This window comes from Gallinula chloropus, assembly GCF_964237585.1.
Source record: "Gallinula chloropus genome assembly, chromosome: 3".
NCBI classification, from domain to species: domain Eukaryota; kingdom Metazoa; phylum Chordata; class Aves; order Gruiformes; family Rallidae; genus Gallinula; species Gallinula chloropus.
In genome coordinates this window covers 10,597,749-10,656,631 of record NC_140087.1, presented here as the reverse complement: position 1 = coordinate 10,656,631, position 58,883 = coordinate 10,597,749, and the positions used below count along the sequence as shown (strand labels likewise).

The window sequence follows — 58,883 nt, the reverse complement described above, 5'->3', positions numbered from 1 at the left end:
CAATCTTTGTGCTGAAGTGCTCAGCCTTACACCATGAAGACAAACAGCGGCGAGATTGCTCTCAGCAACCCAGACAAGAACATTTTAGTGCGTAATTATGGATGAGATGCAAGAGGACGAAAAAAAGAGGGAAAACATCTGTTCGCATAGAGTTTATTGCCGTTCACTTAAGAGGCCCATTAAATGCCAGAAAAAGCTATTTATCCTTCTGTTTGAGGCAATTATCCTGCTGCAAATCTCTGTGGCAATTCGCTTCATGATTATTCCTGGAGTGCTGACACTGTGCAGATACGCTCACCACACAGAAAAGATGTGGACCTTTCCCCCCAAGGCTTAGGGAGGGATTTTCAGAGGCAGGGTAGCCAGCGCTTCTCGAAGTCTTTTAACGTACACTTTGACTGTCCTCAAGCTGCCATCCTACTGAAGTGCTATAGAATGAGGTAACAGAACTAGGGTGTCACCTAGCTTTTTCTAAAGCTCGTTTCCAGTGAAATATTATGTTATCATTAACCACTGTGGTGAAGGAGGTTGTTTCTCAGTCTTTTGCTGGACTTTATGTGCCTCACACCCTTTCTTTCAAAAATCAAAAGGACTTGTTTTATTCAAAGCATGCCTGGAAGTGGGATTGCTCTTCTTGTAGCCACTGTCTCAGCAATATGGAGCATGAGAAGCTCAAATCCAGTTCCTTGCATGCTCAAAGGAGACCAGCTGCCCCACTGACCAGGTGACCACTCAGATCAGCAGACTGCAAGGTGTATGGGGAGGAGAGGCTTCATCTCTGTGAAGCCCAACCCTGCACTCCTTTTATAAGGAGAAAAGCAACCACAAGGCTCCCTGGGTGGTTTTAGTGTGTTCCCTGAGGGAAGGGTTGTTTTCTAGACCTTCACTTTAGCCAAAACATCAACTGAAGGTGCATATGCAGGTGCTTTAGAAACACCTGCAGCTGACTCAGCTGCTTAATTCAGCGGTAATAGAGAAAATAAACAAGGCTCCCATTCCCTGTTTGGCTCATAAGTGTATGTAAAGGCTGGGATGTCAGCTGGTTGACTGAAACTTTGCAGAAGTCAAATAAAAAGTGACAGGAGCACAGCACGTGATGCACATGGCGCACGCTTCTTACAATGTGAGAGATGCATCATCCCCATGGTAGGCAGAGAACATGAACAGGAAGGGGGGAAAGCAAGGCAGGACAGCGCTTTCCTAGTGCTGGCTGCTGTCGTGGTGTGAGACAGTCTCAAGGGAGGAAAAAGAAAAAGATTCCCTTGAATCATCTTTTACATTTAGAAATACCCTTTTTATGAAGTTGTTAACTTTCAGAAAAGTTTCTTTCCTCTTTCTTTTCTTCCCAGCCACTACCTTTCCTCAAAGGCGTAATTTTGACACGTGTCCACATTTCCTTCCCCGAAATCCATAACTTTGACTTCCTCACTGAGAAAACCAGACATGGGGGGGTGTGTGTGGGGAGAGGTGGGGGGTGTGGGGTGGGGTGGTAGAATTCCTAGAAAGAAAACAGACCTTTCTGGATCAGCCTTAAAACGGTGATAGTTTCTTATACCTGGGCACCCAGAGCAGTGTGTGGGCTCACTGGGAGCCAGGACAGGCAGCAGGCTCCTGGGCCAGGGCTGCTGCAGCGCTGCAGAGATCTCCTGCAGAATGTTTAGCCCAGGCACAGCTCAAGGGGCTGGGGGATCCCAAGTCCCAACAACATGAGAAACCAAGGACACTTGGTTACCCAAAACAGGGGTTTCTCCTCCAGCCTTTAGGTGGGAGAAAAAGCTCTGGGAGGTGCTGCTATAGCAACAGTTTTGTCTAGGATTATAATCCCTTATTTTATTAACAGCAGCTTCTGGTGTGCTGCTACATTAACATTTCTATTTCCTCGATGTATTACCTTTTTTTTAAGCATTCTCTGTGACATTTTATGTCCCGAGCTGATTCACGATTCGGTTTTAAGGCCTAGTCCAGCACTCGACTCCTCCAAGCCTTACAGGTGTGTGAGAGCCCGACGGGCACCCACATTTTCACCAGGTTCAGCATCACTGCCTTGGCTCTTTGAGATGGAGCGTGTGTCTTTCAGTACCTGCTTGATCCAACATCTCCCTCTGGTGGAAAATAGGGAATAAAGCAGGATAAAATACACCCTCGTACAACATATCCATTGGCTTAAGATGCAAAAACAATACAAACCTCGGTCCAGGCTATGATTTTCTCTCTAATTATTGCAAATGAATTTGAATGTATCACAGTGAAGTTTATGTCGAGTAGTGTTTGACTGGAAAAGAATTGTAATGAATGGTGAATGCCCATTTTCCTGTATTTTTTTTTAGAGATTTGGCAAATTTATTTTAAATATAGGCAAAAGCCCATATCAAGACAATAAGTCTTTACAGCTTTGTTTCTGCAAAGAAATCAACCAAGCTTCCTGTTGCAGACAATTATTATTTCGTGCTCAAGCTCTAAACCCCATCATATAGCCCATCTGCTGTCTGCAGTCACAAGGATTGATAGAAATGTCTCGGAAGATAATCGTTCCCTTTCTATGCCATAATTACGCCTTTGAAGTTCCCTGTGAGCGTGACAGATCTGCCATCTGCCAGGAGTGCCCATTCCACGTCGAGCAGAAAGGGCAGCTAAGGAGGAAACACTGAAGCGCGGCCTGGTGAACCTCTGGCTGGACACACGCAGGCTGAAGGAGCAGGACAAGGATAAACTGCTTTGCACAGCTGACAGCCAAGTCTGTCTTCAAGGGTGCCTTTCCTGGAGCACCTGCCCTACAAAGAGAGGCTGAGGGAGCTGGGCTTGTTCAGCCTGGAGAAGAGAAGGCTGCGGGGGGACCTCATTGCAGCCTCCCAGTACCTGAAGGGAGCTTATAAGCAGGAGGGGATTCAACTTTTTAATAGAGCAGATAATGGCAGGACAAGGGGGAATGGACTAAAGGTAAAGGAGGGAAGGTTTAGATTAGATATTAGGGGGAAGTTTTTTACAGAGAGAGTGGTGAGGTGCTGGAACAGGCTGCCCAGAGAAGTAGTGGATGCCCCATCCCTGGAGGTGTTCAAGGCCAGGTTGGATGGGGCCCTGGGCAGCCTTGTGTAGCTCCAGGCCTGGAGGTTGGTGTCCCTGCCTGTGGCAGGGGGGTTGGAGCTCTGTGATCCTTGGGGGTCCCTTCCAACCCAGACCATTCTATGATTCTATGATTCCTCAGCATGGAAAGCTGTGGAGGTTTAATGACCTCACACTGTTAACTCATGTGAGTGTTTCCCTGACGCTTGCCCTGTTGTTGCCAGGGGAAGACTATGGAGCCGATGCAAGAGCGTGGACAGATTTAGGATCCAAATGGAGTTTTTCAGATTCCTCAGCTGCCGGCTCAGTTTCAGCTGGAGCTGGAGAGTTAACACAGGCCACATCTCTCATTCAGTGGCTCTTGGGTGAGAAGCAGAAATTCAGGGATGGCTGATGAGATATTGCCAGAGACTGACACCTGAGGCTGGGCAGCTGGAGCAAGAAAGGACTCATCTCAACAGATCTCAGCTGCCTCAAAGCCAAGCGCTCAGTGCCAGCAAGCCTGCTTGCAAGCATCAGAACACTGTGAGTCTCCTTAGTGGGTAGGTGTATAGCTGGCACAGGGCAGCATCACTATGTGTCTGTGGATGCATTTCAGAATAGCTGAATTTTCTATCCCTAGGGAGAAAAAAAGAGGGAGGGAAGAGCAACTATGCCCAAAACATGGGGTTGTATTCTCGGTAAATTGAAAGTTGCTGGCACAAGAAACTGAGGCTCCTGAGTTGGATGCTCAGCCTTTATCTGGCATGACCTTAGTGGGGAAGAAAGCCTCTGTGAGAACGACTAAGATCTTAAAAAGGGAATTTCAAGCTAGAGACTGAAGGGAAGCAAGCAGGCAGAGGAGCAGGGGTTCCTCATGGCATGTCCTTAAAGGTGCCATTGTGACATCTTTGTAACCACAAATAAGCAGGAAATGGCAAGGGGTGATCTGGACAAATAAAGCCCCTTTCAGCAGGGTACAGGAGCTGGAGCAGCCAGGCTGAATGCATGCTTGTTTCTATTTGCTATAAGTCTAAAGATAAGATATGGGACTAAAACGCTTGATTTGTATATAAAGGTGTTAAAATATCAGGCTTTCCAGAAGAAGGAACATTACTGGCTCATTGTAAGAGCATGATAAAAATTACATGGGAAAGAACTGAAATAGATCCTGTCCAAATGAGGAAGTAAAACAGGATGTGAACTCTGACAAATTAAAAGCAGGAACAGAAAGGCAGGCTAAAAAAGACATTGAGGAAATAACTTGCTTCATCTACACCAGCGAGGAGCCTGCTGGAGGGTCTGTGGGTGACTGGGGTGTGCAGTCAGCCGGAGATGAGGGTGGCAAAGAGAGTGACATAAAACCAGCCCTAACACAACTGCTACACAGATTACTCGTGTCTGTGCTCAGCACAGGGAAAGCTCAGTGAAATTCCCACGGCAGAGCCATTTGTTAAGGGGATAATACAGAGAAGCTGCCTCAGATTGAAGGGCCATTAGATGAGGGTTTACAACAAATAGCTGCAACGGGTAGTAACAAAGTCATGAGGAGCAGATGTTCCGTGCTCATGGGATTTCAAGGAGCGCTAATGGGAAATCGTTGCACTGTTAAGGCTGGTGCATAACCCTTTACTTAAAACAGCCAAAGAAAAAAGGAAGAGGATGGCATGTAGCGCCTTTTAAGTGCTCTGAGAGATGTAGAGAAACGGAAACCACTAAATCTGACACCTGGAGCGGGCAAACGGTAAAAGCCGTGATGATAAAACAGTTGCAAGGGCAGAATACAGGCTAAGAGGGAAGACTCAGCAGAGCTTTGCAGAGAGGAGCTATGGAGCTGTGCTTCAACATCCTCTTACAGCTTCAGAGGAAACAGTGAGGCTACAGCCTAGAGCAATGTGCTCAGTACGATCTGCTCAGCTTCTAGAAGGCCTTTAATAACATCTCTCACCAACAACTCATAAAGAAGCTAATCTGGCATTGGATAAAAGGGAAGATCCTCTCATGAGCCAGCAACTGTGTAAAGTATAGAGAGGAGAGATGAGGTAAGGATAAATCATCTGTTTTTCACAGCAGAGAGAAGTCCCCAATGACCTCTCAGAGGGATCTGTGGTAGGGCCAGTGCTCATCCACACACCCATCAGTCAGGCTGTAAACGGTGAAGAGGCTTGGACTGTTGGTGGTACCAGCTTATTCAAGGTGGTAAAATGCAAACTGCCTGTAAGGAGCTGCAGAAAGGTCTCATGAGCCAGGGCAGTGAAATGGCAGGTGAAATTCAGTGCTGGCAACAGCAGAGAGAGACACGTGGCTGAGCTGGGAGAAAGACCCCTCCCTTGCTGCACAGTCTCAGCCTCTGAGCTACCTCATACTGTTCAGGACCATACTGTGGAATTAGGTAGTTCAGATGCCAGTTAAAGGCTCTTTAGTGACTATAAAGCAACTGAATGTTAGAAGTTACTAGGAAGAGAATAGAGATGCCATCAATTAATTACAGGATTCACCCCCCTACCATGAGTACTGTGTGCTCTGGTCCCTCCATCTCAAAAAGGGTATGTTAGACTGAGAGCAGGTATAAAGGAAGACCAAAGATATGGGAAGACTTTATGTGGGTTGCAGCTACATAAATCAAGGATCCTCAAGATGGAAAAGAAGGGGCTGAGAGGGAGTATGGTACAGCTTAATAAATTCATGAAGGGTCACGGAAAGTAACTAGTCACAGCTTCTCATAAGATGCAAGAAAGGGGCATCAAATGATGTTTCCAGGTTCAAGACAAACATGAAGGCAAGGAGCTCTGCTCCTGGGCAAAGAAGTGTTTCCCCTTATGGAACCTGTTTTCACAAGATGTCAGGGACTACAGAAGTGTCATTTCAGAAGCAGCTCAACGAAGGTGTGGAAGATAAATCATCTGAGAGCCGTGAAACACTAAGCTACCCCTCAGCTCAGGAAGTCCCTAGGCCAGGAATGCGTAGAAGTGGCCCTCTTCACTGCTAGAAGGTAGGGCACCATACTGATGTGTCTCACTGTTGAATCTATTTTGGCATTTTTATCAATCTGACAACTTTTAGAAGTAAATTAGACCAAATCCTGCCACCTTGCTGAGCAGAAGTGCACAACCAGACCTCTGGTTTCTCATGGGGCTATGAACACCCCATAAACATCAGTGGTGTTTCGGTAGTGTTTCTTGTTCCAGGATAAACTGTTTGCTACTTTTTAAGATTAAGATAAAGATAAAGAAAAAATATGCCACACTTGTGTTCTTTTTTCCCTTGTACTTTTTGTTCCATGTTAGCTGAGGACAAAGCTGCAGTTTGACAAGCCCCATGCCAACACTGCTGCCAAAAGCAGCAACTCTGCCCTCTTGTACCGCTGGAAAGGACAACAATGGTGGGGGGAGTGCAAAATTAGCCTCCAGAGCTGAGGGGAAGAGTGCTGAAGGCAGCCTGATCCCAGGCACTAATTGACCTGTTATTTAATTTGATGACATTTCTTTTGGTAGCTGTCCCTTGTGAAGGAGAACTGTCCATGAGAACAGCAGGAGTTGGCAGCCATGTCTGAATGTGGCCTTTCTTGGCCCTGCCAGGCCATCCCAAATGAAAGGAAATGCCTTGGTTATGAAAGGAAGCGCTACAGAAGTGATCTTTTCTCTGTTATTAGAACTTTATTTCTCAGTTAATTTTAATCATGTGAATTCTTGAAGGATTTGGGGGTTTTTTTTGTCCTTACAAAACCCCCTTAAAAACTTTGTCCTTACAAAAAACCACTCCCAAATCCTTCAAGAATTCACATGTTGTGAATGGAAAAGAAGCCTCTGGGATTCAAAGCTTGGCCCTCGATGAGGAGCCTTGCAGGGTGGCAAGGCACTCTCCAACCAGGCGAGCAGCCTCTTTGGCTGTGCCCCTGTGTACTGAAAAGCCACCTGCCCCATGACCATAGTTGTGGACCACTGGGAGCTTAACTCCTCCTTGGCTCAAGAGCTCTTTCTGCACTCTCACACGCTGCCGGGATGGCCTCAGGCCCACTTTCACCTTGATATCCTGAGCTCTCCACAGTGAGGGCTCAAGGGAGCAGCATCTGTCCAAGATGTCTTTGGTAGCACCAGGATCAGGGGAGAGATTCCAATTCTCCTTTTCCCTGGTCCCCCCTAGGGTTACCTTGTGTATGCCTGGGTAGATGTAGGTTGAGCCATCTCCATCCCGAATGAAGTTTTTCACCCAAGGGGCGTGAACCTTGAGCACTTGTCCCCTGACAGGGAAGAGCTTCTCATCCCCCACCAGCTGGTGGGCCCCAATGCCTGCGCAGTTGACAATGATGTTATATTCGCTGTGCAGGTCCCATAAGTCCACAACTTTTCTGGTGGACATCTGGACTCCAGCTGCTTTCAACCTGCAAAGAGACTCCAGAAGTGAGGCAGAAGAGAAACCCCTAACCCCTCATGCAATTATTATGCACATTAAGTGAGAGATAGATTGCCTTTAATGCACCCATCAAAATCCAACAACAGATGGGACAAAAAGCAAAGAAAATGTCATGGGGTTTCTGTTTGTGATTTGTCTAATTTTGTCTTATCAAAGCTATCTGTACCTTACTTGGGGTGGAAAAGATAGAGCAAGTTCATCAATATTAGAGATGGGGCTGGTATTAGACCCCAGACAGACAGAAAGGACCTCATGGCCTTGTCGATTCATTTCTATAACCATACCAAGCCCTAACAGCTCAAGCAAGCTGAAAAACTTCAGATCTATTCACCAATGTACTTCTGCAAGTGACATCACTATTGTTCTGTACCCCTTTTATGATGCCTATTACATACCATCACATTCCTTTCCAACTCGCCCCTCTGATACCAGGAGCCACTTACTCATCTAATGCCATGCACAAAGCACTGCATTCCCCAAAGTCTGGGCAGATGTGGCCTGGGACCCCCAGGACCTTCACAGTCTCCTAGACCAGGGACCTGGGGTTTGGGTGCAGCAGGACACTGAGGCTGGCTGGGAAGAAGGAGAGGGGAGGTCTTCTACAGCGGCTCTGACTGGGCAAATTGCTGGGAGAGCTCATAAGCATTGTAATTGGGACTCTGCCATCATGCCATAAAAATACACAAATTACAAAAAAAAAAAAACCCTTAAAAACTCCTTAATTCAGGGAATTGAGCAGGAAAAATTTCCCAAGTCCATTTTTGGACCAGCAAGGTGGGCACAAACACAATTTTCCTTATGGATTGCCAGGACTGGTCTATAAATACTGTTTGTGTGTCTAGGGGGTTGAGAATTAGTTACATGCTTAAGATGCTCTCATTGCTCATCATCAGAGAGAAGGAACAGGAGCTTGATCATCTCATTAGACTACATCCTCTGGGAAATAAGAAGGCAATAGCAGGAAGAAGGAGAAAGCAGGAATCACGTGGCAGATACTAAATGGGTTGAACGACTTAGTTGTTCAGGAGGCATCTCCGGTTGGGATGGGCGATGAAACGTGACAGTGCGTGTGCACCGGGGAGGCAGCTCAGACCTCACGTGGCACTGGTGCCACTGGAGTGCTCCCAGCCTGGCTGGCTGCTAGAACAAGAAACGGGGGGGTGGGAGGGGTGGGAGGGGTGGGTTCACATCTTGCAGTGAAATGAAAGGCATCCAAGCAACCGGCTGAGCTGGCAATTTGTACCAGTGTCAGTACACGTCTCTCTACTTAACCTCAAATCAGCTTGCAGTCTACTGCTTGCTCTCAAGTGCAGACAGCTATTTGCTCACTTTAGGGGTACTTAAATGGATTAAATGCACATCCCAGGGGGCAGAACATTTTTAGATCTGCATCCTGACCCTCCCACGGTTATCCAAAACTCACGTGTCTTGGGGAAACTTGGAAATTGCCCAATTTTCTAATTTTCATGTCAATCCAGGCATAATTCTGGAGCCACAACTCCTCAGAGTAAGTGTATCACCCGTCTTATGCAGACAAATGTTTCCAAAAGGTTTGTCACAAGACAACGTTATCTGACCATTTTTCACCTGACTGGATCAAGAAACTTCCCCAGTTGTTGACCAAATTTGAGATCAGTCAGTCCAGCTAATTTGTAAGTCCTAAGTCTTCACAAATAAAGGACCTTCCTAGACATGTGTATTCTCACAGGGGTTGAACTTCCCTTCAAGAATAGAGGGATATATTTGGGAGGTTTAGCAAATGAGGAGCCCCCACACTTTTTCTTAGGACGTGAAAGGTTCCTGACATATTTTCAAGGTCTGGCTGGCCAAGTGTAGCCCCTGTAGCTATGTAGACCCTGTGCCCAGTGGATCTCCCCCCTAAGACCTATGGTAGATAGTGGACATTGCGTAGATGGGGCCTTCTATATTTTGGAAAGATTGGTCATTTATTCCTAGGGTTCCTCCCAGCACTCGCTGCTTTTTCCCCAGTGAGAAACAGCCCTTTGCCAGTTTTGCACAAAGCTAAGGCTCTCAAGGAGCCCCAAGTTCCCCCCACATCCCTCTTCCTGGGTTTCAGCCTGAAGAAAAACCAACCTTTTCTCCAGCCACAGCAGATAGGGTGGGCAGTCACATTTCAGTGTCGTGAAGGCCTGACCAAAGCAGTGCTGTGGAAACTTCTGGAGTTCTGCTTCGGACATCGGTCGAAATCCCAGGACAATGTCTGACCAGAAAGGTATCTCTTCCTTGGGAGTGCTTTTAAAGACCTGCCAGCTAAAGGGACATAGATAAAAAGCTGCAAAACATAGCTGCTATTACTCTACCACGACACGTGTCATGGTGATGCTAGCACAAACCCAGAAACTCAGGAACCTGTTCCTGCTCATCAGTGCAGCTCTGCAAGGTTAACAGCAACAGGGGAATGTCACTACCTGCTACTGCAACACCCACCCTGGCAAACAGGGTGTGAGGGTGACACACCAGGGTAACTAAACTGGAGAGAGTTCTTCCAGCTGTGCTCTATGAACTTCCAGCTGTAGGAGTACAAAGTCCCCTCAACACAGGCCACGGCCACCCTGGCTGGATCTGGCCACCTGCACACCTGCTGATATTTTTTGGGGTACTCACAGAGTGCCCAGCCCCACCACCCCCAAAAGGTGAATTTCTGTATAGATCATGTTGAACACAGAACAGCCACAATGCACACACCCCCTTCCCCGCCCCCCTGCCATTGGACTCCTATACCTAGTTGCTGAAGCTGGAAGACCCTGCAGTTCCATGCCTGTGAGGACCACCCCTGCTGCAAGCAGCTGGTAGATGGCAGTATGGAAACCATCAATTATAAAAAGAGTTGTAGTAAAGGCCAGTGTGGAGTGATTTCTCTGTGGACCCCTATGCATGGATTTTGCTTGAAAAGACATCCTGCCTGGGCAGCTGCAATGCACTTGCTGGGTAATGCGATCACAAAAGCTACACTGTGAGAGGAATATGTGTGAACTCCAGCAAGATCAACCTCTGCCTGCCCCAGCATACAGCACACGTGTACCAAAGACTGTCCCAGGGGCCCGTTCTTACCCAGAGACCAGGTGGATGCCAGCCTCTGACGCCTCTGCTGAGTTGCTGATGGCAAAAAGGTAAGTGAAGGTCTCCTTGAACCACTCTTTCTGCACAGGGATTGGTGTGCCTGCATGTAAACAAAACCCAACATGCAGAGAGGGAAAACACAAAGCAGGGAAGTGTACGAGCTGGTGCAAGGAGGTGGGGCAGAAGGGGAAGGCAGGGCATGGTACTTTTTTCCCTGAACCTCTGTGCATCACTGCCCACCCAGGCACCAGCTGCAGGCGGTGCCACGGGCGATGCCAGGCTGGGTCGCACGCACCTGGGTAGGTGTGAGGGATGAGCATCCCAGCTGCAACATCACTTGTTGTATTGGGGCTGAACTGGTCTGAAAGGACGGTCACGGAGCAGCTGGGGAAGGTCTCTGTGATGCACAGAGCTGTGGACAGACCGATGACTCCTGCGCCAACCACTGCCACCTTGGGTGCCGCCATCTCCGGGCTGCAGAGCCTGAGGAGAGACAAATCCATGTGCACGTGGCCATAAGATATCCTGTGTCATCCCTATCCCTGCCAGACACCCTTTGTCAGGCTGTGAACTACCCACACAAGGTGTAACGTGATCCCTGGGGCAGCCAACCCGGGACCTCCTGCTGCACACACAGAACCAAGATTGAGGTGAGGACTGAAAAAAAACCCACCAGCCTTTAGTGTGATGACAAACTTCAGCAGCAGCCCCCACCCCACCCTGCACACCAGAGCAAAGTGATCTGTACAGACAGCTCTGGGGTTTGGGCTGCAGCAATCTGGGGTCAGGAGTTTTTCAACAAAACCCAAGGGCTTTTTTCCAAATTTTCCATTATGTCTGGGGCAAAAGCACCTTTGGAGCCCTGGGGAAACTGGCTTTAGGCACCATGAGGAAGATGGTTGTTTGAACATCAGGGTCCCCTGGAATGAGGTCTGTCACTGCCCGGGGATTGGAAGCAAACAAGGACAGGAGACACGTTGGTTTGGCAGAGCAAAAGGTTCAGCACATTGCAGAAGACATTTTTCTGACTGTGCATCTTAGTTCCCCCGCTGTGCAGGGCTCCCCCTCTGACCCTGAGGACTGGGTTACCTGCTTAGCTCTGGCCTAGAAAATATTAACTTCTTTGCTGTGAAATGCAGTATTTTGTCACAGGGTAGAGCCTGGCTGCTTGCACTCCCACAGCTTTTCAATACCTAAAAGGGGCTTTTAAGAAACATGGGAACAGAGTTTTTAATAGGGCCTGTAGTGATAGGCCAAGGGGTACTGGTTTTAAACTGAAAGGAGGTAGAATCAGTCTAGAGATAAGGAAGAATTATTTTACATTGAGGGTGGTAAGACTCTGCAGTAGGCTGCCCAGAGAGGTTGCAGATGCCCCATCCCTGGAAACATTCAAGGTCAGGCTGGATGAGTCTCTGATTTAGTTGAAGAGGTCCCTGCTCATTTCAGGGGCTTGGACTTGATGACCTTCAGAGGTCCTTTCCAACCCAAACCATTCTGTGATGCTGATTCTAAAATCCAGTAACTGTTTGGACTGTGATGCCTTGGCTGGGACAAGTATCTGTACCCTGAGGATTTTTGTGCCCCTGGTGATCTGAAGCCTCCAATCCATCCCTTCCTAGCTGGAGCTCCTTGGCTACTATATCTGCCAGCATGACCCACTGCTGTGGACAGATTCAGGGGCATCCAAGGCTGCCACACTCTCCCAGCAGCATGCAGTGGTCCCCAGGAGCCAGCCAGCCTTGCTGCCCCTCACTGCCTTGCTTTATAAGCTGCTTTGGGAGCAGCTCTGCTCCACTCCTCAGCATCCTCCTGGATACACCCAGGAGGCGCAGCGTCTCTGTTTTCCTCTGCCTAGCCAAGATTCAGAGCTTGGCACCTTCCCTGGTGAGTGGCATCAATCTCCTGGTTGATAATCACCTGGCTGCCTGTCTCAGCACGACACCAGCCTGTGCTCCTGGCCACTGCCAGCTGACAGGTCCCACACTGGTAGAAGCCTGAAGCACAACTGACCCATGCAACTCCATGTGCCCTCCCAACTGCCTGAAGCCTGGGACTAAATGGACCCAAAAGAGACAACTTCAGAGGTGATAAATACTTCCACAGCTTGGAAACAGGTGAGCTGGGCACTCTGAGGGGTTACTACCAAAAGCTGAGCAGGGAGTTAAGAAGAGAATCTCCTTTGCCTGTGGCTTTAAGTTTTCCTGGTTTATCTACCAATATTCACTCTTGAGGAGGATGCTATGAGATACAGACCTTTAGTCTTGCTCCTTTACGGTCTTGTTTTCTTCTACAGGACTCATTCTTCCTTGACTGCAGAATTCCAGGCTCATTAATTGCTCTCCAGGAACCTTTTTTGGAAACCAGTGCCTGCAGTTACAAGGATGGGCTGATTTCCCATCTTCCTGTGGCTTTTGGCATCTTTGATGTAAGTTAGGCAAGACAGACTGTGTGTGGGATTATGATAGCTCAGGTTTATTTATGAGATTCTTGCTCATAACTCTTCACACAGCTTCTCAGTTACCCCTGAGGTTTTACTACTTAAAATTTGATGTCTCTACTATGTAAGAAGGGAGAGACAGTCAGGCACTGTTACTCATCATTGCATTTTTTCTGCATCACAGCCAAGGAGTGTTACAAGCCCTCTTCTTCCTCCTCTCAGTGCAATGCTTGAGTTTCTTCCAGTTAATTATTAAATCTTCTTTCACAAGCTGGCTACAGGAGTCCCCACACAGCAGGGGAAGAGGACCCAGTGCAGGGGTAAAGATGAACTCTGCACCAGAACTGCTGACCTGCATCACTGCCACCCACAAACCCGATCTGAAAAATTGCTGATGTGAAGGAGAGCTGCACTGCTCAGCTCTGCCATCACCCCGAGCTGCCTCAGCCACCTGCACCTGGAACAGCTGCAGAGGGTCAGAGCTCGGACAACGTACCCTTCCCTGCCAGTCTCCAGAAGATTCTGTACTGGCAACTGTTAGTAAAACAACAAAAAAAGAACTGGGGGTGGAGAGGGGGAAGCATAACAAGAAATGGAGTTTTAACAATACTGAAATTACTTTTGTGAGGACAAGTGGTTCTAAGAAAGGTCTCTAAACACATTTTTTATGAACAAACCTTCTTGCTCAGTGCTTGCAGCTGTGGAAATGGTGTGTGACTGTCAGCACATCCAGCGAGCCTCCCAGCAGTCCAGGGATGACCACAGTCCTGCTGGAACATACACACCAGGCACATTATGCATCTGCCAGAGATCTGCTTTCAGCTGCCCCTCACTGCTCTTGTTCGCTGAAGAAGCCCTTCAGTGATGGGGATTGAATTTCCTGACTGACCTCCCTGCTGCCAAGGAAGAAAGGGGAGCTGCAGCTCAGCAGAGGTTCAGGTATCACAAGTCTTCCCAACTTGGATGGGATTTTTGCAGATGAGCCTGTTCGATATCAACTGATCCCAAAGCTGCAAAAGCCAGTGAGGGTGGGAAGGGGCTGCTGGCCATGCTGGAGCCTGTAGGAACAGCTCAGAAAGCCCTGACAGGCAGCCATCAAACACACAGCTTTTCCAGCACCAACTGCTGCAACCCAGGAGCACATCAAGCCTGAATGTGCTGATGTGTCTAAAATTAACTGGGTGCAAAGCAGAGGCTACACTCAGCCTGTATGAGCAAACCCTGCTCAGGCTTTGCCGGGCCACTGGTGCCAGCACAAGCCCAAGACTGGCCTGCAGCTGGGCCCTGGCAGTGCAGCTGCCTCAGCAGGGAGCCCCATACCTTCCTTACAGGGTACAGCAGGAGAAACTATTTTTACCTGATGCGACAGCCCAGCTGAGTGTCACCCACTGCCTTGTCTAGAGGATTTTTGCAAAAATCAGCATTTAAAAGGCAAATCAGTTTCAATAACTGGTGGAGAGGAGAAATGTGTCAGGTACTGCTTAGCTCCTTGGCCTTTTTTGGTGTCAGAAGAACAGGTCAAAATCCAGACAGAGCCACCTGGAGTTATAATTCCCCAGCAAAGTGCATACCAGTTGCTTGACACAGGCTTTGTGCCCCTGCCACCCTCCTGCTCCTCCCAGGCCAGGATTTTGATATTTTTCAAAATCCTGGAGTGTTTTGTGATGTGGCTCAGTCATCCAACTCCAGCAGCTGAGGAGAGACCATGTCAGCCTGACGTGACACCAGGGGTTGGTTCCCTCCCTCCTTCTTGCCTCACATAAGTCTGTCCCCCCCACAGAGTGCCACAAACCTTCAGCCTTAACACTATCCTAGCAGCAGATAATGTGATCAGTATGGGTAAATACAGCAAGCCCTAGCACACACACACACACACACACACACACACACACGCACGTGCACTCACACGCAGAGGAACACACAGACCCACCGCCAGCTGCAGCTGCAGCCTCTTGGCCTGCAGTCCCTCTAGGCCACCCCTCAAACTGCTCTGGGAATCGGGTGTCCCTCAGCTGGAAGAGCTGCATGAACACTGCTGCTTTGGCACCTTTGCCTTCCAGGCACAGCCCCTCACCATTCATTCCCTGCTGCCCTGTGGCCCGGCTCTGTGTGCGCGCTTCCCCGGCAGGCTGCCTGCTCCTCGCTTGTGTCGCAACCCGGCCGACTGGCCAAACTGAGCGTGTTTACACGCCCAGATGAACAGCTGGAAAAGTCCAACTCAACTGCTGACCAGAAGATGGATATAGCTGAAGAAAACACAAGCCTGTCACATTTGAAGTCCTGTGCATGTTTGTAAACTAACTTTCACCATACTGAAGTCCTGAAACATTTGTTTCCAATAGCCTGAAGCCTGCTGGTGCCAGAAAGCAAAGGCTCCATCCTCTCTGAACTGCCAATGGGCTCCTCATCCACCTGTGCCCACCATCCCCGTCTGTGCCTGCTGTGGAACACCTTCTCCCTTCCCTTTTGTGCAGACTGCCCTTGTGTTTATTCACTTCCCCAGCTTACAAGCACCATCGGATTTGTTTCCCTTCACCTGACCCCAGAGAGGGCTTTTGCCAAGCTCTGTGCTAAAAGTAGTTCCAGGCGCTGAAGAAGCTCAATCTGTTCCCAGGGGGTTGCTGAGGAGGGACCCCGGATTCTGACCTGGTCCTTCTTCCGTCATTTGGGTTGCTCTGTGGGCAGCACACTGGGGAGCTGCTGCAGGAGAAGGGGAGGATGCTCTCTTTCCACTGACCAAGGGACACTCAAGGTACCTTAGGACAGCCTCAGCCTCTCCAGTGGGTGCACTGACAGTACCACTGCCAGGAGGCAGGTGTCTTTGAGCTAGGGATACAGAGACCTGAGGCCACCAGGGAGTCCTCAGCTCCTTTTTCAGAGAGCTGATCACATATGCACGCACAGACAATACCTACTAAAGGAATGCAGGTTATAGCTAGGCTAAGAACAGTATTAACCTCCACCAGCAGCACCTACATGTCAAGCAAGACTCTTGCTTTTCTCCAAAACCAGGGAGGTCAGTGTTGCCTGTTCCCCATGGGGTTGGGGGTTGTTGTGCCTGTTGCTTCTCTGTTCAGGGAGAAAAGGGAAGCAGGGAAGAGCTGAGGTTTAGGATGCCCCAGAGAGCAGGGATCTATGATCTCACACTCTTGCCAAACCCCATAGCTCACCGCTAATGCCAGAACCAGCCGTGACTGCACCTTTACCGAGCAGCCGCTTCTATATGTGGTCTACAGCTCTGGCTGCTTCTGGGGAAGGTCCCCGGGGCAGCAACCAGGTCCCCGCACAGCCCCTGGGGGCACCGTTCCCTGCCCTGGGCAGCGAAAGGGCTCCATTATCTAACGTTTCTAACCTTGACTGGAAGTACAGCATGGCAAAAAAACAAGCGGGGAGAGAAGGCAATACCTGGCAAGGAGGAGGCTCCCGGTCCTGCCTGGCTGAGTCGCCCTCCCGGGCAGCGCCGGGAAGCGGAGTGGGAGAGGCTGGAGCGCGCTGCTGGGAGAGGGGCACAGGGGCTGCCGGCAGCCCCCCTTCCCCGAGGCCGCTCCCCGAGCAGCCGGGTCCACGTCCCTCGGCTACTGAAGGAGCTGTTTGTGCTCGGGCAAAGGCCGCCTCCAGTGCTGGCACCTCTCCCGGGAGAGCTCGGCAGCAGCGCGCTGGCGCTGCCCGAGCCTTCGCCGCCTGCCAACAACTTGTTTCCTTCAAGATTTTTCCCTAGTGAGCTCCAGAGCGGGCTCATGGGGGCCCGCTGTCCCCAGCAGAATATATTGTCTTCTTTCTTTTCTTACAAGCCATGAATTATATTCTGAATGTGGCTGAAGCTGCCTTGAGAGTGCCACAGCACTCGAGCAGCCGTGCAAGCGGTCAGGATGGCGAGAGCCCAGCGTGTCCTGGTCATTGCAGCCATCACACGTTGATGACGAATGAGTCGCCGCAGACGCCTGACGAGCACAGCCAGACAGGAGTGTTTGAATTAACCTTTTTTGTCAGAAAAATACGAGTTTATCAAAACTAAATCTGTCTGCAGGATGGCTAGGATGGAATTGTATCCCAGGGTTTCTTGGCTCCAGGGCATTTGCCACTGGCAGGACATGTTGGCTAATATTTGACTGCTGGAGGATTTGCCCCTGAGTACAGTCAGTGTGCACAGCACGCGACCAGCTCTCTCGCCTGCCAATCTAGCTGTGTTCTTCAGTGCAAAATTAACACTGTGATAGATTACATATAGGTTAATCACTGACCTTTTCACATGCATAATTTTAGGTTTTTTTTTTTTCCTTTAATGGCAAAAGGGACAAGGAATAATTCTGCCAAAATGATAGTACAGCTTGATTTGCCTTAATGTTCTTGAGAAGATCTGAAAACAGGGTATTGAATGAGACAGGGAAGGAGTCAGAGGAATGAAGAAGGCATGCTTGTTTAGAAATGAAATTGTTCATGGGCTTGAATTGATTAGAAAGCATACAGTATTTTAAGCAATTGGAAGATATCCACAATAGTTGTGGAGAGGAGTCTTTGAGATATGGAAATCTCTCCTCCCTCAAAAGAAAACAGAAGCTGCAGTGCCAGCTAAGGTATTAAAATTGCCTGGTATTTGTCCTGAGATTCTATTTCTTGTTGCTTATAAATTTGCCAGATTTGAATGATTGAGATTGAAGTTTTCTGTGCCAGCTGTTTATGCAAGGCTGAATGTTTCAGGGAATTCCCAGTGTACCTTTTCCTGAGAATGAGAGTCAGGAAAGACGTGCTGGCATGTGAGACCAACTTTTACTGTCATTTCATTGGGAAACTCTTCTTCTTCCATGGGCAAAAGTATTTTGGAAGAGTCAACACACTGTGCTTTGCTGTCCGTATTTTAGGATGAAGGTAGAGCTTGGCTTGTCATCTCTTTCTGTGTAATGTAGATGTGTGACCTCCCACCACAGATTTTTGTTTATGCATGGAGGCATCTATAAGGTGAATAAATTTCAAGTCTTTAGTGCTGCCATTGTGTGTCTTACTTTTGCTTTTCCCTAAACCAAACAGCACCATATAAATATCTTTGGGCTAACTCCCAGTGCCCTGATCAACTGAAGATCAGCCACTCCGTACTGAGGCCTTCGATACATGAGAGGGATTTTTGCTACAGATGCTGGTGTTTTCTCATGAATGATGGGAAGAAGCACAAGGATGGAAAGAAGCCCTGCATAACAGCCCAAATCCTAAAGACCCCCCTGGATGTCTGTGTAGATATTAGTCTGTGTACTGTGCAAAGTATGTCATGTTGAACTAACAAATGGGCTAAACAGTATTTCAAGTACAATGTTCACCTACTTGTATTTGAAGAACGGTCCTGACAAACTCTGTGATAGTGGTGATTGCATCCCTTGATGTGAGTGCAAATCATGATTTGGTCACTTGGGAAGAACGCTTCAGGCTTCTGGAACAACACACAGAGCCCTGATTGTACTTGGAGCCATTTCTGAACAATGACCAGTGGTGGCATCCCAGCACACCATCCACCTAGCTCCAGCAGTTCTTAGGAAGGGTTTCTGTTTACTTTAGCATTCCCTGGGCTTTGTGTATGACAAACAGGAAAGACCTCTATGAACAGGGCAGTGCTGACCTGTTTCTGATCTTATGAAGGACACGGATCCTTCTCTGGCACTTGTTTAACCAGTTCAAAGATCAAGCCAAGCATCAATGTCCACGGCAAGTTACCATTTCAGCAAAGAGGTTAAGCTGCTCATCATTTTACTGTTTTCCCATGTTACTTACTTCTGGGGGAATTCTCCTAATATGAGGAAGAAATTGGCAATGCTGACATTCCTATTGAAAAAGCTTTGTGAAAGTATTTACTCAGAAATGCCCGTTTATCCCTGGTTCTTCTGCTATGGCCCTGGTCACCTCAGTCAAAACTGCTCTTCATTCTCATCACTAGCAGCAAGACCATGGAGAGCATCTTCACAAGGGCTGCCCCTTGGTGCTGTTTTTTTCTTATCCCTGTGCAAGCCAGTTCATGCCCACATAAAACATTGAGGTGTTAATGACAACATGCCTGTGAGCACCCCTCATCTGCACCAAACACCCGAGCAGCATCCAAGCCTCCATGTGTTAGGTAGGAATGCAGCCAGAGACTTGATGTGCCACTAATTGAGATATTCTCTCATTACTTCTGATTATTGATAAACCTAGGATAGATATTTCTTTGAAAGAGCTGGTTTTGTGTACAGACCTCTCTGCCATGACTTTAATATGTCAGTCCTATTAAAAAACAACAACAAAAAGAGACACTTCCCCATTTGAGGTACACACTTTTTAGGCTTGATTGAACTCAGTGCTCTTGAAATCAGGATCAGAGATGATTCAAATTTCTCAACTTTAAAAAACAAATAGTTGAACAGGCTTTTGGTGAGTTGGTCTTCATGTTTTTCATCTCCAGTATAACATTTCTTGTAAAAAAAAAAACCCATTCACTATGGTTACCTTCAGGGAGGAATATAAATCACCTGTCAAGGACATCTAAAACCATTAAAACATGAGCCAGGTGATGGGTATAACTTGATCAGAAAATACAAGATTAATAAAATATGCACAGAAAATTGTGTAATTCACACCAATTAGAGATTTGAGGGAAGTGGAAAATGAATAGCGTCCTGAGAAGGGCTAAAAGGGACAAATCACAAAGAAAAGGGCTACAGATTGCTCTAAGTCTCATTTTCCTTGCCCCGTCTGCCCACTCCAATTCCTGCACGAGGAAGTTACAGTTAGCTTTCACATCCACTGAACACCACCTGGTTGCAAGTCATATTGTTCAGTCGTTCCTATAGTCACTGCTCTCTTTTGGATCAATTCCTGCCTATCCTACAACATCTGAAGCTATTTTTGTCACTACTGAATTTGTCCGAAGGGCTCCTGCCCCAGCCAGCTTATATACAGGCCAAAAAGAGAATCACTTATTCCTGCCAATGCAAACCATGTCACATCTTGGATGCACATTTCCTCACGGTCACCACCCAGTGCATTAACCTGCACCTCAGTTTACACCAGCAGACACAGGCAGGGAGAAGACACACGTGTGATGCTTGCCAGCCCCAGCCACGCCATCTCCGGGGGATGCCGAAGCGCCAGCCCAGCTCCCACAGCATCTGCCAGACAGAGGGCTGGGGAGAGGAGTTCATTGAACTACGTAAAGGTGTAAAGACTAAATCACATGTTTGACCTTCAGTCTTGCACATAACTGAAGACAACAAAAACACCTTAAAAAACCATTAATGCACATTGTGCTAAACCCACATATTCTAGGCAAACAAACTCCTTCCCATAAGTACATTAATTCCTTCATGTTACCAAAAGGTGTGCTCCAGCTGGTACAGAATCTGCTACAAAATTACCAGGCTACCCCAGCACTTAGATGTGCTCCAACCTTTCTTCATGAGCGATGTAACAACACAGATACTGCTTGACCCTATTTACTGGAATTTTCCCACTCAAATAAACTTGCTCTTTTGTCAATAGCTTGTTTTTTGGGTTTTTTTTTTTTTTAAGCTTTGAGTTTAATTTCTCCCCTATGAACCTGTTGTGGGATTCAGATAAGCATCTTTAAGATATGTTTGGACAAGGGTGTGGGATGAATCCAGACCTTCCTTTTTACAACCACAAATGCCTTTCTGGCATCATGTCTCCATGGTACAAGCAGCCTTGCACTTAGCAAGCCCTTGCAAAAGGTACTCACATGTTGCTAAGCCCGATGCTATAGTGGCTTCCTAAGTGACTGCACGTAAGGAATTGGTAAAAACAAGCTGGGACAGATACAGGAGAATGCCAGAGCTGGGATGTCAGAACATCTTCTGTTTCCTCAGAGCTGTTACACAAAACCCCTCAGCCTTCAGGCAGGATTCACCCCCTTGTTCAGATATTCAGGGTACCACACAAAGCATTTGACACAGAGTGCAACCAGTCTGGATAGCTTTTTTTTTCTGACATAGGTGTTTGAGCTATAGAAATTTGCACAGAGAAATAGAAGTGAGTTATTATAGTAGAAAATATATCTTGTTCAAAATACAGATTCAAAATATCAAACACATTTACTTACTATTTTTTTCTCAGTTATCATTAAAGTAATGATAATTGCTCTTATTCCTATATTTAAAACAGAAAGCATGTCCTTAAACTGCAAGACTTTCTAATAAAATATCATATCAAATTTATGACAAAAACATTTGTCATTGTGCAGTAGTGAGCAGCAATTAAGACAGATAAAAATTCTAATCCAGTGTCTCATAAAAACATATGTAACTCCAGAGATACTGATCAGCACAACAAATTTGCACTAAGACAGATATGACAAACATAAAAGAACTTAAGGACTCAGATAAGGAACTATAAAAAGGAACTCGTTTTATGAGCAACGAGAGGAAAATGTGGCCCACAGGAACAGAAGCATTTGTTCTCAAACTCAGTGCTTTCTCATGAGACATTTAGATAATCTATGAATATGTAAGAGAAAGAAACCAACTCATGCTGTGTTTGAAAGGTATGACTAGTGTTAAACATAGGTTTGTCCATACTTTAAAAAAAAAAGCAAACAGAAATGCTAGAGACATATAAACACATGTTATTTCCTTTTTTACAGTATTATCTGTCCTCCAGAATAGGATACCTCAAGACATCCTCTAAGTTATCCATGCATAAAAGCACAAAAGGTGTATCTGTAGACCAACAAACTTTTTATTTTCAGGGAAAAAAGTAACGTCATGAGTTCAGGGAAATTCAGGTCTCACTTGAATCAAAGACCAACTGACTTCAGTGATAGAAGGACAAGGCTTTCAGGATTAAAATCCATCAAGCTACACGGTGTTTTAGAATCATAATTAAGTTTTAAGCTGCTCACTATCATTGTGCATTTAAGTTTGTGCTTTGGGGTTGGTTTTGTTTTGTTTACCTTACGCATACCAGTTATAGGTGGCCAGGTGCTGAATCCCTCAAGTCAAAGGAACACATAACATGCATTGACTGCTCTTAACAGGGTAACACCCAAACCAGTTATCTGGCAAGTAAGGAAGTAGAAAAATTAATTTTAATTGTTCTTTAGTACTCAGTTAGAAATAGACTGAACCATCCCCAGCACTCAAGACTAAGGGGTTTAAGATAGAACTTGGTACTAATAAAAGAGGGAGTATGTGTGTGAAAGAACCTCAAAGTAATGCAATTACTTGGAGCTCTGAGGTGGGGGGAGGGCGGTTGCAATATCAGACAGTACCAGTTTAATTTCTTGTTAGGTCTATTGCATGACAGTTTCTTTTGCAGCATGGTTAAACTCCTGTTTAAGACAGGGCCTGTGACTTTTGGCAACAGATTTCAGATAAGGAGTTTTTCTGCTCAGTGGAAGAATACCAGGTCTTCTCTGCAGCAAAATAAAAAGCCACAGCGTATGAGTAATCCTGTCTTCAGTCATCAAAGTATGTACTCAAGTTGGCCTCTGAATAATGATGGGATTACTCACACGGGTTAGGTTAAGCACAGGGGTTTGCTGAACTAATACATCTGGACAGAAGCCATAGTGTTCTGTGCAGTTCTCTTCACAGGTTTTCTTTGCAAATTCTGGAACATGGACAGCTTGAAGGGAGCCTAAAGACCCCTCTCCCTTTCACACAGACAGTCCCTGAACTGAAACTTCCTGATTTCTGCTGGGCTCTTAAGTGTGTTAGTCCTTATGCAGGATATGATTTTGTCCTAATACTTGGAACAAGATACTACTTGACACTCCAGGACAGTGCAGGGAAGAAAAGAATTCTTTTACAAGGGTGCCTAAATGATTACTCTGGTTTTAGAAGTCACTGAAACTAATAGAACTGTGCAGATATAATTGAAAAACATGAGCACTAAACTCTACAGTATATAGAATATTTATCTACAGTAATACAGATGTCTTTCTTGGGGGTACACGGCAAAGAAGTAAACAATGGAAGACCTGTTTCAATGAGATTGTAACCAGCTAGCATGAGACTAGGTGCTTAAGATGAAAAGAACTTGGATTTCAAGCCAGGGATGGCAGGGTTCACGCAGCCCAGGCAAGAGGACGCCAACACACCGAAGCTTCATGAGCTGCTCTCCTCAAAGTATCAGTAAAGATGATACAAATTATTAGGTAAGGAAGAAACCCCCAGCTCTGGAGGTAGATTGAAAAAGACAAAGAGGGACAGAAAGCTATAAAACTAGCAGCTAGAATGATGCACTCCTACCTATCAGTTTTCTGTGGTCCACAGGCATAAGGTATGATCACTGGACCAGCAAGTAAGTGTTGCTGCACACTTGAGGCGTAACAATAGTGGGACGTTTATATACATTTTGACTAAAAATATAAGACTAACTGGTAACTCTTCTATTCATCGGTGTCCTCCAACTACCATTTTTTATATTATCTTTTTCTAACTGATTTTGCCTGGTATAAGGAAAAAGAAGCTACAGACAGCTGGTCTATGAGAAAAATGGTGCGTGGATATCATGTCTACTGACTCAAGTCCACCTCTGCAGAGAGCCTGAGTAAGACCCATGTACCACTTACTCTGCTCCACTGAAGACTGAGAAGGCCTTGATGGAGGCGTTTGGCAAACTTGCTGGTGTAACTCTTGAAAGTTAGGAAGAGTATGATGCTAGATCTGAGCTGAAATTAGTGAGAAGGGGAGCGCTGAAAGAACACTCTGGAACGAATATGACTTTCAAAGGCATCAGGCATTTTGGTTTTACCTAAAAGACAAACAACTTACTAAGCCAGCAGTAGATCCAGTGAAAAAAAAAAATTTAAACCACGAATAAAAATACACTTGCCATTCAACAGAATGAAGAGTACACAAACTATTTGCACATTTTGCAAACTTAGTATTATTTTTTTCAGTCAGAAGTTGTTCCACAGAACATTTCTTTGTCAGCAATGGCACCTTTTCTAATAGCAATTTTTTGGGGGAAAAGGAATAAATTAGACTTTGAAATTATTGATATGACATGATGCAATATTATGGCTTCTCTTTTGAATTATAACTAACTGAGATTACAGAGTCTACAGGTTTTTTGACGTCTCAAGCCTGTAACTGTGAGCTGCAACAGGATGAGGGCACTTTGTGGTGGGTTTAAAATTGGACTGCAAAAAATGTGAGGCAAAGATTTTTTAATGTGAGGCATGATTTTTTAAGTATGTGCAGTTAGGTAGGTTCCAACATTTAGAGTTATCCTTCCAACTGGTCACAGCAAGTCTGATAAGTTTTCTAAAGGTTCTAGAAATCCTGTAACATTTTCTGTAGTACGTCAGTGACACAGATAAGGTTTTAAATACTTGCTCTGTTGAAAAGTCAAGACTGGATACAAATTAAAAGGCACAGATATTGTAGTACAGTCATATTCTTGAATAAAAATATCTTATAAATTCTCTAAGGATTAACACTTTGCTGGGATTTACTTCTCAGTGCTGACTGCTTCTTGACCAAACATCTCTATCTTATCCAACGTTGTACCACTGTGTGCTGGAGGAGTCTTTTCTGAACAGCTTTTCTTGCTTCTTCCCATTTCTGTAGCTTCCACCAAAGTATTAGTCAATGGTTTTCCCAATGTTTCTGGAAGCATAGTTGTTAATATTCCACTCAGAAGAGCCATGATTCCAACAAGCAGCTAGAAGAAACAAACAGTAGCTGTAAAGGTAGAAATGTCTTTGATCTTGCTTGAAAGTACACTTAAAATAAAGCACAAGGCACTGTAATGTAAAGCAAAGACTGTAAGTCTTAAATGTTGTCTGCGTAACAGATCTGCCTTTTTTGTTCCATAAATGAAAGATCATGCAGCAAAATTAGTGGAGGGCAAGTGAAGTGTTTTCTTCCGTAAAGGGTCACTACAGTGCAAGCAGGAATAATTCTGTTTGAGAAAAATATACATAATTTGCCATTTCTACTGCCAGGTAAGTATTTAAGAACCGATTTTAGGATTGCATACGGTTTACATACATGTTCATAGATCTACAATTTCCCTGCCACTTATAATCTCTAGTTCCTGAACCTATCCCCTGTACCTGTGTGCCTGTTCCTCCTTTGCACCCAGCTAGATTAGGATTTCTCAGTATGGGTCGTTGATGGCCTGGAGCTACAGAAGTGCCCAGCCCTGCTCAGGAGGGCACCTCAGCAGAGAATGAGCCCAGCTCTCAACAGGAATGCTTTGCTAAGCTGCAGTTTCCAACATCTGTTAGAGGTGTAGGCACCTACTGACACTTGCACTGGGAATTTGAATTTGTCCATGGACTACTGATTTCTGTAATGACAGCTTACTTCAGCAGGAGTGGTGCAAGGATCGGGATCACATAGGATGGATCTAGAAGCACCCACACATGCTCCAGGAGTATCTTTTCCTTCCCTTCATTTCTGTGCTTTTTTTAATGATAACAATTCACACTTTCCTCCTATGAAGTACACAACAGCATTAAAACCCTGACATTCTTCCAAAGCCAGGTTATAAATGACCCAAACCTCTCTGGGTAGAAATGCATGCACAGAGTACATCATGCCTGGCCTCAGTGTTTTTCCATTTCATGACTGTGCACTCTGATACTGTATTACCCTTATCTTGCCCTATGCCAGTTCTCAGGTCTGTCCTGTTTGTTTAATACTTTCCAAGTGTGAGAGAGAGCAGTTGAGATTACTGTGCCTATGTCTCTCACACAGAGCTTGAGACAAGACCTGCAGCTAAGCCAGACTTTCTCCTTCATTCAGAAATGTGCTTTAAAACTGGACTCCTCGATGGTAACCTTGACCAGCGCTATTTTCATGCAAATGCACCATGCTGCTTTTGCTCCCTCCTGCCCCTCAAAAGAAGAACACAGCTTGTCTCAAGCAGCACTCTTGAGAAGCAGAAATCAGGCTGTTGCATACGCTCCTCTTTTTGCACATGTTAAAAATAGAGGCTGATAAAATAAAAAACTGAGCAAAATACTGTTGAATACTACAAACTACAGTGAAAATAAAATACCAGGAATTTTAAAAAAAACCAAACCTAGCAGCACTGGGACCAGAGGAAATGGTGCTGAGTGACAAACTGAGGGAAATCTTTGTAGGCATATATATGTGGCAGGATAGTTAAAAATATATTCTAAAATATGAAAGTCTCATCTCTGAGTGCCAAAACGCCTCTCTACTATTAAAACATGTTTTTCTGCTATGGTAAGTCAGGATGAATTGACATATACCAGCTATTCCACAGTAACTTGTCTCATGCACATCTATTAGGCTGTCCTAAGTTTCTATTTGAGGATACTGAGGGCTGTTAAGGATATTGCAGGTTATGGGTACCCACACATGTGGAGTTTATAAGAACAGGGTCACCAATGATGCCCAACAGAACAAGGTTAAAAAAGCAACACCGTGTCCTTTGAGAATGTGTGTGTCCCCCGTCTCAGTTTTAGACACTTTGCATTCCTCTCATGTTTTCCTTCCTCATAAACCTACCTCTCATTTCCCCTGCAGACTCTCACTATTCTGTAACCGTGCACACCACCATCCTTCCTGCCTTTTCATCTCAGCTTTCTCAGCTCTGCTCCATCACGTGTCAAAGCTTCTGCACGCCGACTAATTCAGCGGGTTTCCTCTCTCCCTAACCCTACACAGCGCTTTCTCAATATCGCCTATAAGAGACACCACATCAAACAATTAAGTCAGGGTATATTAACAAAAAGACTTCTTAAATGTCATGTCTTTTTGGGGGGCAGTGGCCATGCTTATCAATGAGATTGCTCACAGTTAGTAAAATCAAGTCTTTTGCAGTCTTGTCTTGGCATGCTTCTTCATAACACTGCTGACATGATTTAGCCCTTTGCTTACTCTTTACATACTTTGTATGTACTATTTTACATACATAATTCAGCATCAGAAAACATTCTCCTGATACAGTCAATGAGTTAAATGCTTAGAGATTAGAGTGTACTACGGTACAAAGAATTTAAGTATGTTTAAGCTCCACTGAAGTTAATTTGAAGGAGTACCTGCTTAAATTTGTTGCTTTTTCAGGGTCTTAATTTGAAATCTGACTTTCTGCTTAGTCAAACACTCCCAACACTACAGTAGAGACAGCAGCTTCTCACAGCTACCATAAGTAAATTCACCACTTTTCATATGTCTTCCTGCCTACATGGAACAACAATTTGCAGTTTCACAGTGGTCTAAGACCAGGACATTTCGTCTAGAACAGAGGATCATTTGAATTAAATATCCCTACAAAATAGTACTTTTCTTCTGAGAAAAAAAATGATTATTTTAGTCTGCTATTTCTATTTATATCCACATCTGATGTCTCTGAACCAATCAAAATGTGATCTTATTTACAAAATTCCTACTTCAACAAAAAAAGCATTAATTTTTGTCCTAAAACTCCACCAGTATTAGACAGAGGACATGCATTCATTTAATTTTAGTGACCTCAGTGTTTTGGGTTTTTTTTAAATTTATAATTTATGGTTTATCTGAGAGAAAACCCAAGTCTGCTAGAGGGCTCCCCTAACATAATTCTTAACAGCTGAGAAACAGAAGTGAGTTATACATGGAGCAGTTGCTTTATTTTAAGTTTTCGAGAAAGCTGTCACATGGAAAACATACTTGGCAAGTTATTCAAGATTTACAGGCATCCAAATGAGATGCCTGCATTACTCACAGGTGGTATAACTGTACATGAGACAGACTGTCAAACAAATAGCAGTAGTAACTGTTTGACAACGTCTGGTGTATACAATAGATCAACATGATGTATATCAGTTTACTTAGAAGTGTAATCCATTTAATTTCATTCCCATTCCAAAACATTCATGTTACCTGAGACTTGGCACACTGTGCTCCAACTCAAGACAAGCCTATTTAATAAACTGACAAATGTTTTATAATAGGAGCTACCAATGAAAACATATTCACTGTGAACTATTACGCAGCTCTACAAACTCTGGATACTTTTTGTACACTGAGAGTTGTTCATAGCTGAAATAATTCCTCTGTTTATACTGCCATTTGCACTGTTCTCCAGCCTGTTTGAGCATTTCCCATCTGTGGTTTAACTGCAGCATTTCTGCACAGATAAAGGTTATCACAGCCAGCAAAGGCAAAACACTGACAAGAGAAAAAGAATGTTCTCCCATGACCACACCATTGTGCAAATGTTTCTTTGTCTTTTCTGGGAGGATATCTTGGTTTGTATGGGGACATTTATTAAGAAAGAAAACATTTTTTAGGAGCTTGAGGGAATAAATTAATTTGTGGTCTGCTTCATCCTCTTAGCTTTCATCCAAAACAACTGAAAGTAATTAACTTGAATAATGAAACAAGTTCCTGAGAATGCTCTGAAACCAGTCTCTAGCATCTATATTTAAAGATTTTCTAGTTGCAAAATCAAAAGGAAACAATGGCACTTTTTCAGGAAATTCCTATGTGGTAGACAAAATCAGAGTAAGAATCTAGGTGAAAGATGCATTTTATTCCATTTTCACATCCTGACATGTGTGATCTACATATATCCTTGGTGCAGTAGTCACAGTGAATTCTAACAGTTTATGAAAGACCTCAAACTATTTTTAAATCCTTAGTATAAACTTTGTCATTCCTTCTGTTTTTATATACATGGGCATAAATTATCCTTCAGGAGTAAAAAAAGATTAATAGCTGCAAGAGTTCTAAGCAGCAGATAGCTCATAATATAAATGTCATGAAGAAATGTGATTCATTTATGAGCAAGGAATAATAATATTTTTTTATTTGAAGCTACATAATGCAGAGAAAGGAATGGTTACACTTCTGTTTTCCTGGGGCAACTGGAAATAGAAGACAAAACCTAATGGTAGCATGACCAGGAGTCACCTACAAGTAGGATGTGCTTAATGAATGTAAGGGTCTGTTGCTTGTCAAAGTCACTATGAACTTCATCAATATACCATATACCATTCTTCTTATGCCATTCTATCTCATAAATTGTTTTGCTTAGTTCTTGTAAATGAAAAATGCAAGAAGGGAGCTTTGGGACAGCTGTGAAGACCAAGTATAGTAAGCAGAAAACGTTCTTGATCTTCTAGAAGGCTATTCCAAAGATGCAATGTCCCAGGGAAGCCATGGAAAAGATTAAGGAATAATACTAAGAAAAACCAGCCACCCATGGTGAATCCCAAGAATGGAAGAACTGCACCTTTGAAAAAAAGGTATGTCAATCAAGCACATCATAAGCATGGTCAAGAACTGCGAGGCTTGTAGAGTAAAGAAGTATGGATTAAGACACCTCCTAAATGTTACCTGGTAGATAAAATATGTTTTTATGGATAATATTTTAATTTATTTTATACTAGAATTCAGTGTATGTTTATATCTGTCATTGTAAAAACTTGTCAGAAGATTCCAGTGACTCAAAGTCTCCCTTTTGCTTCGGCTGCATATTTTTAACAATATGAAGTTTCTGAGACCTAACATTTACAAGAAGAATGGTTCTTTCAATTTCCTTTTCAAACGTTCAGCTTTTGATTCCTGAGTAAACAAGCGTCACACAAACCTTTCAAAACCAGAACCATTCACCACTGAAATAAATACTTACAAGTGGCATGAAAATCCAAACACTTCTCAGATATACACAGAAAGGAGCAACCACGCTTCCTACGCGGCACATCATGCTCCCACTGCCAACAGCAAGCGACCTACACATAAGACAAAGACTTTGGTAAGAATTCTGACAGATAAAGCAAACATCTACAACTTCAAACATCACTAGGATGACATGTGTCTTTATGCAATGATACTGGGAAGCTATTGCTACACCAGTGTAAATTTATATTGTAATGAAATTTAGCTGCTTCTATAATTAAGATTAAAGACACAACAATCATTCAGTAGAGACCACAGGATGAACAACAAGGACTTCAGGCATAAGTTGTTTAAGAAAGTATTGAGTATTCCTCTAGTTCCTCAATGAAACCAAAGAATGCACATGGAAACAACAAAAAAAATATTATACAGCTAAATATTAGACAACTCTGAAGCAGTGGAGGAAATCATCCCATCACAAGTCTTTTGGACCACCCCCACTAATGTCAAGAGCTGCTGGATCTGGCCCAGGAGCACAATAAAGAAAAGGAAATAACAGCAAAATAATGATGAAAGATATATGACTGGTGAAAGTTCTTACCTTACAATTGTTGGATACAGTTCTGCTGTGTAGAGATATATAAGGCCAAATGCCACACCTATGGAAAATTTTCCAGCCATGTTTGCTAAGATAATCAATATATTGAAATCCTATTGAAAGAGAGCACAAATAAATAAATCACCACTCCAAAGTTCTGACCCTGCTTTAAACAATAAGCAATACTTATTACTTGCTTTTTAACAATCAGTCTTCATAAGTAACTAGTGTCCATATAACTTCTTATCAGTTCTGATTCACTGAAGCTCTGGCAACATTTTACATGTAATTCCCACAATGAAACTGTGAAACCTGTACTGAAAATGCAGAAATCTATCTTAAGACTGGCATCTGCATTTTAAAAACTGCCTTTAACCAACAATATGACTTAGCAAGAGCAGCTGTATCTACAGACTTAAGAGACTTTAAAATCAATTTCTACTACAGGAACACTTTCAAGAGTACATGACTAACCTGAGGTATGAACATAATTGACACACAGATCAGTGCACTTAAAATAAGGAACGGAATGAGTGTGTTTCTCCTTCCCAGTTTGTCCATCCCAATGCAAGCAATGATATAGCATGGCAACTCCACAGCACCTGTCAGTATGAAACTATTTTAAGTTATGGTTGCACATATTCATGTTATAACTCTAACTTCCCTTTTATGGGGACTCATTTAACCTAGTGGGTAAGAAATAAGTGAAACTTAGACACAACCAGTGTGTTGGGCTAATTCATTTTCTAACAGAAATGGCAGCAGAAGGCAGAACATGGTCTCTAAAATATATCAGTGGGAAATGGAGGAGAGGGGAAGAAGGTTTCATAACACAGAGAAGCTCCAGTTCTCTTTGGGGTAGAAAATCACAGAAAACAGCAAGGCAACGGTCCTGCTTTTATGACACTGGCCCTTGTGCCTGCGAGCTTTCCACTTGCTGCTCTCCTGCTTCAGGTATTTTCACATCAACAGCTCAAGCATGGCTATGAAGAATATTGCTAGTGCTGCACCAACATGCTTCTCAGGATTTGTCACCTTCCACTTGGACACAGTACTGAAGCCATAGGTGCGTCCCACAGCTTCAGCCCCAAATCACCCCAATGTAAAAGGCAAACAAGGTCTCTCTGGGTCCAGTTTTCTGAGTTAGCTCCTCAAATACAGAGTGCAGTTCCAGCTTTCTCTTTTCTCCATTTAAAAGAGGGCAGCTGCTTACAACATCCCACTCTTACTCAGATCGCCTCCTCCTAATGTCTCTTTCCAGAGGAAATCTTTCGCAGCTCTAAATGCCCTGGCTAGGACTGTTCACAAGCCCTGTGTAAACATGAGTTGCCCCTAGACAAATTATATTGAGCTTAAGCCAGCTCAGACATGTTTCAAACCAACTTGTTCATGAAGAATTCTACTTTGTCCAATGTAAAATCAAGGAGGAACATAAGATACAGCCCCGAACAAGATGCTACATTCCTTTACTAAGCACGTATATCAATATCTGTGTCAGTATGTATGTCAATACACCTACAAAATTGGAAAACAATCTTTTGGGTTTGTGTTGGTATAAGCAGGTTGCAATAATTCGCTGTTTGTTAGTCTGTTACAGTATTTTTAGAAGTAGATATGATGATTTATGCCCTGTATTCCACCATAACAGTTTAGTTACCTCTGTAATACTACTACTCTTCAACATGTGTAGTCTACCAATACTCTATAATACATGACAACACACAGTGAATTCATGAGAGCCCCAGTCCTTCTGTGTATGTACATGAAGAGCCACATTGACTTCATCGAGAGTTCTCAGTTGCATAAAGCCAAGCGCATGATTTAATTCCTGGCTGGCTCAGAGCTGTGTGACTGATCTAGAGTCTTCTGAAGTCAATAGAAGATTTCCACTGAACTTAAGATACTTTGGATCAGGCCTTGAATACACTGAGCCACCATCTTTATAAACAACTTATATACCAGACGGAAATTACAGTCAGACTGGCAAAATGAAGAGAATACTACAACTAGATTAAAAATATATTTTTGAGATAGCTAAAATGTCTCTTGCTTCTGAGAATGATACATCTATTTTCTACACAGGCAGAGTGTATTGTGTATATTGTGTATATTGTGACTGTAAGTGTATTGTGTATATTGTGACTGTAAGTGATTAAAGGAATTTTTTCCTCTCCTTTTCTGTGTGAATTTTGTTGGTCTGCTTCCCTTGGTGTTTGTGTGGATCTGCTGTATGTTTGCAGGGCAAAGAGAAGACAAGCAGAATATAATTGTACAATTACACAGAGAAGATTTTTGTACACCAACAAATTTTAAATTCTTTTCTTCTCCCAGAAACATTTGGAGTGAATGATACTCCTTGTGTTAGTCAACTTTATGAATAGTTATCAAGAAACATTTTGAACAAGTTTCATAATTGAATGAACAAAGTTTAAAAGTTTAAAACAATTTAAAAACTTGAATGAACAAAGTTTAAAAAAGACTGTCAAATCTACATTTCTAAACGTTATGTTCTATTCCATCATAAACAGAATGAGGTACAAAAATATTTACCTATGAGAAAGAGATTCAAATATTCATTGCCTCCTAGACTGACAGAACTGAGGGAAAAGACGTAGTATCCCAAACTCCCAGTGAACCAGATCAGCCAGACTGTGATGGTCCTTCTTGCAATGTGCCAGTTACAAAAGAGGTCTAAAATGTTGTGCTTCTTTGCTGAGGACGTGTCATTGTCACCCGTTCTGCCACCACCTAGATCATCCTGGACCGAGCACAGTTCAGAAACTTTGCAGGGAGTGCTTATCTTATTCCATCTTGCCATTATATTAATTACTTTTTGTGCATCTTCATATCTTTTCTCAGACAGGAGCCAAAAAGGTGTTTCTGGGAGCATCCAGCAGCACAAGACAAACGGAAGAGTCGCTATAGAGAGAAATATCTGATAGACCCACCAGGTCCGAACCAAAAATCCCACGAGTGCCACAACCATAATTCCCATAGCAAAAAAAGCATGGACATGCATAGAAGCCCAGGTTCGTGCTTTAATGCCAACAAATTCAGTCACATAAACAAAAGCCACAACCAGATAGCCACTTGAAACCTGGGGGGGTGGGAGAAAGAGAAAAAAAGAACTAAGTCAGGTTTGTATTTACTCTCCTTGTGCAACAGCAGTACAAACAATCAGCTACAAACAGTTCCACATTTGTGTATGCTTAACTGCCACCACACTAGCATGTCCCACTCTGACAGAAAAAAAGGCAACCCTGAAAACAGATCAGCTGGAGAAAAAGTTCCCTCAAACCTTCAGACTGCCCAGACACTGTATTTAAAAATGTGAAGTGACTTTGGATGCTTCTCTGTAGTGGGGGGGCAGCCAGCAAGAGACACCTGGAAAAGAGCCTAATTTGCTGATGTCAGTAACCCTTTCACCCCCCAAAATCCAGTCCCTCAATGACATCGCAAACGGTAGCTTAGGAAGATGAGATCCCCTGAAATAATTGCCACTTCTAAAACTCTTGACCTTGGTTTTTAAGTAGACTATTAATAATTTGTAGGTCAGGGAACTGCGAATTTACTGAGAATTACCTTCCACACCCTTGTAAATGATCTCATTAAATCAAATTTTTACAGTGTTGAAAGAATATGTGGTGATAGGTTCTCATACGTCATCTAGTGAATGCAATTACTGGTATGTTCTCCATTATAGCATTTCTTCATTGAGTAGATAAATATTATTGGGAAAAAAAATATTTAAACTCCTCTAACAACAATCAAACTCTTGGTATCTCTAAACATTTCAGAACACAGCTAGAAAATCTAGACCAGAAAATATTCCACTATATAGTTTTGTTGAATCAATTTTCTGTTTCAAAATGTTCCAGTTAATAATCTCTGATTCTGAACCTGTCAGGAAAGCTGCATGATCTCAGCAGCAAGGGACTAGAGCTTTAGATGTCCACCCTGCAAATCGGTCCCAGTGGGCAGTTAAAACCTACAGCACTGGTCAGAGCATTTTGCTTTTCTACACTACCACAGCCCCTAGCATCAGCAGCCAAGGGAGTCAACACCAGAGACTCCTGTTGATCTCATTGTTCAAGGCTGAAATGCCCATGCAGTTTTTCCTGCAAGGAAATCCTTCTGAATTCTAATCAGGCAAAGGGAGCTCCAGGTGCAATGTCCTGTCTTGACTAATACACTGCCAGTGGGAATAAAATACATGATGTGATTTTTTCAAATGTCTAACCTACTTCAAATAAGTTACAAAATTCTTATTGTGATAGCATACTGATTTCTTTCTGTATTGCATAATGAAAGACTACAACTATTGTACTTCTGGATGTAAAAGAGTAATGTAAATTGGTTATGTATAAACGTTAAATATATGTCAGATATGGAATATATATCATACATAAATATAAAAGCTCCTGTATAGATATGCATAAACACACATACTGGGATACCCTTGAGTACAATATAAACATCTAGGTGTTAAACATGTTGACCTATGTATTTAGTTTTCCAGATATAGCTTAAAAGACCAAAGAGATGCATGGAAGAGGAAATGTGCATCTCTCCTCCATCACTCAAAATGGTAGTGATAAAAATCATACTCATTATAGATTTATACTGTTATTTTAAGAAACATACACTCCATTTCTAACAATAAGGAGAAATGCCATGGCAGCTGCAACATAGAATCCAGAGTTTGCTGCTCACACTTGGTATTTAATTACCAGTCCAGCAGAGGTTGGGATGGAGGAAGTACCAAACACTGCTTCATACGGATGCTTTCTATTAATTCAAAGAGGAAAAGTGCTGTGGTCCAAGAATATTCAGACTCTCCCTGCTCTGCTGAAATAAGTGCAACAGAGGGGACTTTAGAATAATGAAGGAATGTAGGGGAGGAAATAATAACAAAAGGGAGGTTTTCCTCGGAAGGGGTAGGAAATGACACATAGAAAGAGCCAGGGTGAACATCCCCTCTTACCATAGCCAGGAGAAAGCGCACTATCACGAAACTGTAGTAGTCAAACGTGAAGGCCACTGCGATGCCGAATACGAACTGGCCAGCGCTTGTGAACCATATAACACGCTGTCTTCCCAGCCTGGAAATCACAGCAGTAATAAAATGATGAATAACCACAAACATTCTATCCAAATACACCTGCAACTCCAGAAAGCCTATTTGGAAGTGAGTCTGAAAATACTGTACTTAATACTTTTACTCACCATAAAAATGCTTGTTATGTTACCAGTAGTAATTTTTCAGTTCATTCCCACTTACAAAAAAAGAGGAAGCTCCTATGGACAAAACTTAAATTCCACAATTCCTAGCTGGAAGCAATGTGCAGAAGTGGGCATTACATATTCTTACCTCCAGTTTCAATTTTATCTTCTACGTAACTAATCTGCAAACTTACTCTGTACTTATGATATCAGTTTTTCTCTGTGAGTTTTTGGTATTGCATGTAAACAGCTCCTATTTTCCTCCAATCTTGACCTGGGAGTCATGCATATTTGGTCTCTGCCACTAGAAGAGTTCCCAGTGAATACTAGTTGTCAAGAGCTATCCAGTTGGGAAATCTGCTAACTGGGAATGGGAGGAACACACAAAATTCAGACTGTCAGAAAATAACGATTTTCAGCTGTAAAACCTACAGTTGTAAATCCACAACTCAGAATGTGTGTATTATCTTAACTGGCTGTCCATGGGTTGAATTAATGGAAATGAGAACAATATAACCATAACCTTATAAATCATGTCTGAGTATGAAGTAATAAAGCTATGAATGATTTAAAGGGATGCAGAACAAATGTTTGCATTCTATTCTGTTTTGTATTAAAGATGGTTTTACAAAGCCTTGGATTGGGAGGCAGGGTTCATTCCATGTGTTCTAAAAGCCAAATAAAAAAAAAAAAGATCATTACTTTTGCATTCCCATATTGTGACTGTGATATCATAGCATTGTGCTAATGAAGGAAAATCAAGAAAACAACTCATCTTTTTTGCTTACACTGTTAGCTGTGAGATAAAACGTCACTCTCCACCTAACAGATCTGTTAGTCAACAAACTCCTTTATAGAAAGAGATAAATAACATGACCAAATAACATTAGGCTTCGAAGCAAAGCACGGGTACATAAGCTGCCTGAGACAAATCTGAGCACAACGTAGCTCAGGCTTTTGACTCTCATACGGATAGAGGGGCACAACTGGACATTCTTCTGAGGTAGGAACGTGTGCGTATGTTTGTGTTGAGAGAGAAAACCAAGAGAAGCAGGGGGATACAGATGTACACCCTGGGTCTCACTACTGCTTCTGAGCCCAGCTCTGATGCTGGATCTCAGTGAGTGATCTGAGAGAACACCCAGGGAATAAGTGTCAGGGGAGTGGGCAGGAGTGAACTTGGCACTGTGAGCAAGGGTCTGCTCAGGCCCAGTGTCTCCTCATGCTCAAACAGAACTTTGTACGTGATGGTAAATAAGCAAAACTACAGCACAGCTCACTGACAACCATTTTTCCTCCTATTTGGAGCCTGAAGTTGAAGTTAACCATTCAGGGAAAAGCTGCAATTGGACAGCAAGGAGAAATAGGGTCTTGATGTTTATTTTAAGTACATGGGGGGGCCTGATCAACCCCTCAGAGCCTTTGCATCAGCCCTACAGAACTATATTAATGACAGAGGTTAGAAAATCTGTGATTTAAAAATACATATTTTTAACCTTCAGCCCTCCAGCTGTGTATCATATTCAGACAGAAATATCTGTGTTTTCATGCAGATTCTTTCCTCACAGAAAACTAGGTGAAAATCTACTCTAAGGTTTTACTGTTGCTATTACTACTAACTACTGCTATTCCTGTTAAATCTTAAAAACTAAAACTAAAACTAAAATAATCTAAGGGCAAACACCAGCTGCACAGGGAAATTTGAGGGATCAAGGTCTAGAACAAGGGATGATACAAAGTTAAAAAATTCTAAAAAAAAAATATAAAAGCAAATTATTTGCAAATACATTTAAGAATTACTAGTTGCTATTGGAGAAAGAAATTTGTGTGTAAAACAATATCCAAACCTCCTGAACTGTGAATACATAATTACAAATACACAATGAATGAAAACAACTCCACAGGTGGATACAAGTGGAATTACTGCAGTCTGAAGCTACAATTTTCACTTTACCTGTCAGCAATGTCACCAAAAATCACTGCTCCAATCAAGACTCCAAGCATGAATGTAGGCTGGATTAATTTTGCAAGCCATTCTCGGTCACAGACTAGATCCCACTGGGTAACAACAGTGCTCTTCCATTTTGTATCATCATAGAGAAATCCATCAGAACAGGAAAATACGGACTTGTTGCCTTTGTATTCATATGCCAGATCCAAACCGCCTTCTCGCTTGGATCTGCTGCACTGATTAAGTTCCCAGATATCTCCATTTTCCAGCTGGACTACAATGTAGTTTTCTGGTGATGTCCACTGTGTCCAGATGTCCTCTATACTTGATTCACAGGAGTTGTAGAAACGAACACTACTCACATTTCCAGGGATGCCACATACAAAATTTGGAGTAACAGCCATGAACACAGATGCTAAGTAATGGATACCACATGACATAGCTTGAAAGACAGATGCAAAATAAACACATGCTTGAAATCTGTAAAAGGAAAGAAAAAAGGTCATGAAAAAAAAGCCCTCCACACATGGGGAAAAAAAAATCAACCTAATTATCTTCCTAGGATCAGTAAATGGTGACATCATGGAAGTGTTCAGTGTTTTGTTATACAGCGCTGTTTCAACGTTAGCTGAACCCTGTAAGAGACCAAAGATGACAAAAGATCCACGGCAGAAGTAAGTACTGTCAGGAAATAAATGCTGCTCTTAGCCATCTGTTTAGCCATACACAGAGAAGACCACTGAAAAAGCAACAATTCTGAATTTATGCACTTAGTTTCACCCCTCCAATTTTGTGCAGTAGGTCCCCTCAAGCTCAGGCCTCAGTATTGCTGGAATGGGTAAAGGAAACAAAATGTTGCAACCCCAGGTTCTGAGGGACAGAGATATGTGCATCAAATAAAACAAGCTGAACAAATTACACCCTTCCTTTCACCTAACTATCTATAGAACTGTACCCCATCTATCTTCCATCTCTCTTTATGGCAGCCAAAAGACAAAGAGAGAATTCATGCAGACACATGTAAAGGAAGATAGAATCTGAACAGCATGAAATGTTTTGTACCAAAACAGAGCTGTAAACTGGGTTGGGTTTTGGCTGAAACAGGCTGTGCAGTTATCCATTAAAGATTGTATCATAAAGCAAACATGGTAGAAGAATGTTTTGTGCATAGCCTGAATTCTGGCATTTTAACAGTTATAAAAAATGCTTGAGATGCAAGTAAATCTCAGTATATAAGTTGCACATGCATGCTGAATTTCAAGACTTGCAATGAACTCTAGTGTCAATAAACATAAAGAGCCTTTTCCTCAAATATTAAAAAGGTGCACGTAATTAGTACAAAATCTGTTCAGAAAAAACCCAACATAGCTTTGGTTTCTCCTCCACTTTTTATTTCCTGAGGGCCAATCAGTTGTACTAATTTGAAGAAGCATTTGATGAGCTTCTATGTATGCATCCTCACAGCAGTATGCGGTGGGCCTGGACAGTAGGAAACAAAAAGCAGCTTTTTTTCAACTGGTCAGAGGTTCTCTCTGCTCAAGGTGCCTTGAAATGTCCTGTGGGAAAAATCCAAACAATTCCAGTCCCCATAATAAATGCATCCTCTAGACCACTCCCCTCCAAAATCTATCCAATCTAGCACTGAATTCCCACAATAAAGATTACAACAGTACCTAGCCTAGGACTTTTAAGTAATCTATCACCACAATTTCTAATTAATTTCTAAACTATCTATAACAAAAGTATTTTTTAAAAATTGCTGGATATACTGTTTTAAAGTCCAATTAACCATTCCAATTAAACAGTTCTCTTGTATAACCTGATTCCCTTCATCATCCTCACTCTCCTCTGACTTTTATCTTGTGATTCTTATTTCTTTCCTTGGTAAACATAAACCAAGTTGCCTATCCTGTCTTTCCAGTGGTATTGTTGCTGTCCAGATGTAGCACTGGGATAAAGGGATAACACCCTTTTCTCTTGACAACAGGTCTATTGACTTTTCCATAGCAATCTGAGGAGAGGGTTGACTTGCTAATCACAGAATCACAGAATCGTAGGGGTTAGAAGGGACCTCGAGAGATCATCGGGTCCAACCCCCCTGCCAAAGCAGCTCCCCAGCTTATATTGCACAGGTCGGTGTCCAGATGGGTCTTGAATATCTCCAGAGAAGGAGACTCCACCACCTCCCTGGGCAGCCTGTCCCAGGGCTCTGTCACCCTCACTGTGTAAAAGTTCTTCCGCATGTTGGTGCGGAACTTCCTGTGCTCCAACTTGCAGCCATTGCCCCTTGTCCTGTCTCCACAGACCACTGAAAAGGGGCTGGCCAATTCCCCCTGCATCACATACTTAATCCTACCGTGGCATCTCAAAAGATGACCCCACTTCCCTCTTGAAGACACTGCAAGGCAAGCCTCACACAGCTGCTGCTCTTTCCCAAGAAACCACATGAGAGATTCGGTCAAGAGAAACTAAGCATAACCACAGCATCCCCTAAGCCTAACAATTCCCTCTCAAGAGCACAGATTCTTGAGGACAAAGTAGCTAGCCATAAAACAAAGCAAGGCTAAACCTGCTGTGAGAAGCTTCTGAGCTATCCCAGACCACAAAAAAGCACAGATTATTTTTAAATGCAACCTTTGTCTCCCCACTAATGCAGACAAATACGGTTAGCAACATTTTTAGTTCCTGTTCTTAACTTTCATTGTTAACTGTTCCCATGAAAAAACCACAAACTTGTTTCAAAAATAGCAACAAATTCAACAACTTGGGCCATTGGTGCACTATGCAGAATGACTGAAATGAAGACTAGGAGTCCTCTAACAAATTAACAGATTTAATCCATAGAAGCTCTGCAGTTACACCTTCTTCTAGCTAATAAAAAGCGGCATACCTGGCACCAGGATCCCAAATATTTCCAGCATCTGTCATTATGCATCAGGAAATTGCAGAGCCAGATAGCCAAGTTGGTATTTCCCAGACAGAAGAAGAATTAAATAATCTCCAACTCCAGTACTCATCTTGAGTTTGCCAATTAGCTCTACAGTACAAGAAATACCAGGTTCATCATTTCTCTTCTACACAGTAAAAGTGAGAACAAAAAATATTTTGATGCCCTTTCGTGTTGGAGAAGCTTGAAGGAAAATAGTGACTGGTAAGGACACGGACTGAGAAGAGTGCACGAATCCATGCACTACCTTATTTTTTAAAAGCCTGAATCCCAAGAGCATCACCACAGCTATGATTCAGAGCAGGTCTAGCTAATCTCCGCACTAACTGCTCCCTTGATAGTTTTATCTTATCTCTTCCTGAACACTCCTTGTGATCGTTCCTCAATAACCATTTTGACAGACTGCTCCACTGTCAAATCTTTGTCGGCAAGTTTCTCAATATCCCCCTTTTCAGTGTAAGACTATTAGCAGCTCATAAAATATCCTCACGCAACCTTGAATAAATCTTCCTTGTATTTTGCCACTGTGTTGTACAGAATTATCAGTTACCCTCCCCTGGTTGCCTTCTAAAATGCCATAAATTACAGTCCTTTATGCTCTCCTTATTTTCCCTTTGTGTCCTATGGAAATCCACTCCATAATATCATTACTTTTCTCACCTTAGCACCCATGCTAAGCAAACACAAAACAAAACAGAATGCCAGGTATACATCAATAGACAGAATTTCTGGTGCTTATGACAATTTAAGAACAGAAAAACGTGTTTTTATCGCAAAAACAGCCATGTTGTTGCAGAATCCTGCAGGACGGATTCCACTGCAGTCTTTAACCTCTAACTGCTCAATAAAAAAAGCCAAGGAACAGGCAGGGGGAGCAGGGCTAGGGAAGAATAAGGCCTGATGTGAAGCCAGAAAAGCGTTTGGCAGCACCAGTGGCTGAAGGAATCCCACAGCCCTCCCACCACACTAATGGGCTGCTCCCCTGCCTGGAAAAACTACCTACCGCTCTCTCCAGTAAAATTCCACAGAGGGCTGGGTAAGTGTCTCTCTGTATATAAATATATTTATATAAAACACACACACACAAATCTAACCTGAAAGCCCCCTCTTTTCAATGCTGGATTGAAAAGCCCAACGTTACAAGAATCTCTTGTGGATAGGAAGGGCTTTTCTTTTAGGGAGACCAATTGCATAGAGGTCAGAAAATTCACCATCTTACATAGTTGCCAAAAGGAGTTAATTAGGCCATTAATGACAACATGTAGAAAGCATGAGAAGTATGTAAGGAGGATGATACGTGGGATGGGAGAATACTATAGATGCATTGAACTTTGCTTGCCAGAACAGCTGAAGACTGAAAATGGGCAGAGAAAGACACAGGCCCAGCCTCATGGTAGACTGAGATTTGCTGGGTCATGTTCCTCTTTCATGAGGAGGAACACAAAGCTTCTGCCTGCTCTACTGCAAGCCTGGGATCCCTCCCTTCGGACCTCTGGCTGCAAGAGTTTTATCTCAGCCCTCTTGCTGTGGCCATGTCAATGTTTTTCCCCAGTGTTAAAACCCTGGGGCTGCTTCTGGGCCCAGGCCCATGCGGTGGCTGAGCAGCTTCTTCTCTTTGCAGGAGGACTTGGGAGCTGGGGGAGCATGGCCAGTCCCACTCAGGGAGCCTGGAGCAGCCCAGGCTGTGCTGGGGCAGGAGGTCATGCAGAATGTATACAGCTCACACACTTCACTGACCCTGAGGCACAGGTTAAAGTCTGTGCTGTCCTTGGTATGTACTGTAAATTATTAACTTTTTTCCACAAATTCTTAAATTAAGAACATCAGACTCATAAGAAACACCTTTAGTAATATATTTAAATCTCTCTGTTGCAAGCACACATGTAACATCACCTTTTTAGTAAATTCATCAAACTCCACCTTGAAACCTAGATTTCCCCGAATGAACAGATACTGCTGCTCATGCATCAAAATGTTGAGAAAAATACCTTGCAGTAGTAGCAATAAGTACTGCTGAAATTCACCCAGAGAAAGCAAGGCCTCTTTCAGCAAACTCTGTGATTTATTTTCCTGGACTCACCTCAAAAAAGGCAGGTTTTGGTAAGGGTATTTTATATGCCAGTTGTCTTCACATACATACATCACATTATGCAACATATATTGTTGCAAGCAGCAGTTTTACATACTTCTCTTAGAGATATTTTTTCTTTTTTGCAATTTTTAAAAATTGTGCACATGATGACTGTCCTAAAAGGTATGATAATCTCTTGCAGTGTTTTTCCATCTCTTCAGTGACTTGTCATGGGAGATAATTATTTGGCAAGTACATTTTGTCACTCTTGCCAGGAGTGTCAAATATAGAAGTCAAGAAGACTTTGTAGGTTACTGCTCCAGTATAGAGACACTTAATGAATGCCAGAAGTCAAATGAGCATAAAACTGTCTTTATAAAAGCTCAAGCAAGACACAACATGAAAATGTTCCAGTCTTTCTTAAAATATTTCTGTGAGATTTCTCCCCAGTTGTTCTTTTTTTTTCACTTTACAGCTTATAGTAAAAAAGATTTTTACCATTTCTGACGACTCCTCAGTAGTTTTATGATCTCACCAGTAGGAAAGCAACTGGTAATATCATGGTGTCAGTGCCTCAATTGGGAGAAATATTCTTCCATAATGAACTAGATCTCAGACCACCGTCACTCTGGCTGCAGTCCCATGACACAACATACTCTGTTGCACTGTCACTGTAAGATATTTCCTCCCTTCTCCTTTCCCACTGCTTATTCATCCCCTGAGACATAGTGCCTTCTACCCTCAGCCCTGGGGCTAGTTCTTGTGTTGACTGGCTGTTAATTTTTTTCTGGGAAACTGATCTGTCTTGGAAAACAAAAAAAAAAAGGTCAAAGTAGATGATGATTAAAACCCCAAACAAGTCAGACCAGCTGCTTGATCCAATTTAGCTTGCATCCATGTGAACAATCCGCACCAGCCTATTTGAAATGTGGTATATCTGGCCTGAAAAATGATCTAAAGTGGACATTGCTGTGTATACATTAGAGAATAAATCCCCAGCCTCTGAGGGCTTTTACCATTGTCTTGTCAGTTATTACAGTGCATAGCTGGGACAAAATTTATTGTTAAACACTAACTTTATTTTAAATAAAACATGTTTTTGATAATATTTGTTTCCCTGTCTATCAAAGACAGGACAGAGGAAGTACTCATCACTATCAACTTAATCACTATTATTTTAATTAATACTTGTCAAAAGCTAATATAAATTTTTTTTAAATCTTTTCAGTGCCACAAGGCAAAGATGTGTACTATTCAAGAGGTTTTGTGAGAGCCACTTTTGCTTTTTGTGTTTTCCACCACTTTGGTAGCACAGTTCTTTCTCAGGAAACAGCAGGTTTTTGTGGTGCGGTGTACACTCAACAGGATGGCTTCAGTGGAAAGAAATTTACATGTATTTACTAATTCTGAAAGAGTTTGTGTTCAGTATCTACCTTCACCTCTGTATTACATCCTGCTGGTTTTTTTAATGTGAAAAAGAAACCCATTCAGCATTCTTTCCACTCTAAACCAGAAAGCTGTGATGCACTCAGATGTTTCTTTTTTAAGAGGAAAGGAGTGAATGAGGCTCAGGAGCTGTATTTTTGCTATGTTGTAGAGATTTGGAAGTGGCCTTCAATGAGTAACAGACAGGGTCTTCCTTGACTTAGAGTGACAAGTGTAAACTTCCTTCCCTCCTAATTGTGGTTTAAATTCTGTTAAAGACTCAGTCTCAGCCCACGTTAGCAAGATGGTTATTTCCAGAATTTTTTTTCAGAGGAAGAAGATGCTGTGTTGGATATTCAGCCTAAATATACCAGCAGCACAGATATGACAGGAATAAGAAAGCCTATAGACATCAGAAACATCCCAGGAATTATATATCAGCACTGGTGAAAATGTGTGCAACAACATGCAGTTACTCAAGTAATTCTTACAATTGCCTAAAACCAATCCTCTGAAGAATTTTAACATTTCTATGCCATTAAACTTAAGCACATTTCCCTTTGTTTAGGAGAAGCCCAGAATCTGTTCACCAGAGTCAAGAAGAAAAGTAAGGTGACTGCTCATGAGTGAACGTTTGGTGTAACAGCTTAGATGAAGAAAGTCACACCAATGTAAAACCCAAGAACTAGTGCTACAGAATTAAGAGCCATAGTTTTGGGGTGGTTTTTTTCAATTAATGGAACAGTTCTTTGGTTTTGACTATCTAAATTGGGCATATTAGGTTTCTGGCCAGAAGGAAAGTATATTCAAACCTCAGCCACTTCAGCCCAACATCCAACCTTCTAGTTCAACTGGCAGTGGGACTGGACTAGGTACAAAGTCAGACAACCAAGCTGTGCACATGATGTTCCACTCTTTACTGTGAAAGTAACTTCTGGATGAGTGGGAACACATCACTGGGAGTGGGAAGTTCTCAGTTGCTGGGGCTAGATTCGGTAGCTTTCCTGCGTGCTTCAACTACAAGGGATTCTGGAGAAGTCAACAATGGACTTGGAACAGTTTGGCAACGTTAGAGATTAGCACAGCTCTTGCACTATACTCTAGGCTCCTTAGATGAAAGGAAGATAAATGCTGTGTAACTTCCCAGTGATGGAAAGTGAAGAGAGAGATCTGCAAGACCTGCCTGTGTAGCGAATGCCAACCAAACATCTTGCTTGCTTGCTGTGAGGAGCAACTGCAGCTTTTCTCCTTCCCGTATTTACAGTATCTACCTTATAAATAGTAGAAATAAAGCAATAAAAGGGAGAAAAAAAGGTGGGAATTTAAAACTATCACTGAAAACAATGACCAAATACAAAATGGTGCATATTAATTTCTAACCTTCTTCAAGTCAGTCTTATTTTTGATTATCAAAATCATATCTAAATAAATTTTTATAATTCTGGTACATTTGCACCCATACATGTACCAGTAAAGCAGCCCTCAAATCTGAGGTCACAGCTCCAAGCCCGTGGGGCGATTGGGCAGCTACCTATGGGGCAGCAATCCCACTGGGAGCAGAGCAGGAAAGCAGGAGCAGGCTGCAGTTGCAACAATAATTCCAACACCGTCCAACAGCAGAGCTGGAGTCAGACTGGTTAATTCTAGTTACCCACTTGTCCTTCCTGCTTTACCTGTGTCAAGGATATGTATCAGGTAATTTAATTTTTAAAGAACATAACTGTGCAGGTTTACAGTTGCTTATGTTTGTTTTGGGGTTATTTGGATCAGCGTTAAACACAACAGAGTGGTTACGCTTGAGCAGCAGTAACACTACATGGGGATGTTTCCATTCCCAGAGCAACATTTTTATAAACATTTACCATTTAGAAAATCAGCATGTACTCTGTCTGCATGATATATTACTAGCATAACTTCTTACAGGGAAAACTCAGCTCCTGTATCTCGGGTACCACTGTTTTCCTTTGGCCAGCCTCTTTTTTGAGGACAAATCCAAATTAAGGATTTAATTCTCTTCTACACGGCAGCACTTCCATCATGTTATGTAAGCAACTGATTTTACATCATAACCTATAAAGTGTCTAATAGAATTTAAATGTTTTTATTGATATTCCATCTAATCATATGCAGAAGCAGTACCACAGATATAAACTGTTACATTTCATTCCTCCTTCCCCACTTAGGAAATCAAATGTTTTCTACATAGCTTTATTCAACCTATGGAAGTTTACAGTAATCTGATTTTTTTTCCTGTCTGTAATCCTGAAATAAAACTAATTTGTTTTCATATGAATTATGCTCTTACTTTTTTTTACATATTTCCATTGCAAAACTCTGACCCTGCTGTAGCTGAAGGTACAAATACATGGATTGAATAGCTACTCCACAGTGGTCCAAAGGGTCAGTTCTGAAGCAGCTGGCAATCTATTCTTCCCAGACTGTTTTGCAAAACAGAATATGATTAAGATGATTTGGTTTATTGCCCTAGGCTACACAGAGCATTGTATCACCAGGATAACGTGTCATTTTACTCACACTGGCTCCATTTGCGACTCCTACAATATTCTTTTGTTAACTCTGACTTTCACCACAGTGACTCTTCATCAGGAGCAAACCAGAAGAGCTAAGGCAGACACCTTTGTCTTACTAGCATTATAGAAATGTTTCACTAAAAATGGTATCACTTAAGAAGAAGTCACATTTAAGTGAGTGTCAGATAATACCGTGTCTTCTAAAATTTGAGACAAAGTCAACATATAAATAAAGGCATCGCTTTAGGAAAGGCAACTCCATCCCAGCCAAAGAGAATACAGCAAGTTGCAATTCTACACTTGTCATTCTACAGTTCTACAACTCTCTTCTCAGGTATCCACAGTGATGATCCACCACTAGTTAGTTCATTAGCTCTTGCAAAGTCAGCCAGTCTGTCCCACCCATGTTCCTGCTTGTCCAGATTAGTATCCCTGACAGACTCCAAGGCAAGGCAGGTTATCTCTCAACCCACATAAAAGAAGGTTATGGAGCACAAAAGGACTTGCAGCTTCTTTTGCAGGTTCATAGCTCATCATCCATCCAAACTGTCCCTCTTCACTGCAAATATGTAGCCTACAATTTGCCTAGAAGTCCTCCACTCCTTTTACCCAAATGGTGATGGGAATCTGCCCCATAATAAGACTTTATTAAATAATTAATTCCCATTGGAGATTTTCTCAGTTTGCTTTGTTTTGATAAGCAGCCTTGTCATGAACTTCTGTCCAATTTTTGTTTACTTACATCCCTTTCCAGTTTCAGTCCTGGATATCGGTTTGGCTAGCCTGTGTCTTCACAAAACAGGAAAAACATTTCTGTTTTCTCTTCTCTGAGACACCTACACATTGCAGTGTATATAAATAGTATGAAATGCTAGAATTTGATTTAATAGGTCTTGGATATTTGACATACTGCCTTGGATTTTAATTAGACAAAGAGCTTTTCTACAACCAGCCTAAGGAAAACAAAGCAAAAGCCTTAACAGCATTATTGATCTCCTCAAAGATAATATATTTTCGTTAGTTTGATTGGTCATTTATCCCTTCCATGACCAACAGACTAAGTTATTCTATATTGTTCTTGATTTCTTAATAGAAAGCAGGCAGCCATTTCATTTCCTGACATTCAAGGAAGATGAGTCCACTACCTTTCTCTTTAAACTGTTAAAAATGAAAGTAATTTACCATAAAAACAGAGAGATGCAAATTACAGATTTGACCGTTTCCAAGGCTAATAACATTTTGACCTCTTACTAAATATATCCTGCAATGCTCTTTTACCTGCTTATATTTCCACGGTACTGTCAGGTTCTTTCCTTGAGTCTTTCTCTTGCAGTAGCTCATACAAGGGAATGATCTGGAATAATGCTGTTTTCTAGCCTTACATAAATATTTACATGCAACATGAGTCCCATTTTCCACAAGAATCCAATAAAGAAGTTGGATTCTGCTCAGACCTACCAGGATTTTTCTCTGTAAATCTGTTCTTGTAACCCTCCATTTTCAATGGGTGAGACAGAACTGAGCTTGGCTACACTGGTCTACAAAGGACGACAGTCGTCTAAAGAGCCTAAAATACAAGTGTAAATGAGCTGAGGTCCCAGTTGCTCTGACCCTGGGCCTAACACAAATTATCTCTCAGAAGGCTGGAGCTGTAACAAGTTTATGGTATCTATCCAGCTCTGTTGGCCTAAACCAGTTCCAAAGACACAGGAAAAAAACCCCAACCAATAATTTGCTAGGGAATATGAGCCATGAATATAAATTACTTAAATTAAACGTGGTCCCATCAGTGTAACTTCACCATGTATCCAGTGACTTTGTGTCAGAGAATGCTTTTGATATTGCTTATTTATTATTGCTTTTTTATTTCCACCTTTTTTATTTGACTTTCTCTCTAGCACTGGGCAGACATCCAACAAATGAAATATTACATCACAGATATTGTAATGTTTATTTCTAGAACAAGGGCTAAATTAATATTATTATTATCATTTTCTAATTTTTCATCAAGTACACGAAGATCTATGCCTACAATTTAAAGACTAAGAAAAATATATTTGCCTACTTTGTAAGTTCTAAATGACTACATTAATCTTCCTTTATTCCTTCTCAGAGAGTCAATTGCAGGTTTTATTCCCTCACTTTCTATCCCTTTGGGATTTCTGTGTTTTCAGAACAGGCTTGATCTCTTATTTCTCTGCTCTTAATGCTCTTGATTCAACAGGTGGCTTAAATCAATCTTTTCTGCAATTACCTGTATTCAAGGAACTGAGAGCAAGGGTTGCTGATGGAAAGCCAATAATGCAGCAAGGATTGTAACAGTGCTGTTGTTGCATACGTGACAGTTTTCCTGATGTCTGACATACAGTAGAGCAATGCAAGGATCTTGGTATCTGTTTTGCAACATGTCAAGAGAAAAATGGTTGCTAATGCTATGACACAGAAAGCATCCTGACAGAAGCATTTCCTACACCCCAACCTTCTAGGTTAACTTTAATTAGTTAATTTAGGTTAAAAGTAAAGCATGTGTACTGTGCCTTTGGATGCAATATACTGAATACAATATGCAGTCCATATGCATCCATACTACTTTGCTAGATTCCCTTTTCACTCAATGAGGATGCACAGACTAACCTAGGTGCACCATTCATTTTGTCCTATACTCCTTCATGAAAAGGAGACAGATGGATCATGCCCTTAAAGGGTCTAATTCCTCACCTTGAAAAGGTGACTAAGTCAGCTGTCTGAAGTTTATACTAATGTCTTGTGAAGCTGGTGAGATGAACTCATTAGTGCCTTGATTTGGACAACTAAATACCCCAGACAGCTAGCACAGACCTATAGGGATGCATCAGGTAGGAACCTAGATGCTTCTAAATCTCTTTCAGAAATTAGAAAGGAGAAGGAAGTTGTGACATGGCTGGAAATGTCCGAGCCATCATGGATATAACACATGGCACTGAGCTATATCCAAAGCATGGTGCTGACTGCTTGCATTCCAAGACTTTCAAAGCATCTTTTAGGCACTTGTTTTCTACTTTCTGCAGTCTTATCAGCATTTTCTAGGTATTCTCCAGGCCTCCACCTCCATTCCTGCCTCAACACTGCCACCAGGGCTGCACCTCTGATGCTGCTACCTGATAGTAAGCAATGCCTCCAAATTACTAGAAGAGAGAATCTAACTTGACCTCTTAATGCTTGATGTGAACATTTTCTTGAGGAAAAGGTTTGGTCTGTCATCTAATGGATGATGCTTCTAGATTCCTCAAATCCCATTTTCATTGCATATGAACTTAAGAGAACATTAGCTCTGAGGGAGATGAGCATTATAGTTCGGCTGTCAATGTATTATGCTAAGGTTAGTTTTTAAAACCATTTCAGTTGGGGTTTTTTTGGCCTTGGAACCAAGTTGATATTTTTTCTGTCTTGGTATTTTTCTGCATTTCTGAGAAGTTGAGAGTTCTGAATGTTCTTGAACAGCTGCTGCAGCTTCATGCCTCAAGCTACCTCAAATCAAACATCAGCTGTGTACATATTTAAGCTCCATTCCTATTGTGCATAGCACCATTATAGCACGGAAATAGCATGTGCTGAAGGCTTCTGGGCCCCTTTATAAAACACTTCCTACCAACTTCAGGATATCTTAGTACTGCTAAAATTCATTACTATTATGAGAAAATTATTGAGAGCTTTTATAAAGTGATATCTCAGTCCTAATGATTCAGTGAAATGATTGCCTCAGCTTTCTGAGGCATCACTGGGCATTGTGTTACAGGGAACACATGTGCAGTGCCTTATATATTTTGCTGGCCTTATACTGCCAGCATTTTCATTCATACCATAATATTTTGGGGTGAAACACTGCATAGGACAAGAGAAAATAGCCTCAAGATGCACCAGTGGATGTTTCAGTTGGATTAGGAAGAACTTCTCCACCAAAGCATTGCCAAGGCCTGGAACAGGCCCTGCCCAGGGAAGTGGTGGAGTCACCCTCCCTGGAGATACTGAGAAGACAGGTCGGTGTGATGCTTGGGGACATACATTACTAAGTTAGCTGTTGGAATCAATGACCTTAAAGGTCTTCTCCAACCTAAGTGATTAGCTGATCACCAGTTTCTTGATGTGTGTGATAATGGCCTTATGCTGCCATAACTATGTCCATGCTACAAGTATGTCTAGAAACCACCCGGGGGACTGCCAACATGACAGAGACCCAGCCTAAATCTCAGCTGCTGGCTTACAAACCTTAATTGATTTACTAGCTTACAGCCTGAGTGTTGCTTATATTGCAGGTTGTAGCCTTAGAGAAGTAATGGATAGTACTATAAAGTGCATTTTCATCTTGGTTTTATTTAGTTATTTTCCTGTTAGTGTAATCTACTTTTTAATCTACTTCTATTACTAATCTACTTTTTCAACCCAGAAACAGACAGGGTGAGGTTGCCAGCGCATTCTGATGCAGTACAGTTTTATCTATACAGACAAAGTTGCCTCCAACATGACCTGAATCTCAGCAAATACTGTTAGTACCTCTTGCAGGCCATACTGCTAGTGTGTTGTCACCATTATGCAGGAGCACTTGCCAGCATCTAGCTTTGGTTCTGAGCCTGGAGCACAGATAATACCATCTTTGTTTAAGCTGCTAGAGTCTGCTCTGTGAAAACACATGGCTTGTCTCAGTTCTTCAAGGCTATTGTGATGCCATTCAACCAACAGGATCAAGTACTCTTTGCAAAATATCCGGGGACACCCTCCCCGTCCCCCCACACACCCCCCCTCCACCCCCCACAGTAAAAGAAGGGAAAAAATGAAGTGCAGCCAAGTCCACTTGTTCGATTCTATGGACATCTAAGCTGAGTGCAGGCCGATTCAGATGTTATAATACAGCACACATACAGCTAAGGAACATTTATCAAGCATTTCTGTCAACTACCACCCTTGACTAGGAGCCAAAGGAGGACTTAGATTTGAGATTCTTCTGTCTGTCACATTCCAGTAACCACAAACAGCTGTCTGCTGTTGCATTTTGAAACCTGAATGACAGATATGTTGCTATAAACTTTTCCACTGTATAAAAGTAGCCAGTGTGGGGAGGGGAGGAGAAAAAGTAGGTTGTTTGGGTTTTTTTTTTCATAATCTCCAGACCACAGTATTTTGTTCATCTTCAGGAAACTAGTCAAAGATTAAACAGAAATTCACATTTTGTTGTTGACAAATACTAATTTTGTGCAGGATGTACTAAGCACTAAATGCATTAGATTTCCAAAAAGGCTTGTAATGTTTCCATTTTCTATATTAAAGCTAATCATCTCAAATGCTGAATATAACTGCCTATTTCTCCATCCTGACTTGGAAAAGGAAAACCAAGTTTTTGCATGTCCCTCAAGTACATTTCTCTACTCGAAAAATGGTTTTTTGTTGGGGAAGAACATTTCAAGACATCTGTAAAGTATCTGAGCCTGAAAAATCATTGCTTGAATGCATTATTATTTTATTTTTCTGAAAAGAAATGGTGAACATGTTCTTTGAGATACTTGGGACTCTGTTATGTGATACAAACCCAAGAATTCATGGAAGTATCATGTACACAGCACAATTTGCAGAAGATGTAATGTGATCACAACAAGAGCTGCAAGCTATGAAACAGAGAGGATAAGGGCATGAAAATAGGAGCCTGGAAAAGTTCTGTGATGTGAAAAGAAGGTAGATGGTTTGGCATAGGAATTTAGAAGGGAGAAGGGGAATGGTGTCAGCACTGAGAGTTCAAATATTGCTGCCATGGCACTGACCAGCAGGGTCTGCATTGTAGAAATCCACTGAAAGAATCTCTACAAAAACCAAGCCGGTTTCTTTACCAGCTAAGCACAGTCGCTGAGCTATTTTTGAACTCTAGAAAAGTTCCAATGAAACTAACAGGAACTGTTGAAACTGTTGATAAGTTTAGTAATCTCCCTCTTTAGCTGCAACCGGTGAGCATCCTATCCAAACAGGCAGCCTGTCCTGCTTCTCTCCTCCTACTAGTAGCCCTTGCTAACTCTTCTCCTGGTTGCTTCTGAAGTCCAAATTGTAGCAACTCTGCTGACCTGGAAACATGTTCTTAAAAGGCAACAATGTAAATATGTTAAAACCCGAATAAATACACAAACATTTTAGTAAAGATAAAGAGTGGTTATTGTTAATGTATTTAAAAGTCTAACTGCTAGCAAAGTACACTACTCATACAACCAACATTTGAAAATTGAGATAACTTAGAGTTAGTAAGAGACTGAATACCTGAAAAGACAATCTTTTAAAAGATTCTGGAAATGTTTCATTACAAAACTGGAGATGGTGCCAGCGACTCTCAATCTTCCCCTCTGTCCCTGATGACATTTACCACCTGCTTTTAGCTAAAGTATAAGCCAAGATTTTAAAACTGTAAATCGCAAGGAAAACTCTGCATACCATGTATACTGCATCTCATAGCTACCAGATGTTCCAGCTGGGAAATGAAATCCCAACTCTTATCCACATTTACGATAACAGGTACCTTACCAGATTTCTCTCAAGGCAGCTATTCCTGATTAGATCATGGCTCTGTTCAGCACTCCGTCATGGTGCAGATCAGAGCTGCAAAACACATGGCCTGTTTCTTGCTAGTAGCCAGATCAGTAAATGCTGTGTCCTGCTGGTAGATCAGAGCCACTGAAGTAATTAAAACTCCTTTAATTTACCTGGGAGCTAGACATGTGGGCAGTGCGAGCCAGCCAGCCAGGTCCCAAGGCTCCCTGCTATGCACAGGCTGCACTACCAACCGTATACCTGTGCATCACATCTCTGCTTTCCCGGCACGGGGGCTGGCTGTGTCCTCTTTACACAACCATCCCCTTGGTGGGTATTTGTGGTAGGAGTGGGTGGGCAGAAAGGGCTGGGGAAGGGGCAGGGGACAGAGGAGAGCTCATAGGCATAGGCAGGCAGGAACTGCTGCAAGCAAGAAAGGTACAGTTCAGTGTGGGTTAACTGGGAACTTTAAGGTCTGGCAGCTCATTTGAGATGAGGCCATTTGGGGCAAACAGGACTATTTTTTCTCATTCACCTCTGCAATAAGGAGCAGAGCTCTCATGCTCCAGAGACAGACTCGAAAACAGTGTTTAAAACAACATTCTTCAATTTATAGTCCACAGGTGCCACCCACATCCAAATTCAAAGACAGGCATAAAGCCTTCTTTTAATGGCAAGGCAAACAGAAGGTGTTACATTTTTATGGTTGTTCATGCGTGTCTCAGGACCCCAGTAAGAACTATAGCATCACCGAGCCTTCTGAAGGGGAGTCCGAATGGAAAGCACAGTATTGTCAGCATCCACGTGACTGTCAATCCTGCAAATTCACAATTCTAATCAAAATGAAAGGTTTCTATATTATCTGTACATAAATAAACTTTATATAGTTCTATGTATGTTATACATATTACATATATATGTATAATGCATACACACTCCCTCCGTGTATATATTTATATATTCCCCTCCCTGGCAGGTTTCAAGGCCAGGCTGGATGGGGCTTTGGGCAACCTGACCTAGTGAAAGGTCTTCCTGCTCATGGCAGGGGGTTTGGAACTACATGATCTTTGAGGCCTCTTCCAACCCAAAGCATTCTATGGCTTCTATGATTCTATATACACACAAACAGCTGGTCACTCTTTCCTGCATCTGTCAGATCTGAAGAAAATCAAACCAGTCTCAAAACACTAAGTCACACTCGGATTGCTCAGAGTCCGACCATGGCAAATGTACAGAATTCATGTGTAGGTTATATGGACCCATAGAAGATTGCTTGAACTGAAGAAACAATCGATTATCTTTCAGTATTATGATGATGCAGAAATACAAACTAATCAAAATTAAATTCTTAGCTAAAGTTAAGAACAATTTTTAATTGAAGTATGATAATTTATCTAGCAGTATCAAGGGAGTTTAAAGGAGTTTTTTACAACAATTTAAAATAGGTGCATCTGGCATAAGCCACTATTCTACTTCATTTTAGCATGTGGTCTTTGAAATCTCTGACAGCCATGAGACTAACATAACTATGCCAGTTTTGGCAGTCCACAGTTCATCTCAAAGGTCCTAACCTAAAGCAACCTGAACCTTAAACTGCATGTCAAATCACCTGCCCCCTAGATGGGAGGTTATCACTGTGGAATTATTGTCTCTTTAATTGCAAGCAGTAGTTGTGAAAACTTTATCTTAAGTGTTGATGTTTTCCTAGAGACACTACTTCAGTAGTTAGGAGTAGCTACTTCTGGGTTATTTCAACATTCAGCGCCAAGTGCCTGCTTTCCACAAAGAGCATTCAAGACAGAAGAGCAACAGCAAAATAAATGGATGGCAGGGATTGCTTTCCTACTTCACACAGAACAAGGTATTTTTGTTGCTGAGCCAGAACAGGTAATGAATGAGATATTGTTCAGATAGATTTGCATGTAAGTCACGACTTGGCCAAACGAGTACTTTAAGTGTAGTTCCCACTTAAGCAAAGTCAAGCCTTTCCATCCGGACTGACTCCAGGGGCTATGGATAGCCACCACTGCTGCTGACGTGATATTACAAGCCTGGCAGCACTTCTGCCATTAAAAGGAGCTCCAAAGCTTTGTTCATAATGCAGCTTCTGCTTGCCCCTGATAGAGAGATCAATGCTAGCCAGCTGGCGACCAAGTTAGAAAGTGCAACACTGCAATTCCACAGCTTAAACTTGTAGCCAGCTGTTCCAGACATCCACTCTGAGGAGCAGGCACCTGCAAACTCCACACATTCATCCGTGTGCATCCTGAGAGTACACAACAGAACCCACCGCGAGGATGTGCACCTCAACCTTACAATTCATAGAATCATAGAATCATAGAATGATCTGGGTTGGAAGGGACCCCAAGGATCATAGAGCTCCAACCCCCCTGCCACAGGCAGGGACACCAACCTCCAGGCCTGGATCTACACAAGGCTGCCCAGGGCCCCATCCAACCTGGCCTTGAACACCTCCAGGGACGGGGCATCCACCACCTCTCTGGGCAGCCTGTTCCAGCACCTCACCACTCTTTCTGTAAAAAACTTCCCCCTAATATCTAATCTAAACCTTCCCTCCTTTAGCTTTAGTCCATTCCCCCTTGTCCTGCCATTATCTGCCCTTTTAAAAAGTCGAATCCCCTCTTGCCTATAAGCTCCCTTCAGGTACTGGAAGGCTGCAATGAGGTCCCCCTGCAGCCTTCTCTTCTCCAGGCTGAACATTCACGTCCTTGTCAAACGTTTCTTCTCCATCACCTGCTGTCACCAGTCTCGCACACCGGTGTGCCCTCCACCCACAGCAACGGAGCATCTACACCTCCATACCACGTCTGTGTCCCACCTAGTGAACCCAGGGCTGTGCACACATCACAGCCACAGACCACCCCAAAGGAAACCCGCCGCAGCCCATCACACCATGTAACATAACGGTGAGATTTAACACAATCCTTCACCGATCAGCATGCATATACGTACACTCCGTGTCAGCATAACACATGCGACGAGCCCAGCCTCAAGAAACACACGCCATCTATCGCACACAACAAGCCGGAGCCCCTGCGCAGCGACAACCCGCGTTGTGTGTCACGCAACACCCCTACACGTTACGGCTGTGCCCTCCTACCACCGCCGGAGCGCCCAGGCTGCTCCAGGGCGCGGGGGCTCCGTGCGTGCAGGGAGGGTTAAGGGTCTAAGGGCGCACGAACGTGCCTGCGTGTGACTGCACGCACCGTGTGTGCGAGCGCAGGTGTGAGCGGGTGCGCGCAGGGGCGGTGTGCGGGTGCCCACGCGAGCACGGCGTGCCTAGGTGCCCGTGCCTGGCGTGTGTCAGCACACGCGCGGGGCGCAGCGTGCCTGTGGCAGACTACACGGGGCCGCAGAGTGCCGCGAGTGCGCGCGTCGGAGGTGCCGTGTGTCATGCGTGTCCGTCCGTCCGTCACAGCCCTAGCCCGCGCGTGTCCCCGTCGCTCCCTGCACGGGGACGGGCAAGTGCGTGTGTGACAGTCCCCGCGCCCGCCCCCCCGCCCTCCCGCGAGTGCGCGGAGCAGCCGGCCGCAGCCCACCGCCGCCTTCGCCGCTCGGGACGGGACGGGGCTGCCCCGGTACCTGCCGAAGTGTCCCAGGGAGTCGAAGAGCCGCTCGGAGCTGGGAGCCATGGCGGGGCGGCAGCACGCCGGCAGCCCTCAGTGCCGCTGTCCCGGTGGTGTGGCGAAGCGGCACCGTCCCGTTCCTTCCGCCCGCCCCCTGCGGCCCGCCCGGCCCCCGGCGGGATGTGTCGGGGTATGGCGCCCCGCCCGCCGGCCCGCGGCAAGGACGGCGTGCGCGACCGAGCAGCGGGAGAGCTGCCGGGGGGTGTGTGTGAGGGGAGCGCGGGGCGCCTGCCTAACGGTCGCCGCCCTAACGGTCGCCGCCCCGTCGCCAACCACCCCCAACGCGGAGCCGGACCTGAGGGCCGAGGCGGGACCGGCAGCGCCGGCGGCCCCGCTTGCCTTCGCGCGGGCTGTGCCGCCGCTGCTGCGTGAGAGCTGGCGTTGCCTCAGGCACAGCTCCGCGCCTCGGACCCTGCCCCCGAAAGACGGGTCCCTGTGATCCCGCCGGGAGGCATCCGCAGCGCACGCTTTTTTTTTGCCCTTTTTTCCCCATTAAAATTAAATTACAGGAGGCAATTATGTGCCTAACCCCCCCTGCGACGACCATTAATAATCTGATCTTGCAGGCTCTGCCGTATTTCATATGGACGTTTTCAATTAAAGGATGGTATACACAATTCTTTCCCAGGGCACTATCTGACTGTTAAGAAGAGTCATTGTTAGAGGCCCCATAATCTGCTCTGTTATTTGGGTATGTTACTTTGCAATTGCACAGGGGCTTCCCCCAGCTTTAACACAGGATGTAACACGGCGGTATCGGTTCTGTATCTTACTACGTGCCCCCCCTATCTGCATGCCAGCTACTCCACTCTCTAGTGAAGCCTCAATTATGTCTGGGCTTATTTCCCTGTCTTACCCAGAGTAGGCCAAGATAATCAATTTGAAATTGTTTGAGGATTAGCAAAGCCAGTTACAACAGGAGACCTTTGTAATTAACTTAGCAATGGGGTTTGTTGGAACAGCTATGCTCGAGCAGCCCAGTCGCTCTTGGCTCTGGGAATTAGGCAAGATACAGACCAAAAACTGCTGCAGGTGCAGCTCTCGTATTTAAGGGGATATTTTTTCTCTTCAGAACTCTTAATTTCCCTTCTTGGGTAGGTCCAAATTCAAAGTTTTCCCTGCTCTGACTGAGGAGAGGGACCAGATGCCCTCCAAAGTCTCCTTCCAATCTAAATTGTTTTATGATCCTGTGATGAAAGACACATTTCCAGCAGATTGCATGAGCTCTTTCTGGGCTGCTTCACAAGAGAAAAAGAAATAATCAAAAAAGCCAAGTCAATTCAACGCTGTTCTATGTATACTTCATTTTTAGGAAGCACAGAAAAAGCGGGGAAGTAAACCCCTATTAAATCACCAGAAGTCAGCCTCCTCTTTATAAAACCTGACCCAAATACTTTTGCTACCACACGGGCTTCACTGTTTCGCAAGGAAATGTGCCTTTAGGAGGCTCTGGCACCAAACAAGCTCCACAACTGTTCCTCTGTGAGGAGCAGATGTTGGTGCTTAGGGGTGACAATTTGTTCCCGCACAGACCTGGAGAAAGCAGATGTTTGTCAGGCTCCATGGCTCCAAGTGACTCCTGACCCGACCAGCAAAATGAGCAAACATCCCGTTACACAACCAGGGATCTGGGTAGCAAGTTCAGATGGGGATTGCTCCTCACAGCTAACGTGTCATTCATTAGGCCCCTCACCTCACCCAACAGTTTTGAAGGCATCTCCGTTTGACAAAGTTCCCTGTATGTCTCTCTGCACCTGCAAAGGACTTTTTAAACACCGGGTCCAGAGCTTGTTGCTGTCACTTATATAAGATGTGCAAACTAGTAATTCTAAGGATGGGTTTGTTTGCTTTCAGTAAGAATTTTGGAATCTCATGGTTTATACTTATAAATATCAACATTCAATTTAATCATCCTTGGTTTTCTTTTTTTTTCTGGAGAATGTTTTTCAGGTTTGAAATGGTATGTGCTTGAATGCAGCATGGGTAATTTAACAAAGCATTTCTTTCTCCAAAGAGCCACACTAGTTAAATAGCTATTTGCAAAAACAAACACCAATGAATAGTAAACATTCCGGCTAAATATTCCATTGCTGCTCATGTGGCTGCTTTTACTTTCTTGCCTCCTGCAGCAAGTAAATTCATTCATTTTCAACAGCATTAGGTATAGGGAAGATCTATTTTTGGTGTAAAAGTCAAGCAGAAAGTAAATAAATAAACCCCTTTCAGGACCATTTTTTAAACCTGAAAAGATCCATAGCAGTTTTTCTCTTTGTGGAATCTCTCACAGGCATTCTTGCCCATATTCCTCCCTGTGCTTACCTCTTTGATACTACCATGACTTTCCTGCCCACATCAGAGTTAAAGATAGGGAATGTGCATTCTCTCCTATTAAAGTCAATACCAAGCTCCCACATGCTGCAC

At 43.3% G+C, this 58,883-nt stretch overlaps 2 protein-coding genes across 4 annotated transcripts; both read right to left on the bottom strand.

Moving 5' to 3' along the window:
- Window positions 1–1,888: 1,888 nt before the first annotated feature.
- Window positions 1,889–16,531, bottom strand: DDO (D-aspartate oxidase). Of its 3 annotated transcripts, XM_084261269.1 has the most exons (7): window positions 16,376–16,531; window positions 13,648–13,740; window positions 10,829–11,016; window positions 10,525–10,633; window positions 9,547–9,723; window positions 7,189–7,420; window positions 1,889–2,102 (listed from the first exon to the last, which is right to left on the bottom strand). In XM_084261269.1, the coding sequence occupies exons 3-7, from the start codon at window positions 10,998–11,000 to the stop codon at window positions 2,037–2,039; spliced, it is 756 nt and encodes a 251-aa protein (XP_084117395.1). In that variant the 5' UTR covers window positions 11,001–11,016; window positions 13,648–13,740; window positions 16,376–16,531; the 3' UTR covers window positions 1,889–2,036. The 3 variants fall into 3 exon arrangements, with proteins under 3 accessions (XP_084117395.1, XP_084117394.1, XP_084117393.1); XM_084261268.1 differs by lacking the exon at window positions 1,889–2,102 and having other exon boundaries at window positions 6,691–7,420; XM_084261267.1 differs by lacking the exon at window positions 1,889–2,102 and having other exon boundaries at window positions 6,691–7,420; window positions 13,648–13,737.
- Window positions 16,532–23,881: 7,350 nt separating this feature from the next.
- Window positions 23,882–56,468, bottom strand: SLC22A16 (solute carrier family 22 member 16; the record flags this gene model as incomplete). Its single annotated transcript, XM_084262016.1, has 8 exons — window positions 23,882–24,613; window positions 29,543–29,642; window positions 30,131–30,240; window positions 30,602–30,729; window positions 32,678–33,224; window positions 35,112–35,229; window positions 37,305–37,781; window positions 56,419–56,468. The coding sequence occupies 8 exons, from the start codon at window positions 56,466–56,468 to the stop codon at window positions 24,401–24,403; spliced, it is 1,743 nt and encodes a 580-aa protein (XP_084118142.1). The 3' UTR covers window positions 23,882–24,400.
- Window positions 56,469–58,883: the final 2,415 nt, after the last annotated feature.

Excerpts from the sequence above, each read along its gene's own strand:
- DDO (XM_084261268.1), bottom strand. The coding sequence starts at position 11,000 with ATGGCGGCACCCAAGGTGGCAGTGGTTGGCGCAGGAGTCATCGGTCTG. Across the intron at positions 10,634-10,828 it reads CATCCCTCACACCTACCCAG|GCACACCAATCCCTGTGCAG; the intron begins GTGCGTGCGACC and ends GTTTACATGCAG. Across the intron at positions 7,421-9,546 it reads CTGCTGTGGCTGGAGAAAAG|GTTGAAAGCAGCTGGAGTCC; the intron begins GTTGGTTTTTCT and ends GTCTCTTTGCAG.